This window comes from Mytilus galloprovincialis, chromosome 9, assembly GCF_965363235.1.
Source record: "Mytilus galloprovincialis chromosome 9, xbMytGall1.hap1.1, whole genome shotgun sequence".
NCBI classification, from domain to species: domain Eukaryota; kingdom Metazoa; phylum Mollusca; class Bivalvia; order Mytilida; family Mytilidae; genus Mytilus; species Mytilus galloprovincialis.
This window is the reverse complement of record NC_134846.1, coordinates 64,458,523-64,520,407: the sequence shown is the minus strand read 5'-3', so window position 1 is coordinate 64,520,407 and position 61,885 is coordinate 64,458,523. Positions and strand designations below refer to the sequence as shown.

General features: G+C 34.5%; 2 protein-coding genes and 1 long non-coding RNA gene across 4 annotated transcripts; all 3 read left to right on the top strand.

Moving 5' to 3' along the window:
• The first annotated feature begins 1,529 nt into the window (after positions 1–1,529).
• On the top strand, positions 1,530–13,581 carry LOC143045625 (heparan-alpha-glucosaminide N-acetyltransferase-like). 2 transcript variants are annotated; one of them, XM_076218248.1, is made up of 17 exons: positions 1,530–1,641; positions 2,788–2,936; positions 3,123–3,241; positions 3,430–3,545; positions 4,327–4,396; positions 4,700–4,760; positions 5,142–5,332; positions 5,727–5,834; positions 6,157–6,308; positions 6,791–6,897; positions 8,239–8,360; positions 8,858–8,984; positions 9,262–9,348; positions 10,037–10,111; positions 11,291–11,361; positions 11,787–11,899; positions 12,656–13,581. In XM_076218248.1, the coding sequence occupies exons 1-17, from the start codon at positions 1,617–1,619 to the stop codon at positions 12,829–12,831; spliced, it is 1,869 nt and encodes a 622-aa protein (XP_076074363.1). In that variant the 5' UTR covers positions 1,530–1,616; the 3' UTR covers positions 12,832–13,581. The 2 variants fall into 2 exon arrangements, with proteins under 2 accessions (XP_076074363.1, XP_076074364.1); XM_076218249.1 differs by lacking the exons at positions 10,037–10,111; positions 11,291–11,361; positions 11,787–11,899; positions 12,656–13,581 and having other exon boundaries at positions 8,858–8,979.
• A 4,912-nt stretch (positions 13,582–18,493) lies between these two features.
• On the top strand, positions 18,494–21,060 carry LOC143047017 (uncharacterized). The gene is made up of 4 exons (XR_012969367.1): positions 18,494–18,551; positions 19,068–19,361; positions 19,808–20,107; positions 20,782–21,060. It is a non-coding gene; the product is annotated as an uncharacterized LOC143047017 (long non-coding RNA).
• Positions 21,061–26,386: 5,326 nt separating this feature from the next.
• Positions 26,387–52,335, top strand: LOC143045624 (G patch domain and ankyrin repeat-containing protein 1-like). The gene is made up of 3 exons (XM_076218246.1): positions 26,387–26,464; positions 33,092–33,345; positions 51,412–52,335. The coding sequence occupies exons 2-3, from the start codon at positions 33,122–33,124 to the stop codon at positions 52,226–52,228; spliced, it is 1,041 nt and encodes a 346-aa protein (XP_076074361.1). The 5' UTR covers positions 26,387–26,464; positions 33,092–33,121; the 3' UTR covers positions 52,229–52,335.
• The last annotated feature ends 9,550 nt before the right edge of the window (positions 52,336–61,885 follow it).

The window sequence follows — 61,885 nt, the reverse complement described above, 5'->3', positions numbered from 1 at the left end:
GGGGGGGGTTTCAATTTTTTTTTAGGGGTTCAAATTTCTTTTTCAAATTTTTGAAAAATTTCAAGAAGAATCTTTAATTGCACAGTATGCACAATTTATTTATAAGATCTTGACATTAATTTTGTGTCAGAAATCTATACTATGTCAAAAATTTTATCACATTCCAAATTAAGGCAGTATCAAGCTTGAATATTGTGTCCAAATTTGCCCCAGCTGTTCAGGGTTCAACCTCTGCGGCCGTATTAGGCTGCCCTCAGGAAAGCAATTTGTTGGCTTATATCTCAAAAACTAAAGCATTTACAGCAAATTTGGCAAGTGGTAAAAATGTTTAATAGGTCAAAATTTATCAGCCCTGAATTTTTCAGACAAACTGAACAACCCATTGTTTGGTTTCTTCCACTAAATTGGTAATTTTTAAGAAATTTTACAGTTTTTGGTTAATATCTTGAATATTATAAAAGATAAAGATAAACTGGAAAAGCAATGCAAGATCTACAAAAAAGTTTTAAAATATGACTTATATTGTCAATTGGCTCTTTAAGTTAATACCCTTATATGATGATTTTTATTTTACTAATTTGTGTTTTCTATACATGAAAACTAAAAAGTAGAAACAGGTAGAAACTGTAAAAATTATAATAGATACAAGATAATGATCTAAAATTTGTAACTGATTTTAATAATGACAACAATAAATTGCAAAACTACACATTTGTTTTTAACAGGTGAGCGTTTCGACTTAAGGCATCTCTTGTTTTATGATATATATAATGTTTGGTTGCTGTCTCATTGGTGTATATTGTACACATCTTGTTATCAGACTATTGATTGATCATACGGTTCCTGACTAGGGACAGTCAATGTAAAGTATACCCATCTCAATGATAGAAATAGACAATGTGGTTAGCTTTTAGACTAAGAGTTGATTTCAATGACTGGGCATTTTCGATTTCTGTTCAGCAACATTCAAGCAGCGCCTTCAAATGGAATAATTATCTCCCAGTTGGTAGGCTATTCATGGGCTTGTGTTTCGTATCCCGACCTCCTTGAAAAGGGAAATTACTGTATCTAGGTTTCAAGAACAGAAAGCCAGAATAGTAATCAATTTGTAAGTTTTATTATATGTCTTGGGTATCATTAATCAATGAGACCTATCATCGGATGTGTACCTGCAATATATGATGGGTTTCACATGTAGAGCAGAATTGAAAACGTTTCCCTAGTCAATGAGAATATCTATGGGATTTGTGAAATTTATGAACTACACAATTTTCTATTACGACCGTTAATTTTATTAAAATTCTGACCTGAAGTGTAGTCCGACCTTCACCAACTCACTCACCCACACACACACACTTGCACAACTTTGGAAATTAAAGTGGATCATCCTCAGTCATCCCAGCCATTCCTTGTCCCGCTTGTATGTCTCAGTCTAATCTAGTAAAAGGTATTAAAACAAATATTTAATAAAACAATATGTTATCTTTCATGATTTATCTACTGATAGGGTTAAACTATTTCTCGTTATCAGGTTGCAATTTGTCCGAATATCATATTTGAAATAATAGTTGTTGAAATCTTTATAAACAATCAAATGGATATTTGATAGAATAGAGATGACATGTCAAATCATCCTTATCTGTAAGTTAACTATAAATGTTTCAGAGCTTAGTGTGACATCCATTTTTGCTGAATAAGTACACGTTCTTGTTTAGGGTACAGCTAAGCCTGCAGATAAGTTCGGGATTTTCTCGCTGTGTTGAAGACCCATCAGCGGCATTGTGCTTTTTTCTGGACTTTGATGGGGTTGTCTCTTTGGCACATTCACCTTTTCCGTTATCATTTTTCTATTATATTTAAGCACTTAGTGGTATTTTTAGTTTCTATTCGGTTTTAAATGAGTTACAGTTGTTAAACTTCCGCCTTGTAGCCAATGATATAAAGTTTTAAGGTTGGTGTTTTTTTGTTGTAATTGAAGACTTGGGACATTTTTCTTCTTTTTTCTTTGCATGAATATGTACATCTGTGTTTTGTGTTTTATACAAGCTATGTGCGAGAAATGAAGATATTATGCTATTGTCTAAAATAATCTCAGCTGTATCGAACGTGTAAAAAAAAGAAGATGTGGTTTGATTTCCAATGAGACAACTCTCCACAAGAGACCAAAATGACACAGAAGTTATAATTTATAGAAAGTATAGATTATCCTACGGCCTTCAACAATGAGCAAAGCCCAAACCGCATAGTCGGCTATAAAAGCCCCGAAATGACAATGTAAAACAATTCAAACGTGAAAACTAACGGCATAATTTAAGTACTAAAAATGAACGAAAAACAAAAATGTAACACATAAACAAACGACAACAGGCCCCTGACTTGGGACAGGCACATACATACAGAATTTGGCGGAGTTAAACATGTTAGCGTGGTCCCAACCCTCTCACTAACCTGGGACAGTAGTGTAACAGTACAACATAAAAAACGAACTATACAAATCAGTTGAAAGGGCTTAATTCATCAGATGGATAAAAATACAAATACTACAAATACAAGTGGACGGGGCCGGGTACTTGTACATCCCAACAACAAAAAGACACTAAGTTTAGATCTGAGAGTACTCGCAGTTACTGATTGCTAGTTTAAAGCAACTAACAACTGATAAAAAATCATGCATCTAAGATTATGTAAGCAGTGTTGTTCTTCATGCATATACAATCACGTCTTGCAACTGCTTTAGTATTGGTCAGTAATTAATATACAAATCCTGAAAACCTCAATGTTTTTTAGTGATAGCATTGTTTGACGGAGGGGTACAAAGCCTGTCATTTGGAAATAAGTATCAGGATGATTCCAGCATCCCAATGGACAAAGCAAAAGTTACCATAACATCGACCAACGCCATTAATATTTCATCACTAAGTGATGAATGCTATAAGGTAAATAGTTTGTGTTGCTTAACCTTGTTCATTGTCTTTCTTTTATATTATTGGCTTTCATGAACCGCTTGATTTTTATTTGAATTTTTCAGTGTCATCCCGTTTAATTCTTGAGTTTCGATGCATATACATATTTAGTTTGCAGGCTACTTGTGTCTTTTATACATTTTTTTTTATATTTTGTAGTGCAATCCAATCCCATTAGCTATTCATGTAAGGAATAAAACTGTGTTCGTTGACACAAGGTGGAAAACTCATCTTCATATAACAGAAGACGATGGCACTAGGGTTATACAACACTGCAGGTAATTATACTAAATTTTACATTACTATGAAATAAAGATAAAAATCAAAAAAGACATAGTATTGTTACGGAACATTAAGTTTAAAACATGTATACAAAGATGAAAAACAAAGATTTTTAGTAGAAGAAAAGTACTAAAAGAATGTACAGTATTTCTGCTAATCATGTCTTCTTTTTGACTTTTTTCAGTTTCTCAAAGCATTTTAAAGAAAACGGGACATATACAATACATGTAAATACAACTGGAGATGCTAAACATAACTGTACTGTTCTCATAACGAATTCACCAAAGAGTTCATTCATTGGTATTCTTATTTAATGATTTTTCATTTGTTATACTTTAATTGGGGCCCTTTATAGCTTGCTGTTCGGTGTGAGCCAAGGCTCCGTGTTGAGGCCGTACCTTGACCTATAATGGTTTACTTTTTTTAATTGTTACTTGGATGGAGAGTTGTCTCATTGGCACTCATACCACATCTTCCTATATCTATTTAAAAATTCTAGTCAATTTGTTGGATGATGTGTGGACGTATTTTGTATAATACATAACGACTCTTTATCATTATCATTTCATAAATCTGATATCGTTGCGAAGACAGAGCAGTCTTTTTTATTTAACAAGGTTGGGATCAGAAACCAAAAACTTAATCAGTCGTGCATGCTATAACGAAATTAAGTCATTGAAACGAAGTCATTGGAACTAAAAACACTAACAACTAGTATTTAATGATACAAAACTGAAAACAAACATCTGAAGGTCAGCGAACGACTATATTAGACGAGTGACAAAATGTAAGGTATTTTGTAAGAAGTTTGGATGAAATTGCAAATTTGCAGATACTTACTTGGACCTGTAATGATCAAATTATTCAAAAATTATAGAAACATAAAGAAAAACAATCACGATTCCAGATTTACACAAAACAATCGTCGTTAAAAAGATGTAGTTTACCTTAAAGGTATTTGGCTTTCTAGTCCTACGTTTGCTCTTTAGCATACACGATAGACTTTTCATGATATTATTCCCAAATTATCAATATATATGTTTTACTTTTTACAATTGTGTGTTCTTTTTTCTTCAAAAAGCACTATATGCAGCAGCTGGTATTTTATTTGCTGTAGCTTTATTATGGTGGTTATCCTCAAAGTACTGTTGGTGAGTGCGTTAGACTTATAATTTAAAGTAACTTCAACATTAAAATTAAAAATTGTCCGTTTAATTCGTTCATCACAACAATGAATAGCCAATACCTCTAACACAATTAACTAAAAGGATTTTTTTGGTGTGTTAATCAGATTTGTCAGTTTATCTGATTGATTGGTTCTAGACGTTCAGCATGTTTTAAATTTATGAATTGAAATATTTAAAAAAAAATGTTAAGTATTAAAAAAAGCTCTAAAAATGGTCAAATATATTGTAAAACTTAGATTTTAACTTCATCATCTTAACATTTTTCAGGGATAAACTATATCGAAAGATCTACCCAAACGACGGTGAAAATGAACCCCTTATTGATCAGGTAAAACGTTTCATTTAAATTTTCAGGTATACATTAGAATATTCTTCTAGTGGTTTTCTGAATATTCCGTAATAATTGTCCCGTACAGGTCAAGTTTAGCTATGGTAAACTTGACAACTCTTACACAATCGAATGTTGTAATGTCTATAATTTCCAATTCGGATATTGGCATTGAGTATCGGTTGTTTATAAATGACATATTCCAAGAGTTTCCACAATATCCCACAGCTGCAGTCTTGATATTGCCAAAATATAAATGAATCCCAAATAATTAAAATACCCTAATTACATATTTAATTACTATGTACTTTCTAATAAAGTATCGATTGTCTGTGAAATAAAGATCATAAAAAATAACCCTATATCTTCACCTTCATTAAGGTCACGATAAGCCATGACGGTTCACTGAAACATAGTCACGGTGGTTTGATATCATCAGTGAGTCTTACATCATCAACAGAAATACACGTATCAGGTAAACATGGTGCAACACAGAATCTTCAAGGGGTACGTGGATCTCCAGATGCTAAACCAAAGAAAGAGAGGCTTAAATCATTGGACACATTTAGAGGGTATGGACAAATTTAAACTTATTCAATACTCATAGACCCCATATCTGTTTGTTACGTTGATTAGTCTCATGCTAATCAATTCACGAGATTTGAACAATGGTAAACTACTGTCGCCTTTTAAAATAATACACAAAAGTTCACCAGTCATTTTATATTTCCTACAACTTTTGGTTGTTGGTTTTTAGGTCAATGCAAGAAATTCTGTAGGTTATCTCAACGTATGTATACATGGTATATATATACCCTTATATAGTCGGATTAGGAACTCAATAAATGGGACCACATTAAACATAATGGTGTATAGCGGAACAACGAAAACCAATTCTTTAACTGTTTAAGGAACTATCTTGTTAACGTATGTTGTCTTTGAATAAACCTACCATCTTTGTTTCAGAATAAGCATAGTAATAATGGTTTTCGTAAATTATGGCGGTGGTGGATATTGGTTTTTCAGTCATTCAAAATGGAACGGATTGACCGTTGCAGATTTAGTTTTTCCATGGTAGGTAGTTTTCTTTTACATCTTCCAATAATATAGATGTATTTTGATAGCAACTCAAAAGTCTACCAAATAAGTTGTGCAACATTGTATATAACGATTATATTTTTAAAATCCTCTAAATTGTTTACAATCACCCTGAAATGGTCAAGCAGGCAGCTTTTTAACGGGACAAAACAAATTGTCATTGATTGAAAGAATAAACTATACTAACTAAAACACCAAGACTATCTTATTTCAGATATGACTAAATTGACTAAAATGAGACCTCAAGTGGGATACTTAAATTATCATAATACCAAAACTGTCATTTTCGATTTTGTAGGTTCGTCTTTATCATGGGTACATCTATGATTTATTCCTTCACGAGCCTTTTGAGAAATGAAACACCAAAGCACAAAATTTTCTGGAAGATATTAAGACGATCATGTATACTCTTTATACTTGGACTTGTTATTAACACAAACGGGAGTTCTTGTAAGTTTTGAATATTATTTTAAGAAATAAAACTCAACATAGATACAAGGATTGAAATTTTGTACACAAAAGACCGTGACGCTGGAATAAAAGTTAAAAAGAACCAACAAAGAACTAAGTTAAAAAACATTGTTTAACCAAATTTTGTATACAGTAAATTTATAGTTCATTTAATAAAATATCAATGATTTTTTTTTGTCGAAAATATTGAGTATCTTGAATAATGGTCAAACATTGTAATTATCAAATGTATATATGATTGGTGTTTTTGTTGTTTCTGTCGAGATGAAAAAGATGGCAGGCTCATTTATGTCACAATACTATTTCCAATAACAGAAGTAAAACAAACTTAATTTGTATTCTGTCTTCGGTAATTATCCCCTTGAAATTCCATGTACAAATTCAAAACATGTAGCTTCTATTGTTACCACATGTACACTCCTATGTCAACTTTATTGATACTTTTGAATTTGATTTTTCAGCTGTAGACATGACAGAATTAAGAATACCAGGAGTTCTACAAAGATTTGCTGTTACTTATCTCATTACAGCCACAGTGCACATGTTTGTTGCTAAACTCCCGGATACGGTAATTAAGTTCACAGTGTTCACGTGTGGTACTAAACTCCTGGATACGGTTGTGTCAAAATAATTTGCATAATCAATGGTAATGCATGTACCAGTTAAACACACATGAGGCAAAGTACTAAGTTAATTGTTTATTTTGTGTGTTCCCATTATCCCTATTCCGTAACAGAGGATACAGTAAACAATGTCGTAAATATTACTATTTGAATGAACTTGTTGTTTGAAATCTATTATTAAGTTCTTTGTGGGTATGGATGGAGAGGAAGCTACTTGATTAAATGTTTGCAGATATTCTTTCCATTTGAGTACCCGATTATTCTGTGTTCTCAATTTTTATTTTGCTCATTCAGTATTCTTTATCTTCTTTGCCTATTATTCTCTATCGTGTAAGCTGTTCTACTAGTACATGTTTATAAAATAAGAAGATATGGTTTGATTGACAATGCGAAAACTCTCCACAAGAGACCAAAATGACACAGAAATGAACAACGAATCAATTTAAACTAGGTTTCATAAATTGTTATAAAATGTCGATATTTTGAGTCCTTAGATCATAGTTTTTCTATCAACTACTGCAGACACACTTTCATACAACAATATCTAGTATAAATATGATTTCATACTGCAGCGTGTTAAGTAAAATGTGTATTTGCAAAACATGGTGACTCGTACCCGGTTTCGTATAAAACCTGTTAAAAAGCGTGTTTGTCAAGAGAGAAAAAATCATGCTCCATTTCAAAGATTTATGGTTGTTGTCGTAAAGAAAGGAAACAGCTTGATATCGATATATAAAAAAGATGACTCGGTAGGGTGTATGGTAATTTTTTTACCTTTCCCGTCTAGCAGTAAAATCTTTCATTGAGTGGACGTTTGTTTGCGTTGTATAAAGAAATACGAAGCCACAAATTGTAGTAATGGGGTCTTTAAGACAGATGCTTCGAGAAGGGTGACTACAAAGCTTTCTGCATTTTAAAGTTCTTCTAATAACGCCGAGGACCTGTAGGTTACTCGTGCATTGCAAAGTAAATTTTCCCCTATCCAGCACAATCTCATAAACCATTTGAAAATCCAATTTCCCGCCCTTCAATTCGAGCTTGAAAAACCTCCTTATTATATGTTTTGTTTTCTTCCTGAATTTGCATAAAGTCGTCGTTGCCGCTGGATGTTAAGCAAGTTACAATTAATCAATCAATATCATACGTCGATAAAGATAATATTTACTGTTTAGTGTCGCCTTATATATTGAATAAAAGATCAGTGAAACGCCCCATGCTCAGATTGGGACGGGGAACAAAATGCATGCTTTTGTTGTTTCCTTCTGTTTCAAGCATATATATTTCAGATGACAGAGACAAGATTTAAAGATATTACTGACTACTGGTCGGAATGGATTATTATTTCTTTGTTTATATTAGTACATACATGCCTGACTTTTCTGCTACCTGTTGATACCGGTTGCGAAAAGTATGTCGATCAACTTATATACATTTCGCATAAACAAAAATTAAAAAATAATGGAGATGTAAATTGATTTTTAATGTAAGAGTTATTCTTTTAGATGATAGGGCAAAAACTGGAACAATACAGGTCATGGTTCACCCTTCAACAATGAGCAAAACCATTAACGTGTCGTAAGTAATAGAAGAACCTGGTGTGACAAAATATGAAACAATTCAAAAGGAAAACCAAAGCCTGATTTGTACAACCACTATGAACAAAAAAAAAAAAAATAACTGCGATCAACGTTAACCACTAGAACATATCAAGATATAACATTACACGCACTAAAATCAGTTTCTTGTTCTTATGATTTACTCTTTCATAATTTACAAGTATCTTAGTGCAGCTGTCTTAGTGTTAAAATATCGCCTCGATATAAATATTTAAGATCTGAGACTACTATATGATATAGTAGTCTCAGGTAAGACCTTGTGATAAAATAAGTCTATTTTAACATTTAGAGGGTACCTTGGGCCAGGAGGACTTGAAAACTACGGCAAGCAATATAATTGTACCGGAGGAGCTGCGGGTTATATAGACAGAAAAGTTTTCGGAGAAAAGCATATTTACGGATCTCCTACATGTAAGGTACAGTTTTGTTTTGTCATATTTTAAAAACTTACCATTACTTGATTTTACTTGTTATTTTAGATTTGTAGTCCGAGTTTCGATACGAATTTCATTTAATATTACCAGTATATTTCGCAATTATGTGTATGCTTAATGCAAGACAATATCAGACCACATTAGGCAGCAACCATTTGATTTTCTGGGGGGGGGGGGGCTATGGTTTTTTTTCTGTACAAATTTATAAATGTTATTCGTATACTTATTTACATGTTATTCGTATACTTATTTTTATTAGGAAATTTATCACAACGACTTACCACATGAACCGGAAGGATTGCTTGGAACCTTAACCTCATGTGTGTTATGTTTTCTCGGACTACAAGTAAGAATATATTTCCAATGACTATTAAGATTAAAACGATTTGAAAACAACACTTTAGGCATCTTGCTTTTTAAGATATGAAACCACCAGTTTCGTAATGTCTGTTTCCACGCACGGTGTCAAAATGTGATTTGTACTATCCAGTTTATAGCCAATGCTCCGCTGCTTGCGTAATTTAAAAGGTATATTTATTGGGGTTATTTTTCAAATTATAAGTTAAGTGCTTATGCTTGGTAAAACTAATTGAACCCCTCTAAAAAAGTTTAACTTCAAAGACTCCGATTGTTCTGTTTAGATACTTTTGTGTGTGCTCTACTCCTTTTAAAAAGATGGCTTTTAAAAAATCTTATCACGACTTTACCTGATGATGCATATTTCAAAAACACACTCTTTTTGTGCGTGACTTCCCGAAATAGACTTATTACTGTGTTTGGTCTCACATGAGCTATACACCAATGGTTACAACACGTGGAGCAGGATCTGCTTACTTATTCGGAGCACCTGAGACCACCCCAAGTTTTTGGTGTAGTTTTGTTTGTCTGTTGTTTTTTTTTTCTTTTTTAGCCATGGCGTTGTCGTTTTTATTTCCGACTTATGAGTTTGAATGTCCCTCTGGTATCTTCCACCTCTCTTGAAGTGTCTATAACTTTTTGCATACAACTTCATCATAAAAACTTTTTTTTTTCAGGCAGGCAAAATTCTGTGTACCTACAAAAGCAGATCAGCCAGGGTAATGAGATTCTGTATATGGGGAATTGTTTTGGTAAGCCTTACAACTTTATCATGGTAATAAGGGATTTGTTTTGGTAAGTCTTACTTTATCTTATAGATAAGGAATTTGTTTCGGTAAGCCTTTCAACTTTTGCATGTAAATAACGGATTTATTTTAGTAAGCCTTACAACTCAACCATATAAATAAGGGGTTTGTTTTGGTAAGCCTTACAACTTTTCCATGTAAATAAGGGATTTATTTTGGTAACTTGAAGCCTTACATCTTTACCATATAGATAAGGGATTTGCTTTGCTTAGTCTTACAACTTTACCATGTAAATATGGGAATTGTTTCGGAAAGCCTTACAACTTAACAATAGAAATAAGGGTTTGTTTTTGTAAACCTTGCAACTTTCAATCCACCATTTTCTACATTTGAAAATGCCTATAGTCAGGAATATGACATTTGTTGTCCACTCATTGATGTGTTTTATCATTTGATTTTGCCATTTGGTAAGGGACTTCCGTTTTGAATTTTCCTCGGAGTTCAGTATTTTTGTGATTTTACCGTTTCAAATTTAAACAAGGGATTTGTTTTGGGAAGCCTTACAGCTTTACTATTTAAACAAGGAATTTTTTGTCAACTTTGATTTTGCCATGTGATCATAGACTTTCCGATTTGATTTTCCTCTGAGTTCCGTATTTTTGTGATTTTACATTTTACAACTTACATATAAGTAAGGTGTTTGTTTTGGTAAGCCTTGCAACTTTACCATATAAATAAGGGATTTGTTTTGGTCAACCTTACAACTTAACTATATACATAAGGGAATTGTTTTGGTCAACTTACAACTTAACCATATAAATAAGGGGTTTGCTGTGGTGAGCCTTGTAACTTTACTATGTACAAATGTGATTTGTTATTTCTTGTCTATAATGACATTCATTATTTCTTCATTACTGTTTTTATGTTTGTTTTATTGGGAAAACCATTTTTAAAACCTAAAATCTGTATGAAGTCATGTGCATTTGATTAGGCTGTTTTTCAATATCGCACACCTTTTCAAACGTTAAAATTTTGAATTACTCAGAGAGTGGATAACTTGATAAATTCAGAAACTAACGAGTTTGTAAATATTCGAAATAAAAAAAAAACAATGTTGGCAAACTATAAGACATTAACTTGATATCCAGTAAAATGTATATCTGTTCTTTTCTTATATCCTTACAGTGCCTGTTAGCAGGAATTTTGTGTAAATTTAGTAAAAACGATGGATGGATTCCTATCAACAAAAACTTATGGTAATGTTTTGTCAATTTATTAACTTAGTTATAAATGTAACAAAAACTAGTGTTATATTTCCTTTTTCATCACGTGAAAATTAAAACATATATATTTATTACAAAATCAAACACTATATTTGAACATATCGCAGTTTCTCACGAGTTACGTTTTTTGATTAAAAATAATTATCATTAACAACGTATATGGAAAAGACAATTTTGTCATCTCAGGAGCGGATACAGGAAATTTTTTTATTGAGTGTTGTTGTCGAAAACAGAATAGATATTGCTGAGTAGAAAGAGTAATGTGAAGAAAAAAAACTTGACAATTTTTATGGCTTAAAATGATAACTTTAAAGGGTGGTCAACCCCTATGGACCCGAAAAGCATCACACTCTAATTTCTGGACAAGGAGACATTTCATATTATAATGTTATTTCTAGGTCTTTATCGTTTGTGTTCTGCCTTGGTGGTTTTGCATTTCTTCTGTTGTGCTTTTGCTATTTGATGATAGATGAATGGAAAATATGGAATGGAGCACCATTTTATTACCCAGGTACGTATGACATAAAGGAAATAATTCAATTATCATATTTTAACCTATCGGTTGCATAAAGTCTGTAACCACCAGACGGGACGAAATCTTGGATAAATATAAAGAAGGTAACCACTAATATATATATGATAATTTTTACTTTTAAAAAAAAATCCTGTTATGAACCGATTGTAGCAATTATACTACGTTACAAACATACTAACGTTATTAAACATGTTCATCCTATCGTTTAACATATAGGGAATAACTTTTGAATTTGTCAAAACCATTTTTGTTTAATTATAACATTGAAACTTTTGACAGTAGCGGATGTGAACACTTTGCAGACCCAATTATAAACCGCTATTTGAAGCCACACCAGATGAGGTATCAATTCGATGCGAAATTATCTTGTTTTTGACAAAGTTAAAAAAAAATACGACACCAACTTGTCATTCACAAGTAAATTCTCCTTACTCATAGCGCAATGACGTTTAGTAGCAGTAAGAGTATGTTTAGAGTTTCCCAACATACTCTTAATGGTTTTAGTTCACAAAGTCTAGAACTGTTCAACGCCAGCTTATAATTAATTATGGCTTTATTTGACCAGGTGTTCAGCTTCTGCTTCGATGACCTTTGTTTTGTATTATTATCCAAGTTTTGTTGTTGAATATTTTTTAATTATTGTACATTTGTGGTTTTAAGTGCATGTAACTTATTAGACGTTGTCTTTCAGCTATGTGATAGCTTTCTTTGTAATTACCTCCATTATTTCAGGTATGAATGCCATATTGGTATACATGGGACACGAACTGTTGCATAAGAATTTTCCAGTTAGCTGGGACGTCCCAGAAACACATGCGAGTAAACTTGCAATAGATCTATACGGTGCAAGTTTATGGGTCATTGTAGCTACATATTTATACTATAAGAAATCATTTTATGTAATATAAAATTATCATTAAATTATTTTATTCTAAACACCGAAAAACATGTTGCACATGTCATTGTAGCTACATATTTATACTAAAAGAAATCTTTTGATGTAATATAAAATTATTATAAAATTTATTTTATTCTAAACACTGCAAAACATGTTGCATAATTCAATACGAAAACTTTATTAAACCAATTATCACCATAAAGGAAATGTTACATATAATAATTACAAATACTAGACGCATACATATATGAGTTAAAAAATTAATGATAATTGATTAAATGAAGGTTGAAACATTTTTGTTTGTTCATCATTAAAACATAAAACCTAATATTAATGCAGCCTAGAAGTCAAAAATATATTTGTTTTGAGTGTGAATATGTTTTTTTGTGTTTTTTTTTTTAATTTTAAAATTATGTGTGCAATCAAAGCACTATTATCACATCGAGTGATAATGCTTGTGTATGTGTGTATTTGTTCTTATTTTTTGTGTTTTGTTTTGTCTTTTATTTAAAGTGTACTGTACTTATTTTATGTAGTCGATTTTCGAGCTCTTTAAGGTTGCAGTCTTGTAATTGACTGCTCCATAGTAAAGTCAATGCAAAACAGCTGATCTTTGAAAATAAAAAGATAAAAAATGCTACATAGAAAAAACATTTCATGTTCATATCATGTATGTACTAATGTGAAATTGTGATTTAATCGAGAAAAAAAGTGGGTCATGCCACGAAGAATAAAAAGTTACATTAACCTGAAGTCAAAACATTTTTTTCTACTTTCTGTTTGCTGTTTATACTAGGCCGAACACTTCCAGTAAACATGATATCCTTCCACTTTCCTGGATCGATATCCCCCAAGATTTTTTTAAAGTCTATATATATATATATATATATATATATTCCATTCAGCATAAACCTATAATCAAACAGAAAAAAATGAGTTCAGAAAAAAAAATCAGAAAAAAATGCACTATTTTGTTTCCCTTCATGTTTTGACATGCACCGGAAACTTGAGTTGTAACACAAGACTGGTACCTTAAAGCTTATGTTATATGTAAAAGATACTCATCGACTTAAAATAAACCATGGACGTTGACTTGACTTCAATTGCCTAAATTGCCATTTATTGATAGTTTGATTTTGTTATAGTTTTAAAAATAATTGACTCAAGGTTGCTGCTATTAAGAAAGATATTGAATGAAGGCGACAGTAGTTTGACGATCTTCAAATCTCGTTAATCAACGAAAATAGAGACAAATATAGGCAACAGGCTAAAAATGTGGTAATCGCTATGTTGAAATCATCCCTTCGGACACCATCATGATTTTGTTGACAATAATGGAAATGCCAACTTACTGAACTGTTCAATTTGTCGCAACACAATCCCGTCTTCTTTCCTCGATTGTGACATTACGAACGGGACGTATCACCAAAATGGATTAATTTTGAATAACAAGACGTCTGCCACTTGTGATACAGGGTCTGCTAACCGGATCAGAGCACATGGAATCAATTGGTTATGTTGTTGTCTTATCTTCGTTTTTCTGTATAGAAAAAGTATTAATTCCGTCAGTTTTTGAACAATGTTCACTTTTTTTTCAAGTGTTCTTTGGCAATTTTGAATGAACCTGCTAACCGAATAATGAGGTACACAAATTGAACTGCCCGCATCCGAAATAAAAAAAAATCTACAAAGGCGAGATCTGAAATGTGTAGTAAACTCTAACAGTACCTTTATAAATTTACCATGTCATTCTGATCGTCCTGTGCACTTCATTATTGAAGTATATATAGTGGATTGTCAAACCCTGGGTACATTTTCCGATCAGTAGTCACCGGTTTGTTGCTTGTTTTATTGTTCAAAGTTAATATGATGTTTGGAGTAATTTTAATAATCGACATTTAATTGGACACTTCGGATTTTGCTATTAAAAACTGACTGCAATAGAATAGCATAATAGTGCTGAAAGTGGTCTTAATTAAACACTTAGAAATTAATCAATTTGATTTTTGGTCGAGCGTACCTGTTGAAGATAATTCCATAAACACGTAAAACATTGAAATCGGTATTTTATGTTTGACAACAGTTTGATTTTATATATCTTTATTTTCGTAATGTTTGAAACACATTTCTGAAAATACTGACAGAATAAAGTGCCAGGACACTATTGGAAGGTATAAGTATACAATAAAATGATTTTCAGGTAACAATAACAATTAATCTAAACACAAATTAAGTGACTTTTACACATATGCAGGCACTTGACTTTGAATTGTTTCTCCATAAACCTTAATATAAGATATATAGGATTTTTTTTCTGAAACAAGTGCCTGTGCTTTTACCTGTATTGTTTGTAAAACAATAATGATAAAGGATTTACTAGCTGTTAAAATATCACACTTGTCTAAACATAAGTCATGTATTTTGACCATCATTGAGGAGACATTGATTTTCAGAACGTGCACCTTGTGCAGTAAAATGGTGCGTTAATGTTATTGCAGACCAAAATATTTCAACTTCCCTTAAAACAAGACAAATCTGAAAAAAAGGGGCGAAAGATACCAGAGGGACAGTCAAACTCTTAGATCTAAAACAAAATGACAACGCCATGTCTAAAAATGAAAATGACAAACAGACAAATAATAGTTCACATGACACATAGAAATGTCTCGAGAAAACTTCTTTGGTGATGGTGTTTAATAAACGTAAAACGTCAAAAAGAATATTGATTTTGAATTCAGATAGATAGCATCTTTGAAGATATAAAATGAATAATGAGAATCATAATGGACCTTTATACCGTTATTTTAGAGGGGGAATATGTTGACTTTAGTACAAAAAGACTTCAAGGTAATCAAAAAGATGTGAACATAAAATGGTTTGATAACATAATTTTTAAATCATGTTTCTTATTATATCGTCTTCAGTTTATTGTAGTATGAACTTAAGATTCTTACAAACATATTTAATTTAGAACAACAGCTGTATGAAATCATATTTTATGGGTTTTGATCAAATTATGTTTTAATTTCTCATTCAATTCAATATACAAACCATTTCAGTTTACACTGGGGAAATAATATCTAACAATATATATGTTCCTAGTTTGAATAAAAAGATATAAAACAATTCAAATTACCCCCAAAAAAGATCGACAATTTTATTATATCGCTTTATAAGACCTAGTAACCAAACCTTTCCATTTTTAATTTTATGAATGTAAAATTGTCAGATGTCTCACGTTCTGTGGTCCTTAAATAGTGTATGTTTATTCGCAGCACAGTGGCTTTGTTTAATTGCTTAATAAAAAAGGCGAAAGAAACCAAAGGTGTATTGAACCTCATTATTCAAAAAGGTAAACCGACAACGCTTTGGCAAAAAAAAAAAGAAAAACAAAGTGACAAACAACAGCGCACAGAACACAACAAGATACCTAAAGACATTTCAACACGAACCCCACCAAAACCGAGGTGATCTCAGGTGCTCCAGAAGGGTTAAATACCACAGGGACAGCCAAACTCATGGATCGAAAATAAACTGACAACGTCATGGCTAAATAAGACAAACAGACAATTATAGTACACATGACACTACAAAGAAAACTAAAGACTAAGCAACACGAACCCCACCAAAACTTGGGTGTGATCTCAGGTGCTCCGGAAGGGTAAGAAGGATAAGCAGATCCTTCTCCACATGTGACACTCGTCGTGTTACTCCTTTGAGATATGTTTATAAGTTATATCAAGTGATGAAGCATCAGACAACAGCGGATTTGTAATTGGTTTGAATCTAACTCAGAGAAAGTCCGTATTCAAATGGCAAAGTCAAAAGCTCAAACATATCAAAGGAATTGACAACAACTGTCATATTCCTGACTTGGTACATGCATTTTTTTAAGTAGAAAATGGTGGATTTAACCTGGTTGTATAGCTAGCCAAACCTCTCACTTATATGACAGGCGTATCAAATTCCATTATATTAACAACGATGTGTGAACAGACATAATGGGTAAAAATTTCAAAAATAAGGGTACAGCAGTCAACATTGTGTTTTTATCTTGATCACTGTATAAACAAACATTTGAATAATAAGACAATGGCGGGTTGTTAAGTACCGAGTAACGTCATATGTATCAAAGAAATACAAAAAAGGCATATAGAAAAAGCATATCATTTTGGTCTCTTGTGGACAGTTGTCTCATTGGCAATCATACCACATCTTCTTTTTTTTTTATATGTATTAGCAAAAATGAAATGTAGCAATAGCAATACAAAAATTATCATAGAACAATTATTATAACACAATTACGGGATGTATAAGTACAGAGTCATGTCATATGTAAAAAAGAAACACAAAAAGGAAAAAAATCACCAAGAACATTACTTATAAGTAAAGCAACACGAACCACTTTATAAAACTAGGGGTGATTTCGGGTGCTTCGAAAGGGTATGCAGATCCTGCTTCTGTGAGTTTTCTTATGGTACTAGCTTTTTGTCTTTGGTCATATTGTTACAATATGTTATTCGCGAACTTTATATGATTGATTATCTATCTAATGAGTCAACACTTTTTTAAACGATTTTTATAATTTGTTCGTATATTGTGTTGTTATACTTCTGTTCCAGGTTAAGAGGGAGTGGCGTCAGAAAACATGAGTAACCCCGCCGCATTATATCTATGACTGTCCTATATCAGGATCCTGCAATTCAGTGATTGTTTTTTGTTGTTTTATATCATTTTTTTATTGTGTTTTACATATATCAGACAGATTTTTTTCTCATTTGAATAGTTTTACATTTTTTATATTGGAGGCCTTTTATAACATTTTATTTTATAACTAATTAACCCCACCACATTCTGTGTGTGCCTGTCGTAAGTCAGGAGCCTGTAACTTAGAGGTTGTCGTTTGTTGTTGTATACTTTTTAATAGTATTATACTTTTTTTTCATTCATTATTTTGAACATAAATCAGGCTGTTACTTTTCTTTTTTTAATTGTTTCACATTTGTCATTTCGGGGCTTTTTACCGTCGACTATGTAGTAATAGTAAGTAAGAGTTTTACTCATTGTTAAAAGCCGAACGATGACTTATAGTTGTAATGATCTATGTCATTAGGTTTCTTGTGGAGAGTTGTCTCATTGGCAATCATACAACATCTTCTATATTGCAAATCATAATGGCGTCCTTTAAACATCCAAGAACATGAATACGTAGTTTATCTGCAGTCACTTCTTGAAATCGCTACATACAATTTGAAAGGTAATGATAAAAAAAAAAAAAAAATCTGTATTTTCCACAACTCCGTTAAGCAATTGCCAATCAACCAATCCCAATGGTTCGAACTTGTACTTTAGCAAATATACGTACTAGATATATAATAAATATCTGGTTCATCAGTACTTACGTCTTAACAAATCGTGAGATAAAATGGCAATAAATACAACAAACTGTAAAAGCTGCTACACTATGCAAATATTTTAATGATGTTGTCAATATATTCATTGACCTTTGTATTCGTCTTGAAATCCATAAGCATTTTTTTAAGAACATTTCGTATTTTTCTTAAATAATAATTAGTGCTCGATAAAAAAAAGTTACAGCCATATTTATACTGATGAAATCTGTTCATGGTATGATCAGCATTTAAGATAACATAGTTAAACATTAAGTTAGTATAAATATGAACTAACATACTTTAAGAACACTCAGTGCGACAAACTGTTTTGTTACATGTAAGTAATGCTTTATATAATGCTTCATTTTCAGTAAAAATGGCATTACATGAACCCTACGATATTTTTTGTTCAATTTATATCACAATCAAACTTGAATTAATTTCCAATATTCAAAAAAAAAATCTGTTTGATGTATTTTCAACCTGGTTCATGCTCAATTAGCAGGGTTTGCGATTGAAAACACTTTTAACATGTAATAACGTAAAAATGTAGGTTTTATTATGAAGAAGAGCCTTTTGCTTTTGTTTTTTTCGAGTGTACGTTGGGTTTTTTTTATGACTTTGAACACCTATTTCCATTAACACTTTTTTTATGGAAAGTATGAAAATATTTAAAAAATACTTCCCTCTTTTTGAATTAACCTTAGAGTTCGGTATTTTTGTTAATACTTTTTTTTAATTCCCATTTACGATTGATAATGAATAATGCACAAATATGCACTGTTAATACAAAGTTATGTGTAAAAAACTGTTTGTCGGCCAGAATATACAAAGCTTCAAATCTCATGTTTAGATAAGACGAAAATGAAAGTCTGGTGGATACTTCTATTGTTTGCAATCACAATAGAATTGAACAACAAACTTTGTCATGCCAAAGGTGATTTGAGTGAAAACAGTAACCAAAGCAAAGGTGATCGGAGTGGGAAAAGTGGCGAAAGCAAAGGTGATCGGAGTAAAAACAGTGACGAAAGCAAAGGTGGTCGGAGTAAAAACAGTGGCGAAAGCAAAGGTGATCGGAGTAAAAACAGTGACGAAAGCAAAGGTGGTCGGAGTAAAAACAGTGGCGAAAGCAAAGAAGGGATCGGAGGTAAGACCAAATTAGCAACAATGAGTAGTGAAATCAAAATATATCTTTCTTTAATTTAAAATTGTTTTTTCTTAAAGCAAATCAATTATAGCGTGCATAGAATACAGTTTTCAATATTTCATAAACATGAAAGGACTCTGACATTAATAATTATCTATACCTTAACAAACTTTTAAACATTTCGAACAACCTTTATACATATATAAAGTTGATATTAAATATGATTATTTAGAGTGAAAAACAGGCATATCGGTATTCATTTGGTACAAATAAATTGACTGAAATATATTGAAAAATTGGGGATGTATGATAATGAAGATGTAACACCAATGATTCAGGCACGATTGAAAGCACATACGCAGAAGGTAGTACATATTTAACAAACAAAAAATAGAAAAGCAACTAAATAAATCATAGATTTATATATATTTATTTTCTATGAACAGCATGCAAATATGATCTCATTTTTGTCCTCGATATGTCATCATCACTTGGACCTAGTGGGTTTGAAAAGACCAAGGACTATGTTATTGAAACAATTAACAAAAATAAAGTGGGTCATGAGCAAACTCAGATCGGAATAATAACATTTTCGGATGATGCTAAAATGGATATACCACTGAAACAGTACAAGAAAAAAGAGAAACTGATAGAAGCCATTAGAAGCATCCGATGGAAGGGTGGTTTAACTAATATGTTCAAAGGTTTAAATGTATTAAGACTTGAAGGTTTCACCAAGAAAAATGGTAAGCTTTTTGTACTTTAAAAGGATTGTATTGTAAAAAAATTTACAATTACGTTTTTTTATAATTTTCTATGTATTTTTTAGTGGATTGTTGCTTTATCTTTTCGTTTATTTCGTTTTATCATGGTGTTATCCGTCTTATCTTCATACATTTTGGGTTTTTTTCAGCTTAAAATTGCATTGAAACCTTTATCTTACCATTTTCGCTTCAGTGCAGATTGTCATTTTATATAAAAATTGAATTAGGATGGAATAAAAATTATCATCATTTCATTTATTTTGCAGTTTTTCCATGTCAGATTTTTTATTCAAACGGAATGGTCTTTAAACTAGTACAAACAATCTTGTTTTGTGAATCCCGAGCCTGGAAGTTTTATAATTTGTAAAACATTATAATATTGTAGCTATTGTGAACAACCCATTTTAGTATATTAGAAAGATGAAATCATAAATTTTAAGACAAATTGAATTTGCATGTTTGGTGCATTTTTAACGCGGTTTTAATTATTAATAAGGAGATTAAAGGTTTGAATGATAAAGGATGATATGTTAATTAATGATAAAATAATTAAAATAAACATGATATACATTTTAGAACAAAATATATATACATCTGATTAATACGTTCATATTCTCACGACTCCGTTTTTTTTCTTCCACTTCAAACCAAACAAGGATATCGCAAAAAAATGGAAAAAATTGGTATCTTAGTCACAGACGGGAAATCCACAAATGAACAGGAAACACACTCTGAGGTGGAATTATTGGAATCTGAAGGTATCAAACTGTTTACCAAGGGCATAAGTGATGACATCGATGAAGAAGCACTTAGGACCATTGGTGATGAAGTACCAGAAATAGACTGCTTCTAATACAACATCTAGTTATTTTATCGGTACATGTTATACATGTGTTTATAATTAAAATATTTTTTAATGGAATTAAACAAACAAATAGCACAAGCCATATTATCCAATTGGAAATTGCTCCCAATAGTTGCGCTGCACTTTTTATTTGATCAAAATACTCAATTTTTCGGAGTGCTCAAGGAACAATGTAAAGATACGTCCAGATCAGATAACGAATCATATTCCTTTTTAAATCTAAGAATAGAACTTCAGTCATGATTCCGGACTCGATTTTGTTATGAATATTCGTTTGTCATGGTGGTTTGTTAAGCAGTCTTTTATGAGTTGGGTAAGTGCAGTGACACACGAATGTTACTACATCTGGAGTAGATCACCATTGTGGTATTTGGTAAAACCTTCCAGAACTTTATGTCCTGAAAGCATTGTATTTTATTTGGCCTTTTGGTGGTTTTATTTATGCAAGCGTCACTGCATGGCGAGTCTTTGTGGGCACGCGTCTGTCGTATAAAATTTAGGCATTGTATCTATGATGATTTTATGCATATGTCTGAATCCTGACTGTCAAAACCAGTTTACTATTTAAACAATCATAAAATTGCACTGATATGTGTCTTTCCATTAATTTTGATATGCGATTTAGAACTACAATAGGATTTATATCAGGATTCGATTTACTTCTTTCTTTCAAAATTGGACATACTTTCTATTATAGCAGTTAAAAAAGGCAAGGATATCATCCAGATCTTAAACTAGGTTATTTTTTTGTCAAAGAAGGAGCAATTACATTATACCACATGCTTACAATTTGGCATCTATATGTATGCTATACTGGTAGTCGTTGCGTTGGTTTTTATCAAGTTTTTTCAAAGATAACTTATATAGTCAATGATATTCATTACTAAAACAAAAATAGTATCATTGCTGTCGCATAAACTTTTCGGGTATTGTATACACGGCATACATGTATATGCTGAGATTAGGTATGATTGACAATAGGACAACTTTGCACCAGACTTTAAATAAAATTGAGTGGTACAGATCAATTATATGCCACCACACGGCCTTCAACAATCAGAAGATCGTATACCAATCTATACTGTATAGCCGGCCGTAAAACAGGGAATGTTATTCCTTGAGTGTTACTGATGAATCTTTTGTAGACAAAATGGGCATCTGACGTACAAAAGGATAAGCCTGGTATTTATGTTCGTCCTGAACATGCATGAAATATTTGACACTGAACGTTAATGAAACAACAATCAATCTATCAATATGATGACTTTGTTTAAGTGAAAAAATTGTCGACAATTTTACATTAAACTTGAAAGATGTTTTTAGTAACAGACCTGGAAGTTCAAATTTCGTTTTTGCATGTTTCTTTCCACGCTGAATGTCTTCTCGTGTGGCGTTTGATTTTGCAGGAGCTTAATTCCACGCACAACAGTAGACCACACACGTGTCTCTTAAAAAATGCATTTACCCGGCACAGCATAGCATATGTTAGAATATTTCATCAGTTGAATTAGAAGTCAAAGTTCCGATTTTAGAATTGTAAATGCCTTGCGAAATGTTGACAATGACTCCTCTCAAGCATAACCGATTGTTCTGATCTGTTCTGCTTGTGGATATTACCAGTCGTGCCACTGTATCCCATTTCAATTCTTTGAAAACGAAGTCGTTTTGACAACGCAAATTAATATCAAAAAGTATTTAGCTGTTTAGTAGAGTTAAAGTACAATTACGAAAAAGAACTATTTAACATGCAACAAATCTAAATTTTCAATAAATAACGTCGAAAATGACAGTTTATTAGTAAAAAGCGGCAAAATCTGAGATTGGACATCTTGCAAGACATTTGCTTGAAGCCGTTGCATTTTTATATGTGGTGTGAGTGCTGCAAAAATTGGATTTTGACATGGTCTATCTATGAACTTTTGTGAGCATAATTTGCACAAACGGAAATGTCATATAATCTTATATTTTAAAACCTATAAATTTTGATAAAAAAAGTAAAATCACAAAAATACTGAACTCAGAGGAAAATCAATTCGGAAAGTCCATAATCACATGGCAAAATCAAATAACAAAACGCATCATTTAAACGAACGGACAAGAACTGTCATTTTTCCTGACTTGGTACAGATAACTTAATATTTTCCTAAATCTGACCATAATGAACACTATTTGTTTTTGCCAAAAGATAGCATTGGTCGTTACAGGAACGCATATTCAGTAATATTGTACACTTTAATAATTAAGCATATATCATGCATTCGAATTTTCGCGGATATATATAGCACTGTTTTGAAGAACAAAATCACCCCTGCTAAAGTTATTATGCGTGTACTATGATATCAACGGTTACGTTTGACACGCATATTTTTGACGTTTTGTCAACATATTGTCCTTATTTTAAACTATTGTAAATTATGATAAAACAGTTTGTAGTTTTTTCGGAATAGTATTTACCTGTCAAGTCTATGGATATAAATTTTATATAACTTAACTATTATGATTTTATAGAAAAGCTGTTTATAAGGCCGTGGACTGGTTGATCAGAGGCGGATTTAGAGGGGGCCCAGAGGGCCCGGGCCCCCCTTTTTGGGAAAAAAAATGGCTATTTATATAGGGAATCACTGAAGCGTGACTCGAGCGGGCCCCCACTTATGAAAATTTCTGGATCCGCCACGGTTGATTACACGGTATTGACGCAATAAGTTAACGTGCGTAACGTCACAACATGTAAATGAAAAATAAAATATAGTAAACTTGAAAGATGTAAAAATCAAAGAGCTGATAGCTCTGAAGTGGAAGAAGGTGAATAAAAGGTAACTTGAATTACCATAAAAGCAGCCCCACTTACCCAGGCTGCTTTGTTCCATTATCGTTAAAATGTATTTTTTTTCTTCAAACAAGAAAAGGTCATAAGTACATGGATTTCCCATCCGTACAATCATTTTCTATGTTCAGTTGACTATGAAAATTAGGTAAAATCTTTAATTTGGCAGTAATTAAGAAGATCATATCAAGAGGAACACATGTGTACTAAGTTTCAAGTTGATTGGATTTCAACTTCATCAAAAACAACCTCGACCATAAACTTTATAACCAGAAGCAGGACGGACGGACAGACTTGAAAACATATTGCCCATAAATGGAGCATAAAAATAGTAAGACTTGTTACATACCTGCCAACTTTTGAAAGTTCCCATATGGGTTTTTACTGCACAACAATTTTAAAGGTTACAATTTTTAGCGACGTATTTTGCAAGATCTGGATTGTCTAGAAAAAGTGTCATATTTGTATGATGAACTTACATGCCTTTTCCTTAAGTCTGTTTGCATGATTCTAGTTATATATTAAATCGGTAGAAAAAATATACATGAAGCTAGCAGACCAGGGTTTATTTTCCAGATTAAGAATATTAGATGCTTGTTGAAATTTCCAATTTTGAATTATGCACAAAGATGGACCTTTAACAGGTTGGGAACAACACTCCAAATGAGGGTAACCTAACTGGAAGATCATCACAACCCACTGTAAAAAATGAACACAAAATAGAATTTTTCAATAAAATGCTGAAAATAGGCTTTAAAGTATTAAAATGCATTGCAAAAAACAAATATTTCATTAAATAAATTTAAGTAGAATATTCCTATGATATTCCTTTTCATATTGGATACAAATTTTATTGAGTCTACTGCAGACACTTTGTAGTCAAAGTGTTTCAACTGAGGTACTACACAGGCGTCAAAAGGCGTCATTATGGAGTAAAGGGGTGGCGTCAAAAAGCAGCATTATGGAGGAAAGGGTTAAGTACTGAATGGTCAAAACATCATGTTTTTTTATCGACATAAATTTTGTCATAAATGTAACCAAATGATGTAGAAATTGTGTTTTTTCTTCAAATTTCCATCAAATTGTAATGTTTATAGTTCCATTATTGCCTCTCTATTTGAATAAAATAAAATAATAAGAAGAATCTGTTTCTTGTTTTGTTTTGTTTTGTTTTTGACAAATGATTGTTCACTGCTAGCAAATGAATCATTATATTTATATATCTTATCTGTTTATATTTTTGTTAATGTCTTCATCTCCTTATCATTTGTAAATGTATAGACAAATAAGAAAGAAATAAGCTCCACATGTATATTTGCAACATCGTAATTTAATTAGAAAAATTTGTTGTAAACAAAATTTTGATATAAACTTCAATTTAATCCTTGAAAGGAGGTCTAGATTGCTAAAATAATTTATAAATTTTAATTTTTTTATTTGTCCAAAATCATTTAAATTCATTTAATCAACATCCTTTTATGATTATTTGATTAAAATATTAATCATTTATAGTCTTTATACAATTTACATTTTTAAAAGCAAAATAACTGAAAACAGGATAAAACAAAGGGAAGTAACAAAAAAGTATTTCAATATTCCCAATACACATCGTTTTGATAACACAACGGCAGTTAGCCGGAGGTAAACATCGTTGATTACCAGTAAGTTTGACACCCAAGCTGTCAAGTGAAGCCTTGTAATTATACATCTTCTTTGATGTTCAGGTAAAATTTAACACAGGTGTCAATTACACCCGTACAGTAGTAAGAAATGATCAAATATGGCGTCTGAAAAATTTCATACACGGGAGTTTTTTCTCCTAAACGGGAGGTTCACATGTATGTTACGAAGGGCATCTAATTCACATGACAAAGGAAAACCATGAATAAAGACAACACTTTATATATCCTTTTTATTTATATAAAAACAAAATCTTTTTGTCTGCAGGATTGCAAATTCGTAACTTCAAGGGCGAACTTGTAAACAGGGCGAGTTGTCCCGATACCAAATTCACGCATGCGTAATACAAATATCTACAGTTCTGTTACAAGTAAACAAATAACGTCCATGTGGATGAGATGAAATCTAATAATTTACATAAATAAAAGGGTCATATTTACGATAGTGATTGTTTTACAATCATAATTTACAAATTAAATGATTCAGATGCCTAATCATGTGTAAAAATCGGTGTCAGGAATCTAAGTTGTTTTGAAATTGTAATACACGAAATGAATGCGGCATACGGAGACTCAATGCCAATGGTCAGCCCCTTAAGTCTTCAGAAGACTTGACGTCTTCTTCCACTAATAAAAAAAGCCTTTTATTTTTACATCTTTCTTTATACAGGCATCTTAACAAGCTTATTCAGTAACAAACTGTGTACAAACTTGTAAAATACGTCGGATGGTGTTTTTTTTCAAGTCACGAAATACTCCTAAACAGGAACTTTCTATACTGTAGTTAAGGATAGAAAGTCCCTGTCATGGATAAGATCTACAAAAGACTGAGAAAAGTAAGGTTCGGATTTTCGAGCTCACTTCTTGTCCGTTGTTGATCCCGAAATTACATTAGACACTTCCGGTGTAAATAAAAGTCGCTTTGATAACGTTTGGAAAACTGCAATTTAAAGATTAACAGCAGCATACATGTAAGATTTCCATTTGTTATGATATATATCAGTCATAGGCGTTAATGAAATGTTTGTATACATGAATGAGACAATATCTCAACGTAAACTATGGTTCTGCCTTAGTTATCATAACAGCATAACAGTTAACACAAAACAGGTGAAAAGTAAAAACACAAAAATACTGAACTCCGAGGAAAATTCAAAAAGGAAAATCAAAAATCAAAAGGCAAAATCAAAAGTCCAAACACATCAAACGAATGGATAACAACTGTCATCAGGGGTTAAAAATTCCACAAGCCCGACGCCCGGGACTAGATCAATTACGCCTCGGGCAGTTAAAATGTGTAACCCGATATGCCCGACGGACTAGTAACACAAAATTCTTGACGTTTCCAATATAGAAAGTGGAAAATCCCTTCATCACTATTCTATGTTAGCCAATCCGATTCAATTAAGTCATCCGGGATTCCAAGAATTTGAACTGGTTTGTACAGGTCCTGTTGTACATATTTTAAAAATAGAAAAACAACTCTTGCTGCTCGGTATCGTATGTTGATTGCAATTCTAGTACTTTAAATATTGATTTCTCATACCATGGCCTGGGGTATTGTACATTGCTGATGCCAAGATTTTCAATTAACGGTATTTGGAGGTATGATGTATTGATCGGTATTGACCTGTCTTGTCGCACAGCTCTTGAGCACGAAACCATGCAACAAAATATTTCTAAATATTTTAATACGGGAACCCCAGGAACTTTATCCGTTTCAAAACGAAAAACTGTAGATGAAGGGGGTAATGAGACTGACAATTCATCCCCCCAAAAAATGCCAAATACGACTGGGAAAAGTGGAAATGTTTTTATAGTGTCTAATAATTAACGGTACTAATTTTGTTGCACCAGATGCGCATTTCGACAATACATGTCTCTTCAGTGATGCTCGTGGCCAAAATATTTGAAATCCAAAGCTTATATAAAAGATGAAGAGCTATAATCCAAAAGGTCCAAAAAGTATAGCCAAATCCGTAAAAGGAATCAGAGCTTTGCATGAGGGAGATACATTCCTTAATTTATAATAATTTATAATATTTTGTAACAGCAAATTTTAATAACACAAAAAATTTGTATGTTCATGCCAGTAACGAAGTACTGGCTACTGGGCTGGTGATACCCTCGGGGACTAATAGTCCACCAGCAGAGGCATCGACCCAGTGGTAGTAATACAATTAACGGTACCAATTTTGTTGCACCAGATGCGCATTTCGACAATACATGTCTCTTCAGTGATGCTCGTGGCCAAATTATTTGAAATCCAAAGCTTATATAAAAGATGAAGAGATATAATCCAAAAGGTCCAAAAAGTAAGACAGGAAGCCTGCCAAGTCTTTATCGCGAGATTCACACATTTTCATGCTAATTTGGAAGCATTTGCCTTTGATCTATTGTTTTGTATTTGATCTTTACAATTTGGCCAAAAACTCACCATATTTACTACCTGTAAAAAAAGTTGGCAGAACTAGGACACAATTATTCCTCTGGCAAGGTTGGCTGTTGGTGATGAAAAAAACAGACGATGCTCTGTAAAAATTGCCGTTAATTGCCCCAAGCACGCAAATAAAAAGTCTGCTTTGAATGTGGGAACAACTAAATTAGGTTAAGCACCAACAGAATAAATAGCAGATTAACAAAAAATATGAAATACAGTGTATAACATGTATAATGTCTTCTTCAAAACAAAGGACACACATTTTGTATTAGGCAGCAAACTCTTGATTTTTACGGCATACTAGGGCTAGCAGGTCAGTTTTGATGGACTAGCAGTTCTTCCAACAGGGCTAGTGAAATCCTGCTGCCAACAAGTCTTGGGCTAGTTAGCTGTTACAAAAAATTTTAACCCCTGGTCATATTCCTGAGTTGGTCAGCTGGAGTCGATTTGATTTTTCACAAAAAAACTTACGGCTAAGATAGGTCGTAACTCTCTCGTAAGTATACTGAATTGGCCATGACTTACGACCAATATTAGTCGAAAGTTTTTTTTTTTGTGAAATTGACTCCTGGTCTGGCTTCACTCAGTCACCTCAGGTGGTCCTAGTATTGTGCTAAATAAAATTGAGAATGGAAATGGGGAATGTGCCAAAGAGACAACAACCCGACCATAGAGCAGACAACAGCAGAAGGTCACAAACAGGTCTTCAATGCAATGAAAAATTCTCGTACCCAGAGGCGTCCTTCAGCTGGCCCCTAAACAAATATATACTGGTTCAGTGATACATGTAATGAACACCATACTTAACTCCAAATTTTACATAAGAAACTAAAAGTTAAATAATACAAGACTAACAAAGGCCAGAGGCTCCTGACTTGGGACAGGCGCAAAAATGCGCCGGGGTTAAACATGTTTGTGAGATCTCAACCCTCCCCCATACTTCTAGCCAATGCAGAAAAGTAAACGCATAACAATACACACATTAAAATTCAATTCAAGAGAAGTCCGAGTCTGATGTCAGAAGATGTAGCGAAAGAAAATAAACAAAATGACAATAATACATAAATAACATCAGACTACTAGCAGTTAACTGACATGCCAGCTCCGGACTTCAATTAAACTGATTGAAAATTATGTCTTCGTCATATGAATATCAGACACAATCCTCCCCCATGAGGGGTTTAGTATCATACCATCAATACATATATGAGAAGAACATAACCCATGTCATGCCAACAACTGGTTTATTATGATGAATGTGTTTAGTTCCGATGCAAAGACCCTATTTATAAGTGAATAAATATTAACGCCAAAATATGCAATCTTTAATGACCTGACAACAGTAAAGTAACTACATCCCTTCTTAATAAGTTTATTTAAGGTTTTGTTAGCTTCTGAGGTGAATACTGACATTTTTGTGCTTTATAAAGAATATTTCCATAAAACATTGGATGTGAAATACCTGAACGTATAAGAAGTCTGCATGTTGAGCTATATTTACGAATGATGTCCTTATACCGATGATAAAATTTAGTAAATGTTTTGACTACATAGTGTAGTTTGTGATATCGAAAACCCTGGTGTAATAATTTTCAGAAATACATAAATTACTCTCGTTAAAATCTAAAACATTGTTACATACACGAGCGAATTGTACAAGTTGAGATTTATAAACACCGTAAGATGGTGACAAAGGAACGTCACCATCTAAAAATGGATAATTGATGATAGGAAATGAGAAATCATCTCTTTTATCATAAATTTTAGTATTAAGCTTTCTGTTAATGATATATATGTATATATCAAGATAGAGTAAAAGGAAAGGTATACATCAATGAACTGCAAACCAGTAAAGACTTACAATGTAGGTCAAACTGTTTTCTACAACACAGAGCCTAGGCCCAAGGTGAACAGCAATTTATAAAGAGCCCCAAAAATGACATGGGTAAAACCTTTAAGGTTTATGACCCCTGGCTTCTGTAGCCATTTTTGTACAGAATTTTCAAACTTCAATTGTATCAAAACTACAGATATAATGAATAATAGAGATACATGTAGGCCATTTTGTACATGTACCGAGAGGAAACATGATGCAAATCATTATTATTTATTGTTTCATGCATTTATTAGAAAAAGAATACTACATTTATGTGACAAATAAACTAAGATTTTTATAGAAATCCACAGACTTTATTACAGAGATGTTTGTTATAAATTTGAAACATAGATTACTCACTTGCTTTTCTATGATGTGCTAGTTTTTATTTTTTACAAAAAATTCTAAGCAACCTGTAAATTCCAAAATACCTTGTGCTGAGTCACTAAAGTCAAGCACACCCTACGTCTTATTCCACAACACATTCCAGGGTAACAACATATCCCTTTTAATTCATTTTCTGGTTTTTATACGACCGCAAAATTTGAAAAATTTTTCGTCGTATATTGCTATCACGTTGGCGTCGGCGTCGTCGTCGTCGTCGTCGTCCGGCGTCCGAATACTTTTAGTTTTCGCACTCTAACTTTAGTAAAAGTGAATGGAAATCTATGAAATTTTAACACAAGGTTTATGACCACAAAAGGAAGGTTGGTATTGATTTTGGGAGTTTTGGTCCCAACATTTTAGGAATTAGGGGCCAAAAAGGGCCCAAATAAGCATTTTCTTGGTTTTCGCACTATAACTTTAGTTTAAGTGAATAGAAATCTATGAAATTTTGACACAAGGTTTATGACCACAAAAGGAAGGTTGGGATTGATTTTGGGGGTTTTGGTTCCAACAGTTTTGGAATTAAGGGCCAAAAAAGGGCCCAAATAAGCATTATTCTTGGTTTTCGCACAATAACTTTAGTATAAGTAAATAGAAATCAATGAAATTTTAGCACAAGGTTTATGACCACAAAAGGAAGGTTGGGATTGATTTTTGGAGTTGAGGTCACAACAGTTTATGAATTAGGGGCCAAAAAGGGGCCCTATTAAGCATTATTTTTGGTTTTAGCATAACTTTAGTATAAGTAAATAGAAATCTATGAAATTTAAACACAAGGTTTATGACCATAAAAGGAAGGTTGGGTTTGATTTTGGGAGTTTTGGTCCTAACAGTTTAGGAATAAGGGGCCCAAAGGGTCCAAAATTGAACTTTGTGTGATTTCATCAAAAATTGAATAATTGGGGTTCTTTGATATGCCGAATTTTACTATGTATGTAGATTCTTAATTTTTGGTCCCGTTTTCAAATTGGTCTACATTAAGGTCCAAAGGGTCCAAAATTAAACTTAGTTTGATTTTAACAAAAATTGAATCCTTGGGGTTCTTTGATATGCTGAATTTAAAAATGTACTTAGATTTTTAATTATTGGCCTAGTTTTCAAGTTGGTCCAAATGGGGGTCCAAAATTAAACTTTGTTTGATTTCTTCAAAAATTGAATAAATGGGTTCTTTGATATGCCAAATCTAACTGTGTATGTAGATTCTTAATTTTTGGTCCAGTTTTCAAATTGGTCTACATTAAGGTCCAAAGGGTCCAAATTAAACTAAGTTTGATTTTAACAAAAAATAAATTCTTGGGCTTATTTGATATGCTTTATCTAAATATGTACTTTGATTTTTGATTATGGGCCCAGTTTTCAAGTTGGTCCAAATCAGGATTCCATATCAAGTATTGTGCAATAGCAAGAAATTTTCAATTGCACAGTATTGCACAATAGCAAGAAATATCTAATTGCACAATATTGTGCAATAGCAATTAATTTTCAATTGGAGTTATCTTTCTTTGTATAGAATAGTAGTTGATAATATATGTTGGAAATTTGCCAGACATGACTATGATGTCATTTTCTATTTTTATTTGCCAATAACTTTATGTAAATAACTTCATTGGAAATTTGCCAATATAAAATGTTGCTGATGAAGCTTTTTTTCCTTATCTTATCTAAAATGTTTTAGATAATGTATGTTGGAAATTTGCCAGACATGACTATGATGTCATTTTCTATTTTTATTTGCCAATAACTTTATGTAAATAACTTCATTGGAAATTTGCCAATATAAAATGTTGCTGATGAAGTTTTTTTTATTGTTTTATACAATAAACAATGTATATTCACTTTTACTACCAACCAATCTTTACCAATCAGTGATAACAAGCACTTTATTTTACATTTTAATATTTTATGATGTATTTAAAAGAGTAGTTATTGTTGCAAACTCCATTAGAAATTTGAATTGATATCAGTTTTGGAAAAAGGGAAACGAGATGTGAAAAAAAGGGGGGGGGGGTGTTAAATTTTTCTCATTTCAGATTTCATAAATAAAAAGAAAATTTCTTCAAACATTTTTTTGAGAGGATTAATATTCAACAGCATAGTGAATTGCTCAAAGGCAAAAAAATTTTTAAGTTCATTAGACCACATTCATTCTGTGTCAGAAACCTATGCTGTGTCAACTATTTAATTTTAGATTTAAATAAGAAGAAATCTTTAATTGATTTGTAAAATCTTGACATTTGTTTTGTGTAAAAAAAAACATGTAATGTCAAAAATTTGATCACAATCCAAATTCAGAGCTGTATCACGCTTGAATGTTTTGTCCATACTTGCCCCAACTGTTCAGGGTTCGACCTCTGCGGTCGTATAAAGCTGCGCCCTGCGGAGCACCTGGTTAAAATTATTATATGTTTGCAAACTTTCACACATGTCTTATAAGGTCTTATTATCATTTGTAGAAAATGATTTTGAAATAAATGGCAACATACACTGATACAAAAGCTATTTAATATAAAAAAAATACTTGTTAACATGCTTTGCATTTGACAATAAGCCTCTAAATTAAAAAAAAATCAAGGGGTATACATGTATGGAGTCAAAATCAAGTTTAAAAACATTTACTTGTGACTGTCAGCCTTTTATTATTAAAGGTCATTAAAAATTGCTTCCAGACTTTGAAGAATTTATGGTGGGTGATACATAAAAATGTACATGTATTGTAATCAGAAATATTTCAGACTTTGAAGAATTTATGGTGGGTGATACATACATGTATTGTCATCAGAAATCATTATCACATGATCATCACATTGAATCTTGACAAAAAAAAAGAGTCATTGAAGATGATTGTTTGATAACTGATAACACAATTACGTTTTTTTTTTTAAATACTTTTTACAGGTATGCAGTTAAGGTGGTTAATACTGAAAGATGGAATGGGTGAAAGGAGAGTATTCCAAGTTAATAAGTTTTGTCTCAGCATCAAGTGATGACAAAAGTAGGAAAAGGAAAACTGAAAACAGGAAAGTAAATAGAAATTTAGAGGGAACAGAAGTAAAGAATTTTTATGAAGAAATTATAAATGAAGAAAGTTCCGCTTCCGTAAAAAGTGATGAAATAGATACAATAAGAGAAAAACTATGTCCAGAAAAAATGTGTGTGAAGTTAGCAGCCGGTTCGTTATTCGATATTCGATATTCAATATCCAACCGGCTGCTAACAGTCGGTTGATATTCAAAATTAAGTTGAAAATAAAAAAAGAATAATACTTAATAACATTAAAAGCATGATTTTTATAGTTAAAAGAACTGATAAGATACGTAGGAGATAGTTTCATGACCTCTTCAAGCTGTCGCAAATTCTCGTTGTTCTCGAATATAAACCCTTTTCTAATTTGCATATTTGTCTAAATGTAATATAGATTAATGTCAATAAAAAAAAAATCAAAGAGGTACAGTACTTTAATACAGGATTTTTCTTAAAAACAAAAACAAAAACCGATTACTCTAGAAAACAATTAGGATTATAAATAGAAATATTTATGGAAAGCCCATAAAAGAAATATATAGTGAAAAGCTACCTGAGACCGCTTAAATGAGGGTGAGACCCCCTAGTCTTTCAATGTTCACAAAATTTAAGTAAATCATAGACTCTGTATATATAATGGTTGTATCAGAAGGATTGCCCAGAATAATGTCATATTCGATATCTATGGAGGGCTTGTATTGTCACTTTTCAGCTAAAAATTATCAAAATTTTAGGACAAAGGGCACAGGGCAATGGTGAGAGCCCCCTAATTGCTTAATCTTTCTAATATTATGCAGGCATTTAGTCAATAAGTAGATACACACGTGACTAAAAGGAATTTGGATAGACTTTCTGTCTTTAATGTTTACGGAGCGCCCAAAGTGCCAGTTGGATATTCAAAATAGATAGTGAAAAGCTACCTGAGACCGCTTAAATGAGGATGAGACCCCCCTGGTCTTTCAATGTCCACAAAATTTAAGTAAATCATAGACTCTGTAAATATAAAGGTTGTATCAGAAGGATTGCCCAAAATAATGTCATATTCGATATCTATGGAGGGCTTGTATTGTCACTTTTCAGCTAAAAATTATCAAAATTTTAGGACAAAGGGCACAGGGCTATGGTGAGAGCCCCCTAATTGCTCAATCTTTCTAATATTATGCAGACATTTAGTCAAAAGGTAGATACACACGTGACTAAAAGGAATTTGGATAGACTTCCTGTCTCTATGTTTACGGAGCGCCCAAAGTGCCAGTTGGATATTCAAAATAGATAGTGAAAAGCTACCTGAGACCGTTAATTGAGGGTGAGACCCCCCTGGTCTTTTAATGTCCACAAAATTTAAGTAAATCATAGACTCTGTATATATAAAGGTTGTATCAGAAGGATTGCCCAGAATAATGTCATATTCGATATCTATGGAGGGCTTGTATTGTCACTTTTCAGCTAAAAATTATCAAAATTTTAGGACAAAAGGCACAGGGCAATAGTGAGAGCCCCCTAATTGCTCAATCTTTTCAATATTATGCAGACATTTAGTCAATAGGTAGATACACACGTGACCAAAAGGAATTTGGATAGACTTCCTGTCTTTAATGTTTACGGAGCGCCCAAAGTGCCAGTTGGATATTCAAAATAGATAGTGAAAAGCTACCTGAGACCGCTTAAATGAGGTTGAGACCCCCCTGGTCTTTCAATGTCCACAAAATTTAAGTAAATCATAGACTCTGTATATATAAAGGTTGAATCAGAAGGATTATCCAGAATAATGTCATATTCGATATCTATGGAGGGCTTGTATTGTCACTTTTCAGCTAAAAATTATCAAAATTTTAGGACAAAGGGCACAGGGCAATGGTGAGAGCCCCCTAATTGTTCAACCTTTCTAATATTATGCAGACATTTAGTCAATAGGTAGATTCACACGTGACTAAAAGGAATTTGGGTAGACTTCCTGTCTCTATGTTAACGGAGCGCCCAAAGTGCCAGTTGGATATTCAAAATAGATAGTGAAAAGCTACCTGAGACCGCTTAAATGAGGGTGAGACCCCCTGGTCTTTCAATGTCCACAAAATTTAAATAAATCATAGACCCTGATTATATAAAGGTTGTATCAGAAGGATTGCCCAGAATAATGTCATATTCGATATCTATGGAGGGCTTGTATTGTCACTTTTCAGCCAAAAATTATCAAAATTTTAGGACAAAGGGCACAGGGCAATGGTGAGAGCCCCCTAATTGCTCAATCTTTCTAATATTATGCAGACATTTAGTCAATAGGTAGATACACACGTGACTAAAAGGAATTTCGGTTAGACTTCCTGTCTTTAATGTTTACGGAGCGCTCAAAGTGCCAGTTGGATATTCAAAATAGATAGTGAAAAGCTACCTGAGACCGCTTAAATGAGGGTGAGACCCCCCTGGTTTTTCAATGTCCACAAAATTTTAGTAAATCATAGACTCTGTATATATGAAGGTTGTATCAGAAGGATTGCCCAGAATAATGTCATATTCGATATCTATGGAGGGCTTGTATTGTCACTTTTCAGCTAAAAAATAGGTAGATGCACACATTAATAAAATAAACTTGAGTAGACTTCCTGTCTTTTATGTTTACGGAGCGCCCAAAGTGCCAACTGGATATTCAAAATATTTAGTGAAAAGCTACCTGAGACCGCTTAAATGAGGATGAGACCCCCCTGGTCTTTCAATTTCCATTAAATTCAACCAAATCATAGATTTCATATATATAAAGATTGTATCAAAAGTGGAATGTTCTTGATCGGACTGTTTGCTGCAGATCAGATCAGACCAGAACCCTAGGCCTAGTAGAATCGATGACCTAGTTTAAAATACAAACCGTCACTATAGGTTGAAGGGAAAATATACAGACCTTTATCACACACCTTCACACAGCTCACACAACCACCCCTTTTGATGTAAAATCCAGGTCCAAATGCATTGTTGATTGCTATTTCACACAGACAACTTAGGGCTCCGACACCTCATGCTGACATGAATTGTGTTCGCCAACATAGGAAAGGCTCGCATTGCCCTTTCCGCTAACATGGATAGGAATCCACTTTCTTTTTGAATGTTTTTCTTCAATTGGTTAGTGCTTTTTTCCACTAGAACCATTTTGTAGAAGCTTGGTGATCTTTTCAATCTGTCGCGGGGTAAACAACATCTTGTGTTCACCATGCAGGTTTGTGTGGGATAAACGAATGGTGACCGGGAAACCTTTTTTGTCTGCTCTCTGTAATATTTAGATTGACCTTTTATAAAGTTCAAACCGTATTTCAATAGACTATTTATTCATGCCTCGCGAAGATGGAAGATGATGGTGAGATGTTCTCTGCGGAGATTGTGGAGGATCGCCGTCTGGATTGGTGAGGTATGTCTGCATGCGATTGATGGTTCTCAAGATCACGGGTAAGAACACCATATTTTTGGGGGGTTTGAATGATCTTTACCCCGGAATCGATTGCAGGGGGGGAAGCTTCAGATAGTGGACTGTTGGGAGCCGTGTATGTAGCTGCTATTGATGATGCCACTGTTCACCAGGATGCTGTTGATGCTTTTGATGCTAACAATGTCTTCACCCTCTTTGTAACATTTGTTGCCCGATCAAATGTGTAGAGCTGTCGCTTAAATCCCAATGTGGTGTTCGATTCCTTAAATTGTAGTTGGGGGAGGGGGTTGAACAGAGTAAAAATGCGACTGTCGTTTCTAGAGACAAGGATGGAAAACCCTTGTTTTGGGTCTGTGTTTTGGACGATTTGCTGCAACAGTGTGGTGTCCATTTAATTATTAAAACACGACGTTCAACTACTGACCGAACGATTCGAACTGGATGCCTAGGACTCCTACGGAGATTGGAAGTGCAAATGCTTCGGTGTTGGCGGGAACATAACGCTCGAATTCCGCTCGAATTTGGATGTCCGCTCGGACTGATGACTTACATCGATGACCAACAGCGGCTATATGTCAATGAAATCAGAGGGGTTGACATCACCGTTACTAAGGAGGGTGTCAATGTTGTAGAATTTCTTTCTGAAGTCTACATCCTCCTTGAACACTATGGCAACCTTGTTTTCTGGAAAAAAAAAACGGCATTAAAGTCGACGGCTGAGTAGCGTTCAGCTTTGAGGGTGACATGGATATTTTGCAATCGACAGCGATTGAACACGGAAGCATTATTGGTTTTGTCATTATCTCTGTCGGTTTGAAAGGCAACGATAATATATCTTGGCTTTTCGCGACCACTATTGGCAGCTAGGCGGCAGTTAAACTGTGAGGCTTGGAGAACGACTATGAAATCACACTGTCTCATGCGAAATCCACAGAGGATCGTGGATTTTTTCTGGATGGTTTTGTACAGTTGCATCTTGTTTTCGTCTGCAGGAGTGACGCTCCAGAGTTGGTAAGTTGGGCGCCGGCTTAAGGTTCGAATTCGTGAACCTAGTATTAATATTTTTGAAGACTTTCATCGAAGGTCAACCCTTCTGTGATTGTAAGGATGTCAGACATTATGTATTTATTTATAGCATTGGAGGAAGTTGGGATGGTACCGATGCCACGACCAGAGATAAAATTGTTTAACTGGGTTTAGTTGTTGGGCTTTCTGCGTTTAACACTGAGCTGTTGATTGGGCTTGCTGCGTTGGTCAATGGGTTTTCGAGTGCGGGTCACTTTGTCAACGACATGGTTGACGACTACCACCTACCACTCCTATCATGGCTGCATTGGTGGCAGTGCTCATAGGCCTACTTTTCAATGTCTTGGCAGCAGAGGAGGTGAACATGCGACCAGCGATACTGGTGATAGTGTCAAAAAAACTTCTACCACCGTATGCATACTTTCAAACAAAACCTTTCTTAATTGAGGATATTACGATGGAGTTGCTTATATTCCTTGATGCTGATGTGTTCACCTTTCTTTATGGCATCGATGATCGCCATAATCGCGTTGCGCACACCATTGTTTCCAGCACGGTATGCAGTGTTGCACAGATCCAAGCAAAAAAGGAGCTGGTCAAAGTCGGAGGGTAGAAACACGGTTTGAAGTCCGCTACAATGCTTATCTTGCTTTAGATGTGAGACACAATCTTCGTCCACTTAGATCTTTATCGCCTTAGGGTTCTCGAGAGGGTTAATTGCCTTGATACATGCACCGGAACTGTGCAGGATCTCTGCATAGTCGACAAGGTCTTAAAAACTTCGGACTCGAAAGATTCTGATTTCTTTTTCACCATGAGTTCCCAGAGGTTAAGGGTTCCTTTGTACCTCACACCATCCACGAAAATATCATCGTCGTCAGAAGTAACTGGTTAGCTTCCGATGAAGAGATCGAAATCCAAAGGTGTGGTCGGCGAAGGATCGTTACTGATCTGCAAATACTGCTGTGCTCGAAGTCCGAGGATGGTGTCTATAGGTGGTGCAATGGATAGTGGGTAGTCAAACTTGGGCGGTGGAGGCTGGAGGGCTGTCACTGCTGCAGGAAGTTAAACGATCGTTTAGGTGATCGGTGAAGCTGCCTCTCGCTGAGCCTCAACCACAGGCTTAACACCTTGGAAAGGTCAGGGTTGAGTCCAATCTTCTCCAGGCGATGCTGCATGTTACTGGCTTGAATCTTCCGCTTGATCTCTTGCAACTCCTTGGCGAGCGCCTCACACTGTTTCGGGTCTGTAATCTTCATAAACGTTCATTTATTTAAAGCGTTGACGTGAACCTTCCTAAGTGAAGGTTTGAATACCTGTAAGCGTTTGTTTGAACGCCCCTAAGCGTTGGTTTGAACAGTTGTACCTTTCCTGAAACTATAGGCATATATCTATCGAAAGGTTAAAAAAACACACATGCATTTTTGCTCGTTTTTCCATAATTTGAATTGAAAAGGTCGAGCTATAAATATTTGTTGATAAACACTACAATAATTTATGGACCTATGGGTGGTACGGATAGAAAAATACGGACTGTCAAACAGATACATACCATATAAAACATGCTAAAAACAATCTGAATGTTCATATAACCCCACTAAGGAGGCTATATTATTCTTCAATTATCTAAAAATGTATTTCATTGTACAAAAACTTTCATATTTAAAAAATTCACCATGGCCATAATGCGATACTAAACTTCTATTAAACTGTGTATTGCTACAGAACCTTATCGTTTTTGATTTCAACCTTATCGGTAAATCAAAGCACTCAAAGTCCGCGTACACTACGAAAGGGACTCTCATCGGGTGGGTGTTGTTGACAAAAGTCAGCTGGTATGTCCCTTCTTTGGGCAGCTCTGATCTTGGCTGCCTTGTGGTTGACGCAACACTCTTTGTTGGTTTCCAGAAATTCCTTGCTATAAACGTGGTTTAAGCACATGTAGCCTTGGATCAGCAATAAGTTGAGTTCTCTCTCCCGCTGTTCACCAATGTTTGAAATGTGCAGCGGGTATACTTCACTATCATCTATTCTAAATCAAGGGTTAATCTACCCTTCTCAAGGGTTTCAAGCAAGTCCGTGGTTGAAGGGAAAATCTGGTTTCCCGAGTGAAAGTATCCCACGTTCTCATCATCCATCTTACCTGTTGGGTTAATCTTCACAGTGCAGCATCACATTGACTTGTTATCCTTTCAATGCCCAATCGTCTATAAGTTCCACTCTTGACATCTGAGAGACCTCAAGGAAGGTCTGCACCACCATGTCAATAATAGTGGTCATCTTTCAGGTAGTAAATACATCTTTAAAGGCTTTCTTCAGTGGATGTACCTCAATTTTATCCCCAATGATTTCCTATCTTCTCTGATCTGTTCCTGTAACTTATCCAGTAGTCGATCTTTCGACATCCTGCTAAACTCTATCAACTCATGCTGTTTGGCTTGGGTGATAATATCCTTCCTAGTATAGGGTTGGAACAACGCTAAAAAAATGTTGGTCTTCGTTCCGATCAACTGATCCAACTGATCCTTCCTCATCCGGGAGTACCATCGGCGGTGATTCATTTTGGCAATACCACTCAGGGCTTTGACGTTTTCAACAACTAATTCCAGCTATTAATAGTTATTGGATCGATGTCTTAATCTTTATAACAATCCAAAATAAAATCAATTTGTTTCACCCAAAACCAATATCCACGATTAAACGGTTTTTAGACCCAGCTTTTGATCTTTCGATCCTATCGTCCATATAAAAAAATATAAAATTCGTGGTAATCATACCCGGTGCGCCTGTTTTTTTTTCATCCCATATCTCACAATTTGCCGAGCTCAATCAGTCTCTCTCTTTGTCAAGACGGTGGTCAGCTGCTTGTTTAAAATCTCACAACCCCAAGTGGGGATATGGTTGGCCCTTTCCAACATAAGGTTATAATTTCTGCCTACCTATTAATTAAATGTCTGCTTAGTAATACAAAGATTGAGAGATTAGATGGCTATCACCATTGCCCTGTGCCCTTTGTCCTAAAATTCTGATAATGATTAGCAGAAAAGTGACAATATAAGCCCTCCATATATATATCGAATATGACAATATTCTGGGAAATCCTTCTAATACAACCTTCATATATACAGAGTCTATGATTTAATTAAATTTTATAGACATTGAAAGACCAGGGGGGTCTCAACCTCATTTAAGCGGTCTCGGGTAGGTTTTCGCTATATATTTTGAATATCCAACTGGCACTTTGGGCGCTCCGTAAACATAGAAGACAGGAAGTGTACCCAAAGTCCTTTTAGTCACGTTTGTATCTACCTATTGACTAAATGTCTGTTAAATATTAGAAAGATTGAGAGATCAGGGGGCTCTCACCATCACCCTGTGCCCTTTGTCCTAAAATTTGGACATTTTTTGACTGAAAAGTGACAATCTTAGCCCTCCGTAGATATTGAAGATGACGTTTTTCTGGAAACTCCATCTAATACAATCTTTATATATACAGAGTCAATGATTTGGTTGAATTTTAGGGACATTGAAAGACCAGGGGGGTCTCAACCTCATTTAAGCGGTCTCGGGTAGGTTTTCGCTATATATTTTGAATATCCAACTGGCACTTTGGGCGCTCCGTAAACATAGAAGACAGGAAGTGTACCCAAAGTCCTTTTAGTCACGTTTGTATCTACCTATTGACTAAATGTCTGTTAAATATTAGAAAGATTGAGAGATCAGGGGGCTCTCACCATCACCCTGTGCCCTTTGTCCTAAAATTTGGACATTTTTTTACTGAAAAGTGACAATCTTAGCCCTCCGTAGATATTGAAGATGACGTTTTTCTGGAAACTCCATCTAATACAATCTTTATATGTACAGAGTCAATGATTTGGTTGAATTTTAGGGACATTGAAAGACCAGGGGGGTCTCAACCTCATTTAAGCGGTCTCGGGTAGGTTTTCGCTATATATTTTGAATATCCAACTGGCACTTTGGGCGCTCCGTAAACATAGAAGACAGGAAGTGTACCCAAAGTCCTTTTAGTCACGTTTGTATCTACCTATTGACTAAATGTCTGTTAAATATTAGAAAGATTGAGAGATCAGGGGGCTCTCACCATCACCCTGTGCCCTTTGTCCTAAAATTTGGACATTTTTTGACTGAAAAGTGACAATCTTAGCCCTCCGTAGATATTGAAGATGACGTTTTTCTGGAAACTCCATCTAATACAATCTTTATATATACAGAGTCAATGATTTGGTTGAATTTTAGGGACATTGAAAGACCAGGGGGGTCTCAACCTCATTTAAGCGGTCTCGGGTAGGTTTTCGCTATATATTTTGAATATCCAACTGGCACTTTGGGCGCTCCGTAAACATAGAAGACAGGAAGTGTACCCAAATTCCTTTTAGTCACGTTTGTATCTACCTATTGACTAAATGTCTGTTAAATATTAGAAAGATTGAGAGATCAGGGGGCTCTCACCATCACCCTGTGCCCTTTGTCCTAAAATTTGGACATTTTTTGACTGAAAAGTGACAATCTTAGCCCTCCGTAGATATTGAAGATGACGTTTTTCTGGAAACTCCATCTAATACAATCTTTATATATACAGAGTCAATGATTTGGTTGAATTTTAGGGACATTGAAAGACCAGGGGGGTCTCAACCTCATTTAAGCGGTCTCGGGTAGGTTTTCGCTATATATTTTGAATATCCAACTGGCACTTTGGGCGCTCCGTAAACATAGAAGACAGGAAGTGTACCCAAAGTCCTTTTAGTCACGTTTGTATCTACCTATTGACTAAATGTCTGTTAAATATTAGAAAGATTGAGAGATCAGGGGGCTCTCACCATCACCCTGTGCCCTTTGTCCTAAAATTTGGACATTTTTTGACTGAAAAGTGACAATCTTAGCCCTCCGTAGATATTGAAGATGACGTTTTTCTGGAAACTCCATCTAATACAATCTTTATATATACAGAGTCAATGATTTGGTTGAATTTTAGGGACATTGAAAGACCAGGGGGGTCTCAACCTCATTTAAGCGGTCTCGGGTAGGTTTTCGCTATATATTTTGAATATCCAACTGGCACTTTGGGCGCTCCGTAAACATAGAAGACAGGAAGTGTACCCAAAGTCCTTTTAGTCACGTTTGTATCTACCTATTGACTAAATGTCTGTTAAATATTAGAAAGATTGAGAGATCAGGGGGCTCTCACCATCACCCTGTGCCCTTTGTCCTAAAATTTGGACATTTTTTGACTGAAAAGTGACAATCTTAGCCCTCCGTAGATATTGAAGATGACGTTTTTCTGGAAACTCCATCTAATACAATCTTTATATATACAGAGTCAATGATTTGGTTGAATTTTAGGGACATTGAAAGACCAGGGGGGTCTCAACCTCATTTAAGCGGTCTCGGGTAGGTTTTCGCTATATATTTTGAATATCCAACTGGCACTTTGGGCGCTCCGTAAACATAGAAGACAGAAAGTGTACCCAAAGTCCTTTTAGTCACGTTTGTATCTACCTATTGACTAAATGTCTGTTAAATATTAGAAAGATTGAGAGATCAGGGGGCTCTCACCATCACCCTGTGCCCTTTGTCCTAAAATTTGGACATTTTTTGACTGAAAAGTGACAATCTTAGCCCTCCGTAGATATTGAAGATGACGTTTTTCTGGAAACTCCATCTAATACAATCTTTATATATACAGAGTCAATGATTTGGTTGAATTTTAGGGACATTGAAAGACCAGGGGGGTCTCAACCTCATTTAAGCGGTCTCGGGTAGGTTTTCGCTATATATTTTGAATATCCAACTGGCACTTTGGGCGCTCCGTAAACATAGAAGACAGGAAGTGTACCCAAAGTCCTTTTAGTCACGTTTGTATCTACCTATTGACTAAATGTCTGTTAAATATTAGAAAGATTGAGAGATCAGGGGGCTCTCACCATCACCCTGTGCCCTTTGTCCTAAAATTTGGACATTTTTTGACTGAAAAGTGACAATCTTAGCCCTCCGTAGATATTGAAGATGACGTTTTTCTGGAAACTCCATCTAATACAATCTTTATATATACAGAGTCAATGATTTGGTTGAATTTTAGGGACATTGAAAGACCAGGGGGGTCTCAACCTCATTTAAGCGGTCTCGGGTAGGTTTTCGCTATATATTTTGAATATCCAACTGGCACTTTGGGCGCTCCGTAAACATAGAAGACAGGAAGTGTACCCAAAGTCCTTTTAGTCACGTTTGTATCTACCTATTGACTAAATGTCTGTTAAATATTAGAAAGATTGAGAGATCAGGGGGCTCTCACCATCACCCTGTGCCCTTTGTCCTAAAATTTGGACATTTTTTGACTGAAAAGTGACAATCTTAGCCCTCCGTAGATATTGAAGATGACGTTTTTCTGGAAACTCCATCTAATACAATCTTTATATATACAGAGTCAATGATTTGGTTGAATTTTAGGGACATTGAAAGACCAGGGGGGTCTCAACCTCATTTAAGCGGTCTCGGGTAGGTTTTCGCTATATATTTTGAATATCCAACTGGCACTTTGGGCGCTCCGTAAACATAGAAGACAGGAAGTGTACCCAAAGTCCTTTTAGTCACGTTTGTATCTACCTATTGACTAAATGTCTGTTAAATATTAGAAAGATTGAGAGATCAGGGGGCTCTCACCATCACCCTGTGCCCTTTGTCCTAAAATTTGGACATTTTTTGACTGAAAAGTGACAATCTTAGCCCTCCGTAGATATTGAAGATGACGTTTTTCTGGAAACTCCATCTAATACAATCTTTATATATACAGAGTCAATGATTTGGTTGAATTTTAGGGACATTGAAAGACCAGGGGGGTCTCAACCTCATTTAAGCGGTCTCGGGTAGGTTTTCGCTATATATTTTGAATATCCAACTGGCACTTTGGGCGCTCCGTAAACATAGAAGACAGGAAGTGTACCCAAAGTCCTTTTAGTCACGTTTGTATCTACCTATTGACTAAATGTCTGTTAAATATTAGAAAGATTGAGAGATCAGGGGGCTCTCACCATCACCCTGTGCCCTTTGTCCTAAAATTTGGACATTTTTTGACTGAAAAGTGACAATCTTAGCCCTCCGTAGATATTGAAGATGACGTTTTTCTGGAAACTCCATCTAATACAATCTTTATATATACAGAGTCAATGATTTGGTTGAATTTTAGGGACATTGAAAGACCAGGGGGGTCTCAACCTCATTTAAGCGGTCTCGGGTAGGTTTTCGCTATATATTTTGAATATCCAACTGGCACTTTGGGCGCTCCGTAAACATAGAAGACAGGAAGTGTACCCAAAGTCCTTTTAGTCACGTTTGTATCTACCTATTGACTAAATGTCTGTTAAATATTAGAAAGATTGAGAGATCAGGGGGCTCTCACCATCACCCTGTGCCCTTTGTCCTAAAATTTGGACATTTTTTGACTGAAAAGTGACAATCTTAGCCCTCCGTAGATATTGAAGATGACGTTTTTCTGGAAACTCCATCTAATACAATCTTTATATATACAGAGTCAATGATTTGGTTGAATTTTAGGGACATTGAAAGACCAGGGGGGTCTCAACCTCATTTAAGCGGTCTCGGGTAGGTTTTCGCTATATATTTTGAATATCCAACTGGCACTTTGGGCGCTCCGTAAACATAGAAGACAGGAAGTGTACCCAAAGTCCTTTTAGTCACGTTTGTATCTACCTATTGACTAAATGTCTGTTAAATATTAGAAAGATTGAGAGATCAGGGGGCTCTCACCATCACCCTGTGCCCTTTGTCCTAAAATTTGGACATTTTTTGACTGAAAAGTGACAATCTTAGCCCTCCGTAGATATTGAAGATGACGTTTTTCTGGAAACTCCATCTAATACAATCTTTATATATACAGAGTCAATGATTTGGTTGAATTTTAGGGACATTGAAAGACCAGGGGGGTCTCAACCTCATTTAAGCGGTCTCGGGTAGGTTTTCGCTATATATTTTGAATATCCAACTGGCACTTTGGGCGCTCCGTAAACATAGAAGACAGGAAGTGTACCCAAAGTCCTTTTAGTCACGTTTGTATCTACCTATTGACTAAATGTCTGTTAAATATTAGAAAGATTGAGAGATCAGGGGGCTCTCACCATCACCCTGTGCCCTTTGTCCTAAAATTTGGACATTTTTTGACTGAAAAGTGACAATCTTAGCCCTCCGTAGATATTGAAGATGACGTTTTTCTGGAAACTCCATCTAATACAATCTTTATATATACAGAGTCAATGATTTGGTTGAATTTTAGGGACATTGAAATACCAGGGGGGTCTCAACCTCATTTAAGCGGTCTCGGGTAGGTTTTCGCTATATATTTTGAATATCCAACTGGCACTTTGGGCGCTCCGTAAACATAGAAGACAGGAAGTGTACCCAAAGTCCTTTTAGTCACGTTTGTATCTACCTATTGACTAAATGTCTGTTAAATATTAGAAAGATTGAGAGATCAGGGGGCTCTCACCATCACCCTGTGCCCTTTGTCCTAAAATTTGGACATTTTTTGACTGAAAAGTGACAATCTTAGCCCTCCGTAGATATTGAAGATGACGTTTTTCTGGAAACTCCATCTAATACAATCTTTATATATACAGAGTCAATGATTTGGTTGAATTTTAGGGACATTGAAAGACCAGGGGGGTCTCAACCTCATTTAAGCGGTCTCGGGTAGGTTTTCGCTATATATTTTGAATATCCAACTGGCACTTTGGGCGCTCCGTAAACATAGAAGACAGGAAGTGTACCCAAAGTCCTTTTAGTCACGTTTGTATCTACCTATTGACTAAATGTCTGTTAAATATTAGAAAGATTGAGAGATCAGGGGGCTCTCACCATCACCCTGTGCCCTTTGTCCTAAAATTTGGACATTTTTTGACTGAAAAGTGACAATCTTAGCCCTCCGTAGATATTGAAGATGACGTTTTTCTGGAAACTCCATCTAATACAATCTTTATATATACAGAGTCAATGATTTGGTTGAATTTTAGGGACATTGAAAGACCAGGGGGGTCTCAACCTCATTTAAGCGGTCTCGGGTAGGTTTTCGCTATATATTTTGAATATCCAACTGGCACTTTGGGCGCTCCGTAAACATAGAAGACAGGAAGTGTACCCAAAGTCCTTTTAGTCACGTTTGTATCTACCTATTGACTAAATGTCTGTTAAATATTAGAAAGATTGAGAGATCAGGGGGCTCTCACCATCACCCTGTGCCCTTTGTCCTAAAATTTGGACATTTTTTGACTGAAAAGTGACAATCTTAGCCCTCCGTAGATATTGAAGATGACGTTTTTCTGGAAACTCCATCTAATACAATCTTTATATATACAGAGTCAATGATTTGGTTGAATTTTAGGGACATTGAAAGACCAGGGGGGTCTCAACCTCATTTAAGCGGTCTCGGGTAGGTTTTCGCTATATATTTTGAATATCCAACTGGCACTTTGGGCGCTCCGTAAACATAGAAGACAGGAAGTGTACCCAAAGTCCTTTTAGTCACGTTTGTATCTACCTATTGACTAAATGTCTGTTAAATATTAGAAAGATTGAGAGATCAGGGGGCTCTCACCATCACCCTGTGCCCTTTGTCCTAAAATTTGGACATTTTTTGACTGAAAAGTGACAATCTTAGCCCTCCGTAGATATTGAAGATGACGTTTTTCTGGAAACTCCATCTAATACAATCTTTATATATACAGAGTCAATGATTTGGTTGAATTTTAGGGACATTGAAAGACCAGGGGGGTCTCAACCTCATTTAAGCGGTCTCGGGTAGGTTTTCGCTATATATTTTGAATATCCAACTGGCACTTTGGGCGCTCCGTAAACATAGAAGACAGGAAGTGTACCCAAAGTCCTTTTAGTCACGTTTGTATCTACCTATTGACTAAATGTCTGTTAAATATTAGAAAGATTGAGAGATCAGGGGGCTCTCACCATCACCCTGTGCCCTTTGTCCTAAAATTTGGACATTTTTTGACTGAAAAGTGACAATCTTAGCCCTCCGTAGATATTGAAGATGACGTTTTTCTGGAAACTCCATCTAATACAATCTTTATATATACAGAGTCAATGATTTGGTTGAATTTTAGGGACATTGAAAGACCAGGGGGGTCTCAACCTCATTTAAGCGGTCTCGGGTAGGTTTTCGCTATATATTTTGAATATCCAACTGGCACTTTGGGCGCTCCGTAAACATAGAAGACAGGAAGTGTACCCAAAGTCCTTTTAGTCACGTTTGTATCTACCTATTGACTAAATGTCTGTTAAATATTAGAAAGATTGAGAGATCAGGGGGCTCTCACCATCAGCCTGTGCCCTTTGTCCTAAAATTTGGACATTTTTTGACTGAAAAGTGACAATCTTAGCCCTCCGTAGATATTGAAGATGACGTTTTTCTGGAAACTCCATCTAATACAATCTTTATATATACAGAGTCAATGATTTGGTTGAATTTTAGGGACATTGAAAGACCAGGGGGGTCTCAACCTCATTTAAGCGGTCTCGGGTAGGTTTTCGCTATATATTTTGAATATCCAACTGGCACTTTGGGCGCTCCGTAAACATAGAAGACAGGAAGTGTACCCAAAGTCCTTTTAGTCACGTTTGTATCTACCTATTGACTAAATGTCTGTTAAATATTAGAAAGATTGAGAGATCAGGGGGCTCTCACCATCACCCTGTGCCCTTTGTCCTAAAATTTGGACATTTTTTGACTGAAAAGTGACAATCTTAGCCCTCCGTAGATATTGAAGATGACGTTTTTCTGGAAACTCCATCTAATACAATCTTTATATATACAGAGTCAATGATTTGGTTGAATTTTAGGGACATTGAAAGACCAGGGGGGTCTCAACCTCATTTAAGCGGTCTCGGGTAGGTTTTCGCTATATATTTTGAATATCCAACTGGCACTTTGGGCGCTCCGTAAACATAGAAGACAGGAAGTGTACCCAAAGTCCTTTTAGTCACGTTTGTATCTACCTATTGACTAAATGTCTGTTAAATATTAGAAAGATTGAGAGATCAGGGGGCTCTCACCATCACCCTGTGCCCTTTGTCCTAAAATTTGGACATTTTTTGACTGAAAAGTGACAATCTTAGCCCTCCGTAGATATTGAAGATGACGTTTTTCTGGAAACTCCATCTAATACAATCTTTATATATACAGAGTCAATGATTTGGTTGAATTTTAGGGACATTGAAAGACCAGGGGGGTCTCAACCTCATTTAAGCGGTCTCGGGTAGGTTTTCGCTATATATTTTGAATATCCAACTGGCACTTTGGGCGCTCCGTAAACATAGAAGACAGGAAGTGTACCCAAAGTCCTTTTAGTCACGTTTGTATCTACCTATTGACTAAATGTCTGTTAAATATTAGAAAGATTGAGAGATCAGGGGGCTCTCACCATCACCCTGTGCCCTTTGTCCTAAAATTTGGACATTTTTTGACTGAAAAGTGACAATCTTAGCCCTCCGTAGATATTGAAGATGACGTTTTTCTGGAAACTCCATCTAATACAATCTTTATATATACAGAGTCAATGATTTGGTTGAATTTTAGGGACATTGAAAGACCAGGGGGGTCTCAACCTCATTTAAGCGGTCTCGGGTAGGTTTTCGCTATATATTTTGAATATCCAACTGGCACTTTGGGCGCTCCGTAAACATAGAAGACAGGAAGTGTACCCAAAGTCCTTTTAGTCACGTTTGTATCTACCTATTGACTAAATGTCTGTTAAATATTAGAAAGATTGAGAGATCAGGGGGCTCTCACCATCACCCTGTGCCCTTTGTCCTAAAATTTGGACATTTTTTGACTGAAAAGTGACAATCTTAGCCCTCCGTAGATATTGAAGATGACGTTTTTCTGGAAACTCCATCTAATACAATCTTTATATATACAGAGTCAATGATTTGGTTGAATTTTAGGGACATTGAAAGACCAGGGGGGTCTCAACCTCATTTAAGCGGTCTCGGGTAGGTTTTCGCTATATATTTTGAATATCCAACTGGCACTTTGGGCGCTCCGTAAACATAGAAGACAGGAAGTGTACCCAAAGTCCTTTTAGTCACGTTTGTATCTACCTATTGACTAAATGTCTGTTAAATATTAGAAAGATTGAGAGATCAGGGGGCTCTCACCATCACCCTGTGCCCTTTGTCCTAAAATTTGGACATTTTTTGACTGAAAAGTGACAATCTTAGCCCTCCGTAGATATTGAAGATGACGTTTTTCTGGAAACTCCATCTAATACAATCTTTATATATACAGAGTCAATGATTTGGTTGAATTTTAGGGACATTGAAAGACCAGGGAGGTCTCAACCTCATTTAAGCGGTCTCGGGTAGGTTTTCGCTATATATTTTGAATATCCAACTGGCACTTTGGGCGCTCCGTAAACATAGAAGACAGGAAGTGTACCCAAAGTCCTTTTAGTCACGTTTGTATCTACCTATTGACTAAATGTCTGTTAAATATTAGAAAGATTGAGAGATCAGGGGGCTCTCACCATCACCCTGTGCCCTTTGTCCTAAAATTTGGACATTTTTTGACTGAAAAGTGACAATCTTAGCCCTCCGTAGATATTGAAGATGACGTTTTTCTGGAAACTCCATCTAATACAATCTTTATATATACAGAGTCAATGATTTGGTTGAATTTTAGGGACATTGAAAGACCAGGGAGGTCTCAACCTCATTTAAGCGGTCTCGGGTAGGTTTTCGCTATATATTTTGAATATCCAACTGGCACTTTGGGCGCTCCGTAAACATAGAAGACAGGAAGTGTACCCAAAGTCCTTTTAGTCACGTTTGTATCTACCTATTGACTAAATGTCTGTTAAATATTAGAAAGATTGAGAGATCAGGGGGCTCTCACCATCACCCTGTGCCCTTTGTCCTAAAATTTGGACATTTTTTGACTGAAAAGTGACAATCTTAGCCCTCCGTAGATATTGAAGATGACGTTTTTCTGGAAACTCCATCTAATACAATCTTTATATATACAGAGTCAATGATTTGGTTGAATTTTAGGGACATTGAAAGACCAGGGAGGTCTCAACCTCATTTAAGCGGTCTCGGGTAGGTTTTCGCTATATATTTTGAATATCCAACTGGCACTTTGGGCGCTCCGTAAACATAGAAGACAGGAAGTGTACCCAAAGTCCTTTTAGTCACGTTTGTATCTACCTATTGAGTAAATGTCTGTTAAATATTAGAAAGATTGAGAGATCAGGGGGCTCTCACCATCACCCTGTGCCCTTTGTCCTAAAATTTGGACATTTTTTGACTGAAATATTTTTTTTTGGCTTTCCATATATATTTCTATTTATAGTTAAAAATATTTCTAGAGTTATTGGTTTTTCTTTTTGTCGTAAGAAACATTATACACAAAAGTACATCTTTGAAGTCGTTTTTATGACAAAACTCTATATTACATACAGACAAATAAGTCGCACGGAAAAGGGTTTATATTCGAGGACAACGAGAAATTGCGACAGCTTGAAAAGGTCATTTAATAATTCCTACGTATCTTCTCAGTCCTTTTGACTATGAAAATCGTGCTTTTTAAGTATTTAATTTCTTATGATTTTTCACTAAATTTTGAATATCAAACTGGCTGCTAGCAGCCGGTTGGATATTGAATATCGAATAACGAATAACGAACCGGCTGCTAACTTCACATACATCCAGAAAAAAGAAGGAAGGCTAAGAGTTGTTCTAAAACACAAGAAAACAGATCAAACATTACACAAATAGATATTAACAGGTATTTAAGATATGCCCAGGAAGGAAATTTAAGACAGTTAAAGGTACAGATTTTAAAAGGTGTACCTCTTGATAGTCATGATCGATATGGCTGGTCTGCTTTAATGTGTGCAGCACACTCTGGCCAGTTAGATATTGTGAAATATTTATTATCAGCCGGTCTCAAAACAGATGTAGTTGATAGACATAACAAAAGTGCTTCTGACATTGCACGCTCAGCTGGATTTACAAATATATCAAAGTTCATTGAAACCTGGAAACCTGGATCAAACCAGGTTAATTTTCCCACAGAAAAACGCAAAGACAGCTGTGAATCATTTTATTGTGACATTTGTAAACAAAAATTCACAGAAAGTTCTGTGAAAAATCATGAAAGCTCTATGGTTCATATATTTAACTCTAAAAAGAAAGCAAAGGACGATCCATTTCTAATTCCATCTTCAAATAGAGGTTACAGGATTATGTTGAAGAGCGGTTGGGATGGCAAGGAAGGATTAGGATCAGAAGGACAAGGACAAAGATATCCAGTTAAAACAGTTTTGAAACAAGATAGAAAGTGCCTTGGTTCTGAAAAAGGGGGAAAAGCAAAAATTACTCATTTTAATGCTAATGACAAGATGGCCATTACAAAGAACCCAGAGAGGAAATTGTCAAAACGAGGCTTAAGTAGAAAGGACCAAAAACAAAAATTGAAAAAACGAAAACAGTGGGAAAGAAATTTAAGGACAACTATGTCACTTGATTTTTGACATTAACAAAGGCAACAGCTTTGTACATTGTAGCTACATTTGTAGAAGATTTGAACACATAGTTTATGATGTCCTCCTTTCTGCTAGAATACAATGTTAAATCTGAAGTGTTACATTTATAATTAGTCCCCTACCAATGAAGTCAAAGGGGACTTAAGGTTTGCACTCCATCCGTCTGTCTGTCTGTCCATCCATCAGTCCGAAAATCAGCTTTCCACATTTTTTTTCTTTGTTCTTAAAGATATTGATTTAATGTTTGTTATATGGTTTTTTCATGACAAGATATAGATCAAGTTCGAATTTTGTTCCATTCTGATGATTTAGTCCAGAGTTATGGTCTATAAAAAAATCCATATCTAATGTTAAAGTACTATGTTAAACCATATTTCTATACAAAGAGAGATAACTCATTTTTATACGACCGCAAAAATTGAAAATTTTTTGGTCGTATATTGGTATGATGTTGTCGTCATCGTCGTCGTCCGAATACTTTTAGTTATGTTCTACCTCGCTATGCTCGTCCGAACATAAATTATTTCTCATTCTATATAAAGAAACAACAAAGACTAATATGGCAGGAGGTACACACCAAACAGTTTTAATATAACATTTTTTCAAAATACATGTATACCGTGCAATCGAATATTAAAGTCCATACATCATGCGTCATTATATTATCTATATAATCATCTGAACTGTGCTCATACTAATATCTACAAAAACAAAATACAAAGAATTAGGATTTATACAAAGCATAATATTACAATCTGAATGTAATAAAGTTGTCGAACAAGTTTGGTGTGTGAAATCTCGATGAAATGAAAAGGGCGCGTAAAACAGTATATAAAGTCCGAAAACCGAATTACTCAGTATTCCGCGACAGAAATAGGACGAAATCTCAAAACGAAAAGAAATATAATTTTCACACTCTACATGTAACTTTAGTAAATGTGAATAGAAATCTATGAAATTTTAACACAAGGTTTATTACCACAAAAGGAAGGTTGGGATCGATTTTGGAAGTTTTGGTCCCAACATTTTAGGATTAGGGGCCAAAAAGGGCCCAAATAAGCATTTTCTTGGTTTTCACACTATAACTTTAGTTTAAGTTAATAGAAATCTATGAAATTTTGACACAAGGTTTATGACCACAAAAGGAAGGTTGGGATCGATTTTGGACATTTTAGGATTAGGGGCCAAAAAGGGCCCAAATAAGCATTTTCTTGGTTTTCTGTGTGTGTTACATTTTAACGTTGCATCGTTTGTTTTCTCTTATTTTTGAGTGTAAAATCACATTGCGATAAGACGTGTCACGGTACTTGTCTATCCCAAATTCACGTATTTAGTTTTGATGTTATATTTGTTATTCTTGGGGGATTTTTTCTGATGCTTGGTCCATTTCTGTGTGTGTTACATTGTAGTGTTGTGTCGTTGTTCTCGTCTTATATTTAATACGTTTTCCTCAGTTTTAGTTTGTTACCCCGCTTTTGTTTTTTGTCCATGGACTTATGAGTTTGAACAGCGGTATACTACTGTTGCCTTTATTTATGACCATAAAAGGAAGGTTGGGATTGATTTTGGAAGTTTTGGTCCCAACAATTTAGGAATAAGGGGCCCAAAGGGTCCAAAATTAAACTTTGTTTGATTTCATCAAAATTGAATAATTGGGGTTCTTTGATATGCCGAATCTAACTGTCATGACTGTGTATGTAGATTCTTAACTTTTGGTCCCGTTTTCAAATTGCTCTACATTAAGGTCCAAAGGGTCCAAAATTAAACTTAGTTTGATTTTGACAAAAAATGAATCAGTTAGGTTCTTTGATATGCTGAATCTAAAAATGTACTTAGATTCTTGATTATTGGCCCAGTTTTCAAGTTGGTCCAAATCGGGGTCCAAAATTAAACTTTGTTTGATTTCATCAAAAATTGAATAAATGGGGTTCTTTGATATACCAAATCTAACTGTGTATGTAGATTCTTCATTTTTGGTCTACACTAAAGTCCAAAGGGTCCAAAATTAAACTTAGTCTGATTTTAACAAAAATTGAAATCTTGGGGTTCTTTGATATGCTGAATCCAAAAATATACTTAAATTTTTTATTATGGGCCAGTTTTCAAGTTGGTCCAAATCAGGATCTAAAATTATTATATTAAGTTTTGTGCAATAGCAAGTCTTTTCAATTGCACAGTATTGCGCAATGGCAAAAAATATCTAATTGCACAATATTGTGAAATAGCAAATTTTTTTTTAATTAGAGTTATCTTTCTTTGTCCAGAATAGTAAGCAAGAAATATCTAATTGCAAAATATTGTGCAATAGCAAGATTTTTTTTTAATTGGAGTTATCTTTCTGTCCAGAATCAACTTAAATCTTTGTTATACATGTTATATACAATATACAATGTATATTCACTTTTTACTACCAACTGATAAATTAAAATAATCTTTACCATTCAGTGATAACAAGCAGTTTTTTTACATCTTAATATTTTATGATGTATTTAAATGAGTAGTTATTGTTGCAAACTCCATTAGAAATTTTAATTGAGATTAGTTTTGGAATAAGGGAAAGGGGGATGTGATTAAAAAAATTGGGTTCAATTTTTCTCATTTGAAATTTCATAAATATTTTTTTGAGAGGATTAATATTCAACAGCATAGTGAATTGCTCTAAGAGAAAACAAAAATTTTAAGTTCATTAGAACACATGCATTCTGTGTCAGAAACCTATGCTGTGTCAACAATTTAATCACAATCCAAATTTAGAGCTGAATCCAGCTTGAATGTTGTGTCCATACTTGCCCCAACCGTTCAGGGTTCAACCTCTGCGGTTGTATAAAGCTACGCCCTGCGGAGCATCTGGTTGTTTATTATCTTTACTGTAAACAGCAATAATGTTCAGCAAAGTAAGATTTGCAAATAAGTCAACATGACCAAAATGGTCAGTTGACCCCTTTAGGAGTTATTTCCCTTTATAGTCAATTTTTAACCATTTTCGTAAATCTTAGTAATCTTTTACAAAAATCTTCTCCTCTGAAACTACTGGACCAAATTAATCCAAACTTGGCCACAATCATCTGTGGGGTATCTAGTTTAGTTTTTTTTAGTGACCTGGCCATCCAACCAAGATGGCTTCCACGGCTAAAAATAGAACATAGGGGTAAAATGCAGTTTTTGGCTTATAACTCAAAAACCAAAGCATTTAGAGCAAATCTGACAGGGGTAAAATTGTTAATCAGGTCAAGATCTATCTGCCCTGAAATTTTCAGATGAATTGGACAACCCATTGTTGGGTTGCTGCCCCTGAATTTGTAATTTAAAGGAAATTTTGCTGCTTTTGGTTAATATCTTGAATATTATTATAGATAGAGATAAACTGTAAACAGCAATAATGTTCAGCAAAGTAAGATTTACAAATAAGTCAACATGATTGAAATGGTCAATTGACCCCCTAAGGAGTTATTGTCCTTTATAGTCAATTTTTAACAATTTTCATAAACTTTGTAAATTTTACTAACATTTTCCACTGAAACTACTGGGCCAATCATTATAGATAGAGATAATTGTAAGCAGCAAGAATGTTCAGTAAAATAAGATCTACAAACACATTGCCATCACCAAAACACAATTTTGTCATGAATCCATCTGTGTCCTTTGTTGAATATTCACATAGACCAAGGTGAGCGACACAGACTCTTTAGAGCCTGTAGTTTACATTTGAATATGTATTTAAATGAGTAGTTATTGTTGCAAACTCCATTAGAAATTTGAATTGAGATCAGTTTCGGAATAAGGGAAAGGGGGATGTGAAAAAAATAATTGGGGGGGGGGGGGGGGGGGTTCAATTTTTTTCATTTCAGATTTCATAAATAAAAAGAAAATTTCTTCAAACATTTTATTGACAGGATTAATATTCAACAGCATAGTGAATTGCTCAAAGGCAAAAACAAATTCATTAGACCACATTCATTTTGTGTCAGAAACCTATGCTGTGTCAACTATTTAATCACAATCCAAATTTAGAGCTGAATCCAGCTTGAATGTTGTGTCCATACTTGCCCAAACCGTTCAGGGTTCAACCTCTGCGGTCGTATAAAGCTGTGCCCTGCAGAGCATCTGGTTTTAAAAGAAATTCTTCAGCAAATTGTTTGAAAAATTTTTGCCAGTTTGTTTGTTTGTTATTTTGTAATAACTAATTTTCTGAAAGCTATATATATATATATATTTATTAAAATGTTATTAAGTGAAATCCTTTAATTATCAAGGTATTTATTTTATTACATTACATTGTGTATATGAAAGTTGTTGACACTTTATAGATAAGTTACAAATCTATATTAGTTTGTGACAGATGAAAGAAAAAATATTTAGAACTATTTATTGTTAATTATATTTGATTATAATTTGAAAAAAGATATACATTGTATTACATCATATCTAATTTTGGAGAACTATTAATCATATCCAATGTTAAGAGTGTTTTCCACAGTTTTTAGCTCACCTGGCCCAAAGGGCCAAGTGAGCTTTTCCCATCTCTTTGCGTCCGTTGTCCGTCGTCATTAACTTTTACAAAAATCTTCTTCCCTGAAACTACTGGGCCAAATTTAACCAAACTTGGCCACAATCATCAATGGGATATCTAGTTTAAAAAATGTGTCCGGTGACCTGGCCAACCAACCAAGATGGCTGTCATGGCTAAAAATAGAACAGGGGTAAAATGCAGTTTTTGGCTTATAACTCAAAAACCAAAGCTTTTAGAGCAAATCTGACATTGGGTAAAATTGTTCAACAGGTCAAGATCCATCTGCCCTGAAATTTTCAGATAGTTGGACAACCCCTTGTTGGTAATTTTAAGAAAATTTTGCTGTTTTTGGTTATTATCTTGAATATTATTATAGATAGAGATAAACTGTGAACAGCAATAATGTTCAGCAAAGTAAGATTTACAAATAAGTCAAAGTGACGGAAATGGTCAGTTGACCCCTTTAGGAGTTATTGCCCTTTATAGTAAATTTTTAACCATTTTTCGTAAATCTTAGTAATCTTTTACAAAAATCTTTTTCTCTGATACTACTGGGTTAAATTAATCCAAACTTGGCCACAATCATCATTGGGATATCTAGTTTGAAAAATGTGTCCGGTGACCCAGCCAACCAACCAAGATGACCGCCATGGCTAAAAATAGAACATAGGGGTAAAATGCAGTTTTTATACGACGAAAATTTTTTGGTCGTATATTGGTATCACGTTGGCGTCGTCGTCGTCCGAATACTTTTAGTTTTCGCACTCTAACTTTAGTAAAAGTGAATAGAAATCTTTGAAATTTGCTGTAACACCTCGTTTTGAAATCTCAAAAGGAAGGTTAAGATTGATTTTGTGAGTTTTGGTTTCAACAGTTTAGGAATTAGGGGCCCAAAAAAGGGCCCAAATAAGCATTATTCTTGGTTTTCGCACAATAACTTAGATATAAGTAAATAGAAATGAATGAAACTTTGACACAAGGTTTATGACCACAAAAGGAAGTTTGGGATTGATGTTGGGAGTTGATGTCCGAATGGTTTAGGAATTAGGGGCCAAAAAGGGGCCCACATAAGCATTTTTCTTAGTTTTCGCACCATAACTTTAGTATAAGTAAACATAAATCTATGAAATTTAAACACAAGGTTTATGACCATAAAAGGAAGGTTGGGATTGATTTTGGGAGTTTTGGTCTCAACAGTTGAGGAATAAGGGCCCAAAGGGTCCAAAATTAAACTTTGTTTAATTTCATCAAAAATTGAATAATTGGGGTTTATGATATGCCGAATCTAACTGTGTATGTAGATTCTTAATTTTTGGTCCCGTTTTCAAATTGGTCTACATTAAGGTCCAAAGGGTTCAAAATTAAACTTAGTTTGATTTTAACAAACATTGAATCTTTGGGGTTCTTTGATATGCTGAGCTAAAAATGTACTTAGATTTTTAACCGGATTTTTGTGTCAAGAATGTCGGTAGTCCGAGATTACTCTGTCAAAGTCAAAATGCAGAAATCGATGGGTCTCTGTGAAAACTGTTAAAATATGGAAAAATAAAAGTTGGCAGGTAGGTGAAACTTACATAAATGAAAAGATAAATGAAAAATGAACAGATTGATGCCCGATTTATATAATTCAAAGGCCGTCAGTCGGCACCAGAAGCGACGAAGCAGCGCATCTATTTTGGGTGGGCAAATATCCACTTTTTGATATGGGACGAGCTCTGACGTCCCACGGCCCCAGCTTGTCTGGCAAAACAGGCGTTGGACGTCAGAGTAATCTCGGACTAGAATGTCGGTTATTGATTTGGGGATGTGCGGGCGGGCGGGCGGCAACCAAATGTTGTCCGTGCATTTACCCATTAAGCGTTCAACCAAACCTTTTTGAATTTTAATATGTTGTTACTGACAACAAAATGGAGGTCAAGTTCAATAATGACGATTTTAACTTTTACCGTTCAGGAGTTACGGTTCTTGAAATTAAAAAAAAATGTTGTGTCCGTGCATTTACTCATGAACCGTTCAACCAAACCTTTTAAAATTTTAATATGTTGTTACTGGCAGCATAACGGAGGTCAAGTTCAATAATGACGCTTTTGACTTTTACCGTTCAGGAGTTACGATTCTTGAAAGAGCTAGATTTTTGCCTTTCCATTTGAAAACCATACAATTCATTCACTTTTTTAGATATTTTCAAAATCCTAGGTAGGTGGACTTAGTATTTTTTTCTTACTTTATGCATTTAGGGCACACAGTTTGTCCTGCTAGAGGGTCATGTTCTATCTAGTTTATATAAAATTGAGAATGGAAATGGGGAATGTGGCAAAGAGACAACAACCCGACCATAGAAAAAAAAAAACAGCAGAAGGTCACAAACAGGTCTTCAATGTAGCGAGAAATTCCCGCACCCGGAGGCGTCCATCAGCTGGCCCCTAAACAAATATATACTAGTTCAGTGATAATGAACGCCATACCAATTTCCAAAATGTACACAAGAAACTACTATTAAAATAATACAAGACTAACAAAGGCCAGAGGCTCCTGACTTGGGACAGGCGCAAAAATGCGCCGGGGTTAAACATGTTTGTGAGATCTCAACTCTCCCCCTATACCTCTAACCAATGTAGTAAAGTAAACGCATAACAATACGCACATTAAAATTCAGTTCAAGAGAAATCCGAGTCTGATGTCAGAAGATGTAACCAAAGAAAATAAACAAAATGACAAAAATACATAAATAACAACAGACTACTAGCAGTTAACTGACATGCCAGCTCCGGACTTCAATTAAACTGATTGAAAATTATGTCTTCGTCATATGAATATCAGAGACAATCCTCCCCCGTGAGGGGTTTAGTATCATAGCATCATAACTTATATGAGAAGAACATAACCCGTGTCATGCCAACAACTGGTTTTTGAATAAATGTGTTTAGTTCCGATGCAAAGACCCTATAAGTGAATCAATATTAACGCCAAAATATGCAATCTTTAATGACCTGACAACAGTATCGTAACTATATCCCTTCTTAATAAGTCTATTCAAAGGTTTTGTTAGTTTTTGAGGTGAATACTGACACCTTTGTGCTTTATAAAGAATATTTCCATAAAAAATTGGATGTAAAATACCTGAACGTATAAGAAGTCTGCATATTGAGCTATATTTACGAATGATGTCCTTATACCGATGATAAAATTTAGTAAATGTTTTGACTAGTTTGTGATATCGAAAACCCTGGTGTAATAATTTTTCAGTAATACATAAATTTCTCTCGTTAAAATCTAAAATATTGTTACATACACGAGCGAATCGTATAAGTTGAGATATATAAACACCGTAAGATGGTGGCAAGGGAACGTCACCATCTAAAAATGGATAATTAACGATAGGAAATGAAAAATCATCTCTTTTATCATAAATTTTAGTATTCAGCTTTCCGTTAGTGATATAGATATCAAGATCGATGAAAGGACAGTTGTCATTGTTAGTATTAGCTTTATTTAAAGTAAGTTTAGCAGGATAAATTTCTTTAATATACATACTGAAGTCATCATTATTGGGAGCCAAAATATCATCCAAATATCTAAAAGTATCATTAAATTTGTTTATCAGATGTTGTTTTGATGGGTCTTTGCTTACTTTTGTCATAAATTATAACTCATAGCAATACAAAAACAGGTCCGCAATAAGTGGTGCACAGTTAGTCCCCATTTGAATTCCAATAATCTGACGATATACGGAATTCCCAAAGCGAACAAACATGTTATCTAGTAAAAATTCAAGGGCATATATAGTATCAAAGCATGTCCTATTGACATAGTTGTTTTCTTTATTGCTACTAAAAAAATGACCTAAAAGAGTTTGAACATATATATTCACATTCTAACTTTTTAAATGCCCATTTAATTAGGTGTGTGAATTTTTTCTTAATGAGAATGTGAGGCAATGTGGTATACAGGGTAGAAAAATCAAAACTTTGAAAAGATTCAAAATCACCAATATAAGCATGCAATTTATCAAGTACTTCCACCGAGTTCTTGACACTCCAAAAGTAATTAATTCCACTATTTTCGAAAGCCTTATTTGAACAATTTATTATCAGATTTTTAATTGTACCAAGTGTGCTGGTAAGAAGAATAGACAATATGTTGTTATTGTTGACAACATGGAAGTCAAGTTTGATATTGATAATCATAAATTTTACCTATTAGGAGTTTTGGTCCTTGTAATATTGATAAATGCCAGAACACAAATAAATGTTAAAGGGGCACTAGCTACGATATATATAAAAAAATAAAGTATGATTTTTTTTAGATCAATCATTAATCAAATTGGAATAATGAAATAATAATTTGCTTTTAGCAATCAATTTCCTTTAATTTTGTTGAAATAAGCGATTAAACATAATTTTTGACTGATTCACTTGCAAGTGAAAACGTCATCATCATTCTAACCGGTATTCATGTGAACTTCAAGTTAACCCCTAGCTAGAGATTGACAACGCATGCATTGTACGTGTACTGGTTATTTAAAGAAAAAGAATGTCAACAATAAAAGTGAAACTACGGTAAATCATTTGATTACTAGTTCGATGCACATACAATCATTCTTATATGGTTAAGAACAATGAGAAACATCTATTTTTAATCTATAAAATAAAATCAAACAGACCTATAAAAATGCAATTGCACGTGTTGGTTTAATCTATTCGTATCTTTATTTTTGTTTACATCGCTTATATGGTCATCTGAGGTCAAATCGATAGTTAATTAGATGGCGTCTGGACTAAAATACACACGAAACGAACCTATATATTATCTACCCCATGCTCTGTAAACTGTTTATTTTAGACTTTTGATAGTTTGGATAAATGTTTAACATGGTTATAAACCAAATATGAGAATTTGAGTCAAATCGGTTACAATGAATTTGACAGCTAGTGCCCCTTTAAAGAATCCGGTTTACTGTCATTTTGACAGCTCTTGTTTATTATTATTGTTTATATTTCAAGTTGGTCCAAATCGGGGTCCAAAACTAAACTTTGTTTGATTTAATCAAAAATTGAATAATTGGGGTTCTTTGATATGCCGAATCTAACTGTGTATGTAGATTTTTAATTTTTGGTCCCGTTTTCAAATTGGTC

What these genes read in the sequence shown, in the direction of transcription:
- LOC143045625 (XM_076218248.1), top strand. Translation starts at nt 1,617, where the DNA reads ATGACATGTCAAATCATCCTTATCT. An exon ending in GCAGATTTAGTTTTTCCATG is followed by an intron (nt 5,835 to 6,156) that starts GTAGGTAGTTTT and finishes TCGATTTTGTAG; the next exon opens with GTTCGTCTTTATCATGGGTA. An exon ending in TAACACAAACGGGAGTTCTT is followed by an intron (nt 6,309 to 6,790) that starts GTAAGTTTTGAA and finishes TTGATTTTTCAG; the next exon opens with CTGTAGACATGACAGAATTA.
- LOC143045624 (XM_076218246.1), top strand. Translation starts at nt 33,122, where the DNA reads ATGGAATGGGTGAAAGGAGAGTATTCCAAGTTAATAAGTTTTGTCTCA. An exon ending in AAACTATGTCCAGAAAAAAT is followed by an intron (nt 33,346 to 51,411) that starts GTGTGTGAAGTT and finishes TCCAGAAAAAAG; the next exon opens with AAGGAAGGCTAAGAGTTGTT.